The following is a 72,089-nucleotide window of genomic DNA, read 5'->3' on the forward strand; positions in this document are numbered from 1 at the left end:
GAGTCCTGGTGAGAGTCTGGATGTCCAATAGACCCCTGTAAAAGTAGAATTCATTTAAATATTAAATATAGATCTCTAGACACATCTATACATATGTGCATATTTTTTAAAATAATCAAATCTGACTAGTTAAATTTAAATTAAAATATAAATTATAAGGCACATACATACATGTGCATATATACAAAAAACCATAACTAGCCTGTCCACTAATAGTCTTTGTAACATTGAAAGAATCTCTTCTACGCACATGCTCAGAGCTTAAGCTAGGAGTGACATGAGCTAACTGTTATACATATACATATATATATATGTATGTATTTAAGGATTAGTCCAGGATCAATTTAAATGATACAAATTAACTTCTATTATTTATTAAATGATCTATATATAGATTTATCGTACATTACAACATATACATCTTGTAAAAATTTAAACGTACATGTACATACCTGTGTATTAGGAGTAGGCTGTATAGTCTGATCATGTCCTGTGATCATATCAACCACATCACTTGTGCCTGCATATCTCTCTCTGGCTGTACGTATGACTGAGGAGTGTAACGAGCTAACTAGATGACTAGGCATCGTGGATGAAGTGCCTGACTGTAGTAGCATATCCGTAAATCTAGTATGGCTCAAACCTCACAGCTGCTCCTCAAATGAATCCAAGCCCTCATCTGTGATATGAAACTGATCAACTCGTATCTCCTCCTTTGCAACAACAAAGTGATATGTAGGTGGGTCAGTGCCCGAAGCATGCGTAGAGTGATGAGAATGCTGTGACTGCCTCAGGGTATGCATCGATGCAGCGGTAGCCTGCCCATCTTTGATAATCTCCTCTCTAACAACAGTCAATGTTATCCCAAGTTGAGATGCAATAAAACGGTAAGAATGTAGCAAGTCAACTAAATACTGTGACATCTTTATACACGTCTTCCACCTCCTACTATAGCTGCTACCTCATCTCGAGAGGGGATGCCAATAGTAATATACTGATCATTTGAATCTAAATCTACCCCGTGACTAGAAGATGCATGATCTATGGATGATCTGGAACGTGGCCGGCTCATCATATATCTGCCCAACCTATTAGATGATATGGTGGCTATTGCTGATGCAATCTGTCCAATCCTATAAATTGCTTCTCTCTGAAAAGCAATCACAACGTGATCTACTATGGGGGCAAGGGCTGGGACTACTGCTAGAAATCTCTCCCCAACAAGGTCCATGTGTCTAGGCGGAGTTCTATCATGCCTACGATATGCATCTCTATCAGCAATCCTGCCCGTCCCCTATCCATAATATGCTAGAATATCAAGGTAGTTTGGTTTCATCTGACAATGAACCTTATCAAATACCTGTTGTGCAAAGTATAACGGTATCTAGTCGTTATTAGGATAACGACCATGGGCAACTAAAAAGCGTGGGTAAATCAATGATGCAACCTGAGGATCGATACATCTCATGACCTGATATCCTCTCACCTTACTCTTCTCTTGATACTGTGGAAAACATCTCTCCTTGATGGTCTCCTTCGAGACCACCCTCACCACATCGGCAAAAGAATTAGGACCCCTCACCTTACTCCTCAACTGTCTATAAATATCATTTATAACCTCAGGTGAGAATGAGGTGTAAAAAACTAAGTGACCCCTCAATATCTGCAAACTATCAAAAATGGATTTGCATGTACTCTTGTACACACCATCAGTATGGGGGTTATCTAATATGACCCTCAACCTACGTAGCTCATGATCACTGTACTGGAAAATGGTACCAATAACTGGCAACAAGGGATCCTGGTGTGGAGGATCTATATCATCAATGTGTGGCTCCTAATCAGGAGCCTGGGTAGGTGGATCCTGATTAGGAGCCCGTGCAAGTGGATCCTGGGATGCCATCTATCTAGGTAGGTCATAAAGTTAAAATAAATACACAAGCACACACACATGAAGTGCATTCAATTTAAAACATTAAAAATTAAAATCAGTTAAATTCTAGAGAGATAGAGAGAAAGAGAGATCGTTAATCTTGAGCTCATTAAAAATTTAAATGTACACATGTGAAGTTCTCGCATAATATATATATATATATATATATACATGTACATTTTAAATTATTAAAACATTAATGAGAGAGAGAGGGAGATCATTTTCATGACAGAGAGAGAGACAACATTAATTTCAGAGAGAGAGAGAACATTAATTTAAGAGAGAGATCATTAAAGATATATATACATCATGTACTAAATTAAAACATATATAAATTTATCTATATAGATCGCATACATACATTTTAAATTATTTAAATATTAATTTGAGAGAGAGAGAGGGAGATCATTTAAATCATGACATCTAGAGAGAGATCTAACATTAATTTCAGAGAGAGAGAGAGAGAGAGAGATCATTAAAGATATATACATACAACCTCACTAAATTAAAACATATATAAATTTGTCATTTAAATCAAATACATAAAAAATTCAAGAACATGATATATAATTTTTATAAGTCAATAAAAATAAATTAGACCTATATTTTATTGTAACGTATAAATATTTTTGTGTATATCAAAATTATTATTTTTGTTCACTAAAACATGGGCAGTGATACAAAATGGAAGGTAACTTCTCTAAATTTTTTGACATTGTTTGTTATTAAACTCCATATCTCAAAAAAATAGAGGTCATTGTATTTTTGTAATGGGAATATGATTATAAAATTATTAAATCTGTAATATATTAAAAAACATACTAGATGTAAATTATACTTTTTAGAAAGCTAGCAGTAACCTGGTTGCATACTTGTACTTGATTATCTATGATTTTGTTTGGCCCTTAAAAATATGAAGCAAACTAACATATTTTATTAGTATGTGGATGTAACCATAGATGACTATGTTGAGGGCTCCACAAAGGGTGGTTATATATAAGCCCCCAGGCTTAGATCAAACTTCTCCTTCTTTGATACAACATCATACACTTTTTAATCATGTGAAGATTTAAAAATAAAATAAAATAAATGTTGGACCACTAGTAGGACACACTATTATGCTTCAATTCAAATATAGAGGGTGGTTCAAGCTTTGGGGATTTTAGGCATACATTAAATCCCTCCAACTTAGAATAAACCTCCCGTATTTTTTTCAACCATAAAAAAATAGGGATGGCTCCCTACTGAGACAAACTATTGTGCACTTTAAACTATATATCAATTATCATGACTCAAGAGTGCACCTACCAATCCCCACAAAACATCAATCATCACAATCAAGGTTTTTATTTGGTAATTATGACTAACTCCTTGTATAATATAGATAGATACCATATGTAGCATTAATCATCATTGTCACTCAGCTTGCATAGACACATCTTAGTAGTTTTAATAATATAGATACATGCATGACCCCTTATGACTATATATGACCTCTTCTAGGACACTATGTGATGGACTAAGGGGTATGCCATTCACACTAGGATTTTATAAGGGGTCATATGTGGTTCTAAGGGGTCATACATGTGTTAGAACACATGAATGACCCCTTAGGAGCACATATTCTTGACCCCTTAGGACACTAATGTATGTGATCTTAAGGGACCGATATGTCGTACATACTAGGATTTAATAAGGGGTCATATGTGGTTCTAAGGGGTCACACATGTGTGTTAGAACACACGTGTGACCTCTTAGGACCACATATGACCCCTTAGGACACTATGTGATCCTAAGGGGAATGTTGTATGTACACTAGGATGTTATAAGGGGTCATATGTGGTCCTAAGGGGTCATGCATGTGTTAGAACACATGCGTGACCTCTTAGGACCACATATGATCCCTTAGGACACTATGTGATCCTAAGGGGAATGTCGTATGTACACTAGGATGTTATAAAGGGTCATATGTGGTCATAAGGGGCCACAAACACATGCGTGACCCCTTAGGACCACATATTCAACCCCTTAGGACACTGTACATGTGATCTTAAGGGATCGTATGCCGTAGACACTAGGATGTTATAAGGGGTCATATGTGGTCCTAAGGGCTCACACATGTACAATGTTAGAACACACATGTATGACCCCTTATGACCACATATGACCCCTTCTAGGATGCTATGTGATCCTAAGGGGTACATGTTGTGTATAATAGGATGTTATAAGGGGTCATATGTGCTCCTAACGGGTCACACATGTGTTAACACATGCATGACCCCTTATGTGATGGACTAAGGGGTAGGTCATTCACACTAGGATTTTATAAGGGGTCATATGCAGTTCTAAGGGGTCACACATGTGTTAGAACACATGCGTGACCCCTTAGGACTACATATGACCCCCTAGGACACTATGTGATCCTAAGGGGTATGTCGTACACACTAGGATGTTATAAAGGGTCATATGTGGTCCTAAGGGGTCACGCATTTGTTAACACATGTGTGAACCCTTAGGACCACATATGACCCCTTAGGACACTATGTAATGGACTAAGAGCTATGTCGTACACACTAGGCTTTTATAAGGGGTCGCATGTGGTCCTAAGGGGTCATGCATGTGTTAGAACACATGCGTGACCCCTTAGGACCACATATGACCCCTTAGGGTCCACTATGTGATCCCCTATGGTCCTAAGGGGACGTATAGTGTCATCAGGGGCATATGTGGTCTTAAGGGGTCCTAAGGGGTCATGTTGTGTGTGTAATAGGATGTGAAAAGGGGTCACATTGTAGAGGATTAATTTTGTCTAATTTCTTTAAATTTGTTATCTAAGTTTTATAATGTTTTTTTAAATAAAAATTTATTAAGTTTTCTAATGTTTTAATTTATTATATGTAGATTTGTAGCATTTTTCTAATTTTTTTTTTGCTAATGTTTTTCTAAGTTCTAATTTACTACCTTAGTTTTCTAAGTTTTTCATAAATTTTTTTTAAAAAGTTGAAAAAAAAATACATATACAATTATTTAATTTTAAAAACAAATTGACATTAAATCAAAACATTAAATTTTCAAACGTTTTTCTAAAATGTTGAAAAACAAAATAAATATACAATTATTTAATTAAAAAAATAAATTAACAAACAAATTATTTATTAATTTTTAAATAAATTTAATAAAAAAAACTTTATTAAACAAAAAAAAGGTTATTTTGTACACCTGAAATAATGTAGGTCAAAAGCTGAAAGGTGAGATGTGCTGGCTGCTGCAGACAAGGCACGATGACATGGTGCTGATGTCGGGTTCGCTCTAACCCCCTCTGGACACAAAAAAATACAAATTTGAAAATGGCAGTTTAATTGTCGTTTTCGGTTTTATACAAGTTAAAAAAAAAACAATTTAAAAGGGGATTCGATCGAACGAGGGGTTTGATCGAACCCACAAACCCACTTGGGGTTCGATCGAACCCGTGTTTGATGGTGGGTTCGATTGAACCCTGAGGGGGGGCTCGATTGAACCTTGAAGGGGGGATCACTCGAACACCCCTAGTTCGTTCGACCCCCCCCAAAAAAAAAAATTAAAAAAATAAAAATTTCTCCACCTCCACCAATTTTCTTTGTTGGCAAAAGTGGGAACCATTAATGTGGGATAGCCCGCGTAAGAAATTATTTAATGGAAATTAATTCCGAGTTGCCTCTAGTAGCAACAAGATTTTAAATTTCAAGGTTTTTGATGATGGAGAGGATTTGCTTAATCAGATCCCTGAGACAAACTTTATTGGTCTGAGTGACACTGTTCGAATGAGTCACAAAAAGGGAGAATCTATGGAGAGCTCATATGATATTATCAATTTTGTTGGAAGTCATTGTAAGGTAATTGGGTAAAGGGTAGAAAAGGGCCTAAATATATCTTTGAAATGAGTAATTCATTGGGGGCAACAATATTCTATAATTTTGTAAGGCATATGTTCCCATTTAATTGATCAAGAGCTTGCTATGTTGTCGTGCAATTCAGTGGGCTAACAAAAATTTACTATTAATATAGAGTGATTGCTCACCAACTGTGAGACAAATGACTAGTGATTTGCTCAAGATTTTTGTAGATAAATCTAAGATGGTTTTTTTATAAGAAAAACTACGATAGCAAAATGATGCATATAACACCTTTTTAAAGCATTCAGATGGGAATTATATCCAACGACACACAAATGAGTGATGCTCATCAATGTTTTGATTATAAATGACTTATTTTTAGTTATTTGTATCATTTTTAAAAAATAGGTTGTGAGCACTGAATGTTGGAAATATATTTGTCAATTTTTGAAAAGAACTGCCAATAGGAACCTACGTACACTCAAATGCCTTGTTTTTGGATACTAGAAATCATATAAGCACTTTCAAATGCTTGGTTCTATTTTTTCTGTTTTGGAATACGAAATCACATTTCAAAAAGAGAAATTAAACAAACAACAAATGTAGTGCGTATTACAAGTGCCTTTGACTTTGCATGGAATAATTTTTGTAGGATTTCATCATCTTCTTGTACGCTCAAAGAAATTTGATGATCTGGGTGTGATTTCAACCTGTGACCAATAAGATGTAACTAACAATTGCCAACTATTAAACTGCATCATTCTATTGGCAATATTACAAGGATATTGAGAAGGTTGTTGATGATTATGGACATAACTGATTAAAGATGTTTTACTATCTTGATATTATTATTTTGTCATTGATGTCAAGAAATTGATTTTCTAATTTAGTATGATGTTGTCATATCTTAAGAAATATGATATGAAGATTATAAAGAAGTCGGTAAAGACACAGGAAATAATATGATGAATAAGGGGATAAGTTATTCAATGGGCAACTCTACCGAGTCAGACAATGATGAGATCTTGATGTTTTAGATTGTTTTAACATCATACATATGTTGTAAAATGTAAAGGTTAATACTACACTATGTTATCAGGCAAAGAACCTAGTTGGTAAACCCTAAGGTTATCGGAGTCGGTTAATGAAGATAGAATGTCTACCGAGTGAAGTTTATTATTCACTGAGTTGTAACCGAGCTATAACAAAATGCATTAAATGTTTACATGTGATATTTAATGAAAGAATGTTGATGAGCTGGAGTGGATCAATGATTGGCAAGCCGTGGAAGAAGTTTGTTAACAAATCTAAGGCAATGGAAAGTTGGCAAGAAGATCTATAGCTCAGATTGAACCGCTTTACCCTAACAAAAGTTCCAAGGTGAATGTACAAGTTCGGAGGTAGGGTAAAACATTTTCAGATCGAAAGATACAATGAACTTGGACAAGATTGAAGATCTGATGGCTACGATTGATCATGGGAAATGTGATCAAGGAGATTAAGCGGTTAGATGATTGTTTATAAATAAGGAACTATTGATAAACAATTGTATGCGGGCAAGTGTATGCACAGGGATGCTACATAGTGATTACCGAGCACAAAACCTTGAAGACCTGTTAGAATAACAGAGTATTGATGCCCAGCAGATAGACAAGATTAGTTCTATGTCTAGATTGTATTGAACAAATAGGAATCTGCTTTAGCATTTTAGATGTGAAGTTGCAAACATATTGTATTACTGTTATTTTGTGAAAGTGACAGGAAATCTCTTAACCGAGTGGACTTAATAGTCTTATATGTAAATCCTCTAACAAGGTGACATTCTGATTGAGTGTTTGAAATCCTTTGACAAGGTCACTTCTAACAAAGTGAAGATCCTAATAGATCTGAGGGAAATCCCTTAACCGGGTCACATCTAGCAATGTGTTTTGTAATCTTTAACAGGATTTGCTTTTAACCGAGCATACTCTAGAAGAGTATATTTCTTAGTGGGTCCGAAACCCCATAGTGGTTTTTCCCTATTTGGGTTTCCACGTTAAATCTGGTGTTATGAGGTTTATATTGTTCATATGCTTTTGAGTTTGCATGTTTGACAGTTTTTGATTATATGATTGATATATGTTACTGAGGTTGAATCTAATGTTTTTATTGATGATTAAGTTTGTATGATTCACCCCCCCTCTCATCTTGTTGGCTATTGGATCTGTACTTATATTAAGTATCAGACCTATTAATTGGTATCAAAGCATTGGACTCCAAAAGGAAAGTTTAAAGGCACTTGAGTTAAAGATCCAAAGATGTATAAGAGGGATGCACCTAAGCTAAATAAGTCAAGTTTCTCTACATGGTAGAAAAGGATGAAGCTACATCTATCAGGAGTTGGAGAATATGCTATATACTATCTGGAGAATGATTTTGTTGCACCGAGCACCTATCCATTGACTATGGAAGAGATAAAAGCGAAGCAAGAACATATTCAAGCAATGATTGAAATAACATCTGCATTGACCGATTTAGAGTTTAATGATCTTGAAGGATGTACTGATGCAAAGGCAATGTGGACTAAGCTCATATCTGTATATGGAGGAGATGAACATGTTCAAAGAGCAAAAGTTGATAGTCTAAGAGGAACTTGAATCTATGAGGATGAATGAAGGTGAGAACATAACCCAGTACAATACAAGACTAAAGGAGATTGTAAATCAAATCAAAGGAGCAGGAGGAACTATTGAAGAAAAGGATGTGACAAGTAAGTTGTTAAGAACCCTTCTACCTGCCTATGCAATCCGAGTCTCTGCAATCAATGAATTGAGGTCTGTACCTAATATGCCAGTTTCCTTGGATGCTACTATTGGTAAGCTACATGCATTTGAGTTATGTAATTTTGATAACAGTGGGTCATCGGTAAATAAAGTTGAATCTGCATGTAGTTCTTTTCATCTGAATGAATCTAATGATTACAATGAGAGAAAGTATAAGTACTCTGAAGGAGATCATAGTGGAGCAAGTGAAAGATTTCGGAAGAACATGGAGGAAGTACACAAACTGTATGAAGAAATCAGAAAGCAAGAAGAGTTTGAAGCACTATTGGCCAAAAGGTTACCGAGAGGAAAAGGTAAGTATAAAGGAAAACTACCTTTGAAATGTTTCAATTGTGATAAGATTGGACATATGGCTTCTAACTGTCCTGACAAAGATTTCACTGAAAAGATGATTACCGAGATGATAGACAAAAAGATAATCATTACAGAGGACACCGAGACTTCAGAAGAAGAGATAGAAAGGCATGCTTAATTGCTGATGAGGAATCTAATAATGATAAATCAGATGAGACTGATATAAAGGAAGTTGTTTATGTGGCTATCAAGGATGGATCAGATGAAGAAAGGTACGAAGAAAAAGCCCTAATATCTCACATAAACACTAATGATTCTTGGATTATAGATAGTGGATGCTCACATCATATGATAGGAGATAAACACAAGTTTGTTATGTTAGAAGATTATGATGGAGGCTATGTTAGATTTGGTAATGATGCACCATGTCCGGTAAGAGGTAAAGGATCCATAACACTTCTTGATAATGCAAGATGCAATGATGTTTATTGGGTTGAAGGTTTGAAATATAATTTGTTGAGTGTAGCACAACTAAACAACACAGGTTACCGAATAGAATTTCAGAAAGGAATTGTCAAAGTTCATGACAAGAATGGAAAGTTAGCTGCTACCAGGACACAAACAAAAGGTAATACATTTCACCTTGACTCTACTCACAACAAGTGTTTGCATGCAAAGATTGATAACACCTGGCTATGGCATAAAAGGTTTTGTCATGTTAATTTTGATAATCTGATCAAGATAAGTAAGAAGCACAGAGTAAGAGGTCTACCGAGTCTTGAAAAACCTGAGAATGCTATGTGCCGAGGATGCCAGATGGGTAAGATGACAAGATCCATCTTTACAAGTAAGTCCTACACTTCTAAGGGAATTTTAGATCTTGTGCACATTGATCTTTGTGGTCCTATGAAAGTTCAAAGTTATTATGGTGATAAGTATTTCATATTATTTGTGGATGACTATTCAAGGATGATGTCAGTAATATTTTTAAAAGAAAAATCAGAAGCTTTTCAAATGTTTAAGTGGTACAAGGCTAGAGTTGAAAATGAAACAAGAAGACAACTGAAATATCTTAGATCAGATAGAGGAGGAGAGTTCACATCTGATGAGTTCAACATATTTTGCAAGGATCATGGTATTAAAAGACAAGTCTCTGCACCGAGAACTCCACAGCAGAATGGAATAGTTGAAAGAAGAAACATATCTATTGTGGATTGTGCTAGAACACTGATGATTGAGAAGAAGGTTCCACAAACATTTTGGAGAGAAGCAATAAGCACAGCTGTTTACACCTTGAACCGAGTTCAATTGAAGAAAGGTACTTTGAAGACACCTTATGAAATCTGGTATGGCAAGAAACCTAATGTAAGTTATTTTAAGATCTTTGGAAGCAAATGCTATGTTCATAAAGATGATAGAAATGGCAAGTTTGATCAGAAAAGGGAAGAAGGAACATTTCTAGGATATTCTTCTAGAAGCAAAGCATTTAAATGTCTGATCAAATCATCTAACAAAATAGTAGAAAGTGCAAATGTGAAAATTGATGAATTTGCAGAAAGAACTGATGACAGGAATTCCAAAGAACCAGAAGACTATGATGAATTTGTCTATGTGCAACCGAGAAGTCCTACCGAGATAATTGTTGAAAGAAATGAGGAAGATATCCAGTTACCGAGTGATGAAGAGGATCATATAGAGCCTACCAAGCCTGTATTAGCCAAATATGTCAGAAGACACCATGCACCAAGTTAGATTATAGGAGATAAGGATGATCCAGTGATGACAAGGAACAAACTAAGACAAAACACATGTTTGATATTTGAATTTGAACTGAGAATAGTGAAAGAGACATTTAACAATGAAGATTGGATAAATGCTATGACTGAAGAGATTGATCAAATCAAGAAGAATGACACTAGTCCCAAGACCGAAGGACAAAAATGTAATCGGTACAAAGTGGATCTTCAGAAACAAGCTAAATGAGAAATGTGAGGTCATTCAGAACAAAGCAAGATTGGTTTGCAAAGGTTATGCCCAAGAAGAAGGAATTGATTATGGTGAGACTTTTGCACCTGTTGCTAGACTTGAAGGAGTTAGAACATTGTTGGCATATGCTGCTTTCAAGAATTTCAAGGTATATCAAATGGATGTCAAATCTGCATTTCTGAATGGAATATTAGAAGAAGAAGTTTTCATTGAACAACCTGAAGGATTTGTTGAAGACAATAATAAAGATTAGGTATGTAAATTGAACAAAGTTTTATATGGTCTGAAACAAGCACCTAGAGCATGGTATGAAAGATTGCACTCTTATTTGATTAAGATTGGTTTTATAAGGACAAGTGAGAACAACAACATGTACATGAAGAATGATGAAAATGGAATACTAATCTCAGCCATATTTGTTGATGATATTATATTTTGTGGCAATGACTCATTATGCAAGAACTTTGGAAATGAAATGAGCAAAGAATTTGAGATGTCATTAATCGGTGAGATAAAGTATTTTATAGGCTTACAGATACTGCAAATGACAAATGAGATTTTCATTACTCAATCCAAGTACATAAAGGAAATCTTGAAGAAATTTGGAATGGAGGATTCAAAGCTAGTAAGTACTCCTATGACTACAAACTGCAAACTATCAAAAAATGATGAATCTGCATCTGTTGATGAGACACTCTACCGATCTATGATTGGAAAGTTGCAATATGTTGTTCACAGCAGGCCAGATGTAGCACATGCAGTAGGTATTGTTGCAAGATTCTCTGCAGATCCTAAGGAAATACACATGACAGCAATCAAAAGAATTTTCAGATACTTGAAAGGCACTGAAGATTATGGCTTAGTATATTAGAAAGGAAATGATTTTGACTTAAAAGTCTATATTGATGCTAATTGGGCAGGCAACATTGATGACAGAAAAAGCACAAGTGGAGGAGCTTTCTTCTTAGGAGAAAGACTAGTGAGTTGGCTTAGCAAGAAACAAGGATGTGTTTCTCAGTCAACAGCAAAAGCTGAATACGTTGTTGCAGCATTGAATTGCACCAACATTGCATGGATCAAACAACTATTGGAAGGTATAAATGAGAAAGTTACCGAGCTAGTAACTATATTCTATGACAATACTAGTGCCATTAACATTTCAAAGAACCTTGTTATGCACTCTAAGACAAAGCACATATCTATCAAATATCATTATCTTAGAGAAGAAGCTCAAGAGAAGAAAGTGGTGTTGGAATATGTTAACACAAAGGAACAAATAGCTGATATCTTCACCAAGCCACTACCAAAGGACACTTTTGAATATCTCAGAAGTAAGTTAGGGGTCCTACCCCTATCTTTTACTCACTGACTGAGTTTGGTGAAAGCATCACTTCGATGACTCTATTGAATATCTTTTGGGAGTTGATGCTGGAGTGATACTCTTTAGAATGTTTTCTGAAAGTGTACTGGAATAATACTGGAATAATACTGAAATATACAAAAAATGATACAGGGAACAAGAATTGTAAACAAATGCTTTGACCAAGACTCAGTTGATACACAACAGCAGGAAATAACTTCTTACAGAAACAAATTATGTTTTAGTTCTTTTCTTTTTTGGCATTGTTGTCAAAGGGGGAGAAGACTACCAAGGGGAGAAGACCTACCCAGGGGGAGAAGACAAAAGGGGAGAAGACTGAGAGAAGACTACAGATTGAAATAAAGACTGAAAACAGAAGAGAAGTTTGATGTATGGGGGAGAGCATTTCAGCATTTCAGAATCACAACAATCCGAATCTTTAAAGGTCAAATCAATTGGTTTTGCCATCAATGCCAAAGGGGGAGATTGTTGGCAATATTACAAGGATATTGAGAAGGTTGTTGATGATTATGGACATAACTGATTAAAGATGTTTTACTATCTTGATATTATTATTTTGTCATTGATGTCGAGAAATTGATTTTTTAATTCAGTATGATGTTTCCATATCTTAAGAAATATGATATGAAGATTATAAAGAAGTCGGTAAAGACACATGAAAGAATATGATGAATAAGGGGATAAGTTATTCAATGGGCAACTCTACCGAGTCAGACAATGATGAGATCTTGATGTTTTAGATTGTCTTAACATCATACATATGTTGTAAAATGTAAAGGTTAATACTACATTATGTTATCAGGCAAAGAACCTAGTCGGTAAACCCTAAGGTTATCGCAGTCGGTTAATGAAGACAGAATGTCTACCGAGTGAAGTTTAGTATTCACCGAGTTGTAACCGAGCTATAATAGAATGCATTAAACGTTTACATGTGATATTTAATGAAAGAATGCTGATGAGCTGGAGCGGATCAATGATTGGCAAGCCGTGGAAGAAGTTTGTTAACAAATCTAAGGCAATGGAAAGTCGGCAAGAAGATCTACAGCTCAGATTGAACCACATTACCCTAACACAAGTTCCAAGGTGAATGTGCAAGTTCTGAGGCAGGGTAAAACATTTTCAGATCGAAAGATACAATGAACTTGGACAAGATTGAAGATCTGATGGCTATGATTGATCATGGGAAATGTGATCAAGGAGATTAAGCGGTTAGATGATTGTTTATAAATAAGGAACTATTGATAAATAATGTATGTGGGCAAGTGTATGCACAGGGATGCTACATAGTGATTACTGAGCACAAAACCTTGAAGACCTGTTAGAATAACAGAGTATTGATGCCCAACAGATAGACAAGATTAGTTCAATGTCTAGATTGTATTGAACAAATAGGAATCTGCTTTAGCATTTTAGATGTGAAGTTGCAGACAGATTGTATTACTGTTATTTTGTGAAAGTGACAGGAAATCTCTTAACCAAGTGGACTTAACAGTCTTATATGTAAATCCTCTAACAAGATGACATTCTGATTGAGTGTTTGAAATCCTTTGACAAGGTCACTTCTAACAAAGTGAAGATCCTAACAGATCTGAGGGAAATCCCTTAACCGGGTCACATCTAGCAATGTGTTTTGTATCTTTAACAAGATTTGCTTTTAACCGAGCATACTCTAGAAGAGTATATTTCTTAGTGGGTCCGAAATCCCACAGTGGTTTTTCCCTATTTGGGTTTCCACATTAAATCTGGTGTTATGAGGTTTATATTGTTCATATGCTTTTGAGTTTGCATGTTTGATAGTTTTTTATTATATGATTGATATATGTTACCGAGGTTGAATCTGATGTTTTTATTGATGATTAAGTTTGTATGATTCACCCCCCCCCCCCCCCCCCCCCCCCCTCTCATCTTGTTGGCTATTGGATCTGTACTTATATTAAGTATTAGAACTATCACATTCGACTATAATGATTATTGGCATGGTAACAATAACATTTTTAATGATAACATTGAGATAAGAAGGAATATTTTTCACTAAATCCAGACTTTGCACAAAATCCCCTTCAAACTTGTGGTAAAACGGTTGGTGTCGCACACTTATTTGCACAATAAATTTATGTTTCATAGGTTTTAGATTTTAGTGAATGTTGAGTATTTTTGTTCTTTCACTTTAAACAGTCAACCCTCCATTGGTCTCACGTAAAAATTTTATACCTACAATCAACTTTGTTTAATATAAGAAACCATTAATTGACCAACAATATTTACAGTTAAGCTAAATAAAATAGAAACTTGCATATTTTCTTGTGTGAATATCCTTTATATAACACATATGGTAAAAAAAAAACGTTGGTCTCCCCCCAAAAAAACTAGTTTGAGCTATGGGGATTAGTTTCAGATTTCCTCAAATCATTTTGGAGTCATTGAAGTCTTTAATATAGGCTTGTTGAAAGCCCACTTGGATTCAACAACCCTCCCTTCTTTTAGTTAATGCTCAGAAATGATTGGTCTACGAGTAAATTAAAGAGAGAAAAACACTTTTTGTATATTAAATTCTCCTGGTTTCCTAGGGTATTGTGTTTCATTTTAATTGGGTCAATTAGTTAATAAAAATAACTTTTAAATATTAATTGCATATGTATTTCATGTTATTTGTGCGTGAGATCATTATAAAACTCTAAATGTTTGTTATTCTTTGAAATTTGAGATTATGTACACCATCAAATAAACATTTTGAATATTATTATGTTATTTACCATGTTCTAACCCATATGGTCTATGATTAGTCCACCACTGTCCATAATGGTATAGAATGACAATCTATTGTAAAAAGTGAGATCATTTGCCTTTCAACTAATCAATATGATATAAAAGAACAAACAAAGTGAGTATATATACATGTATGGTGTAATTTCATGTTCGACACATACATCTAATCACTTACTCATCCAAAGTTGTTTCTATATTTGTGGGGTTAACTGTATTTAATTTCAACATTTGACTAAATGACTCACTTTATTTTCATCTCTTGAGCCAACTAAGTATATGATATCATTTGCATCCATTTTACATCAGCAAGAATTTTCAAGTCCTCTCTTATTCTAGAGAATTAAAGGAGCAACCAATAATAACATATTTAGACTTTGGTATAATAAAATGAAGTAAAAACCTACATATCTCTCTCTCTTGCCCTATTCAGACCTTTGTATCTATATCTCTATGTCTCTTTATATATATATGTATCTCTCTCTCTCTCTCCATATTTCTTCTTCCATCTCTCTCTCCTTATTGCAAAATAACATGATCCTATAGATAATGGAGTTCGATAATCTTCCTGATTATCTATCAATTGATCTGATGTACTACACAAAATATATTTTAAAAAAACTAAAAAATTCTTAATTAACCTTTCATACCTATTCGGCCTACCCATTGCACACCAAGGTGCAATTGATAGTACCTTCATAGAGGTAAACTGTTTCAGGACAAAAAATAGTCACAATCATCCTGCCCGTGGGGCCACCATCAAAATACACATTTTGACAAGCATATGCACCTGACATCAGCACTCTATACAATATTCTGCAATCTTGTGGGAGGATCTTTTTTTACTTATACCACATTTTCTTTTACTCAGTGCAGTGTTAGTAGACAGGAGGGCGGAAGCAAGTAGGTAGCTTGTTTAGATTTAACAACTATCATGTATAATTCAGCCCTGGCATTTAATCCATCTGATGGAACTTCAAAAAGGTTTTCAGTTCCTGTTGTACAGGAACTGGCATCTCAGAACCTTCACAGCCTTCCTCAAAGATATATCAGATCAGAGAAAGAGCGCCCAAATGCCTTTCCTCTTCATCAGTTGGATATACCCATAATTGATATGGGAATGTTTTTGAGAGATTCGGATCTCTGCAGGCAAAAGGAGCTGGAAAAACTGGGTATTGCATGCCAGCAATGGGGATTTTTTCAGGTGTGTACATCAAAATTAATTGTAAATTATGTATTAGACTAACAATTGCTAGAAAGTAGTAGGTTACATAACGAGGGCTTTAACAATCTGAAACAGGATTTATAAGTCTCGATGTAATCTGTTAGTTTATGGTATGTACGAACATCAAGAACATTTCAGTGTCCTGCCTTGTAGGTCCCTTCAATATTGCAGTTTTGGGGGTGGATGTTTTAGCATCACTTCTTGTGGGCGTTTCAATTAAATGACCCATCTTACATTTGCTTCAAGTAACCCCAAGAAAACAATTGAAACAGGGCAAATTTGCTTAGTAGGCCAGCATAAAGGCCTTCTGCCTCTGTACAGAAGTAAGGTTTTAGGAAGACCTCTCCTTTCTTAGACTACGGGAGTTGCTGGAGTTTCCTTTGCAGGTTACAGTTGTGCTTGTTACTATGTGATGTGACATACTAGTAATTATTAGATTTCCTTTGTTGGCATTGCCCTTATGATGGGACGATTTTCAAAATTATCTCTGCTCTCCTAACTTGCTTATTTTGCTAAGATGTTATGTGTTGCTTTATGACAGGCTCTGAATCATGGAATTCCTTTGTCTCTGATGGAGAGAATGAGGGGAATTGTAAGGGATTTCATTCAACTACCTTTGGAAGAAAAGCTCAAGTACGAAGTGCACGAGCTTGAAGGCTATGGTCAGACATTTGTAACCTCAGATGACCAAATACTGGACTGGGGAGATACCATGTACTTGACAACCCTACCTCCAGAGAACAGAAAAATGGATCTTTGGCCAACAAAGCCAGTGGATTTCAGGTACCTGCACATTTATTAATTCAGGCAATTATAAGATCCTGACATCTGTGTAAACTACATATGCCCCAAATCTATTTTTACATGATACACATACTGTACTCTACAATTGGTTGGGAAAATTCAGTTAACTGGATAGCACTCAATCATTCTGATGAGAATGATTGATCATGAAGTGTGATCCGAAATGTTGATGCAAAAACTACCACACAATCTAATTTAGAAACAGCTTTTGCAAAGTAAAAACTCAACTAATTGTGTCATCTAGGTCCGAAAGTGGTGGCGGGTAAATTTCAACTTGATTTATAGTTGATCAATCACGTGTAAGTTGTAACATAAATTTATAGGCTTACCGCCTCTGTTTTTCAGAGCTCTGTATCTAACATTATTAGCAGAAGGTGTCTTAGATAACATTTCTACAGAAGCTACCAGTTGGCCTAAAAAACCTCCCTAAGTTATTTCAGTGATTAAGAGTCTTGTTTCAACTGGCGATGTTTAGATTGTAATGCATAGAGACTGTTAAAAAGGGTATGGGGAGTTGCAAATAATGAAATAGATATACACTCCTTGTCTTCCATTACTGTGTATTTTTGGCTTCTTAGTTCATAAGACTACAGTATTGCATCAGTCTCATGCTCAACTTCTTTTCCCTCTTTCCATACGAAGACTAAATTGAACTGATGTGGTTTGTCAATTTATTGATCTCATGCTGATAAAATGCCATTGGATTATTCCCATGTAAAATCTATTTTCACTCTTTTGCTCTACACGAAGTCTCTGATGGCTAAATATATACTTCTTCGAATCCTTTTCTTGTGCATTTCAAAATAATTGCTTGATAGGTAGCCTTTTCCTATCCATCTAATTTCTATCATTTCTATTTCGATCTGATTGCGCTGCCTGTTTGTTGTAGAGAAACCGTGGATCAATACACTGTTGAAATTCAAAAGCTTGGCAATAAAGTCCTTTGCCTTTTATCAGAGAATGTTGGGTTAAAACCAGACTGTTTCATTAACATGTGTGGGAAAATGGCACAGATGATGCGATTGAATTACTACCCACCCTGCCCAAGGCCAGATCTGGCTTTAGGCATAAGCCCTCACTCAGATGGAAATGGTTTGACAGTGTTGCTACAGGATGATGAAACAATGGGGCTACAGATCTGTAAGAATGGCCAGTGGGTTCCTGTTCAACCCATCCCTGGTGCCTTGGTTATCAACATTGGAGACATGCTCGAGGTAATGATGATATATTTTAACAGTATTTAGGCCAAAACAATCTATAGGACATTTCAAAGTATTTTAACTTGTTTTCAAACATTGTTTCTGTGGGTGTACAGTTTTGAACTTTTTCGTACAAGCTATGAATGATTATCTGGATTTAAGATTTCAAGTGTTAATCAAAACTGTTTCCAGTCCATTCTTAATTATTTATTCCCTGGGTTTAATAAATGGGGGTTATAATGTTTGATACCACCAGGTCGATATCAAATCTAAATCTTATTTTTGTGTATTGGTTTAGGTAATAAGCAATGGAATATATAAGAGCATTGAGCACAGAGCAGTCACAAACATTGATAGAGATCGAGTCTCCATTGCCATGTTTTATGGCCCAGGTAGGGAAACAGAAGTGGGTCCTGCTCCTGAGCTCATAGATGAGCTGCATCCCTGTAAATACAGAAGATTCATTCGTGCAGATTATATACGGCATTTCTTTTCTGGAAAACTTGATGGGAAGAAGAAAATTGAATTTGCCAAAATCGAGTCATAACTTTCTTGATTGACTTTTTTGAATGTTGGGCTAGGGTGACTGTTTAAGACCTAGGGTGGGCAGGCAAAAGACCTGCATACTATTTGATGATCTTCTATCAGGGTTAGTTGGGGCTTTTGATTTGAGGAAGTGATCAGTAATGTAACAAATTGCAAGAAAAAATAATGTTGAATATACCTGACTTCTAGTTTTTAACATGGGTATGAATCTCTTAACCAGTTTATTTCATCAATAGACCAAGAATCTCTTAACCAGTCTCTGTATGCTTAATAAGTACCGCTAAAAAGATTTCACAGTTTTTAACGAAGATATTGTGTTGCAACTCTATATATATATATGCTTACATATTTTGACGGAGCATTAGCGGTTTTTTTTTTTTTTTTTCAAATCATATATAATCATAAATTCTTTCTAAGATGATAATAGGGTTGTAGTAAGAGCCTTTTTGTTTACTGAATAAAGCATTTTGTTTATTGAATAAAAGGGCATGACTTCTTTGGTACAACAATTCTAATAAATGATAAGATTTCCTCCTTAGATAGGGGAGCTACAGAGGTAGTCTTTTGAAATTGGAGTTATCCATTTTTAAAAGTAAAATTTAATGTATGTATGATTTGTCATTGTATGGGTTGACACCACAATCAACAAAGTATTATTGAACAACATCTACTCATAATAAACATAAGTTTTAGTAGAAGAACAATGATATCTATAAATTTAATCAATTTGGCATATATCAAATTCTATTAACATTTCATATAGTCTATAGAATCAATTCATAGTTGGATTTGGATAATTTTAATATAAAAAATGCTATGTACCACATACATTTGAAAAAACAATATTTTTGTAAGTATCAAGATGATTTCATGACTTCAATAATAAAAATATGAATTGTCAAAAGTAATAACATAACACAAAAATGTAGATTCCATAAGATAATTAAAACTCACGTCAAAGAAAATGACTAATGACTATAAGTGTTTCTCTTTATTTTTTATGTTTCTCATATAGTTTGGATTTATCTTAGAGGATCACTCAAATAAGTGGAGCTAATATTCTCAACAAGTCAAGATTAACTCAAACTTGAATAACGAATATCAATCTAGATCTCCTCAAATCACCAATATCTAATGTGGCTTTTTCTAATGTTAGATATTTCTGCTTATATATGATTAAAAATTATGCTATTTTATTCCAAATTTGTGAACAAGTGCCTCTTCTAACTAGAGCATTGATAATTCAGTTACATCCACATAAATATAGGTAGCCAAAAAGTATCCAAAATATATATTTTAAGCCATAAAATGTTCCCACTTCTTGAAACACGATTGACCCTTGATGCATATATATTGTGGATTGCCAATTACCAAGCCAAAACTTGTATGTATTATGGTTTTTTACTTATGCATTATTGTGGAAAACTTTTGAGGATTTTCTCCACAATCCCCTGCCCTTCCATTATTCACCATTTGTTCTCAATTGGTTTATCAAAGAGACTCTTAATCAAAAATCTAAAATGGACTCATTGTCTTTCATTGGAGTGTCTCAAAATCTTATCGAAACATATGGAGATTCACAAATCTGACTTTATCAGTCCCTTTTTGTAACTTGTTTGGAGGATTTCACAAGCTTCCTTTGCACAATTAGTTATTGCTATTCTTAAAAATATTGCCTATGTCAAGGCTGCCTCTATCAAACTGAGGGATTTTGCATATTTTCTCCTTGTCTTCTAAAACTAGGTCTTTTGATTGTTCATAAGGGTTGGAAACTAAGCTAAGTCAGTCACATATGTGAAGCCACTGACCACAAGCTCCCACAAATCATTTTCAACCACTATGATCTTTATTTTATTTGCCCAAACATCATAACCATGTCCATTAAATGATGGTGGTTGTTACCAACTCTTATTGTCTTCTCTAACCATGACTCCAACACCCTAAAACTTCAATACTCAAAAAAACAAATGCCCAACTAGCTTAAACCTTAAAGCCTGCATGGATTTAAAATCCAAATAGCTTGTTGCTTTGTTTCTCAAACAGCTAGGAATACACACAAAAACACAAACTGCAGATAGAACTGGAAACAATTTCTACTTTCCATTAATCATAAAAACAACATTTACAAAATATTTTTAAATTCATATTATAATATTAATTACAAATACATTTTCAACAACAATTTGAAGTTGCAACCAACCACTATCAATCTAGAGTTGCTTTGAACGATTTATTCTTCTACTCAACTGAGTTTCACACACTTATTTCTACCTTCGTCTAGAGTTGCCTATTTTACATTAAACTCCCTTTACAAAATTTGTTACTCAATTTCAAAATTCAAAGCTACCCACCACCATAAATTTCTTGTTATTGTATGTGAAGGGGAAAAAGGGATGAAGATCCCCAAAAAAATCTCCAACGTGAGTCTCTAACAGTTAGGCGACTGCAAGAGGACTCAGGGCAATTAATTTTCCAACACTCATTTGCTTCAGACTTATCAAATTGCCTGGCAACCTTCCAATCTCTGTCAAGAGATAATTGTTGGATAGATCGACAGTTTCATGTTTGGGAGAAAGACTGTGAGCCTAAGGAATAATTATCTGTAAGTTATGGATGTTCTTATTATTAAATCTATTAAACAACTTGAGCGATTTGGATGAGCACCCCGATCAATACTTCCCTACATCTAAGAACAATCTAATGGCATAATTTCTAAATCCACGCTTATAAGCAATTGAACCAAAATCAAGTGGACACCATTGAACATCCAAAATTTTCATATCCATCCATGCAATTCTTTTTGGTAACGCTCTCATTCCACAATCATATATTCCAGAACTTTCCAAATGTAGTAAATCTGTAATAGAGTTGTCAATAAAACATAGCTTGGTGCATCCTAACAGGGCCAAGTCTGTTAATCTGCTCAAACTATATAGATTTGTCAATAAAAAATAGCTTGGTGCATCTCTCTCAATTAGGACACTCATCTCTTTTCTACAATTTCTTCCAGATATTGTGCTATTGGCAACTTTAACACCTTGCTTGGGGCCTACAGCCTCTTCAATCTAGCATTCCTTTGAAATAAGCTGTAATCTCCTACTTCAGATCTGGATTTTTCAGCAGATTTTAAATCTTCCAACGGCTGTGCACAATGCACAATGCACTCTTGGGCCACTACCAAAGGCCTCTCTTCAATCAACAATCTTTTCTGCAACTTCTGCCCTGATCAACCTGCTCTAACACCAGTTGATGGAAACAAGGGAAGTAGAAAATAAAACATAACAAAACAACTTGAATTTTTTTGTTCTTTAGAATCATATTACAAAGAAAATATATTACATTGATTGATTGGGCTGGTGCTCTCTTACATTTTGTCTTGATAACTTTCTCTAGACACTTCCAACGGCTCTGCGAAGCTGGACTCTCTGAAGAGTGAAGACAAAATACAGAGTCAAACACTATATAGCCAATTGATCATCTAGGAGCAGAGGGAGAATTACCAAAAAAAAAAATGTTTTCAACTACCCACAAAGCCTGTGCAGATTCGACAGTGGACAGATAGGAGCAATTAAACAAAATCCATCCAAATTCTTACCAATGTTCTTAATCCTGAGATTGATTGCAGATGGTATACTAGATGGGCAGGAGCAAGTTAATTGAATCCAAGAAAGATTACTGGCTTTAATGCTACAGATACGTTTGTGCATACAGAGGATGTAGTTGGGATTATTTCCAGCACTATTGCTATCACAGTTTCTATTACAATTTATAGTTTACAATAACTTTGTCTCCACCACCAAGCATAGAAAATATCAGTTTTAAAAATAAGAATTTCCTCTCAATATAAAGAAGTATTTTTCTAAAAGATGAAGATAAAAATTTACTTTATTGTTTTCATGTTTTATTCTTGTCATTATCTAATATCTTACTTCCTCAAAATTAATTGGCAGATTTGTCAGGCCTAGAATATTTTGTAAAACAATCTTATCTAAGTTCTTGAAATTGAGCTTCCCAACCATGCCTGAAACCACTGTCCAAGATTTATTGTAGGCTAATGGCTGTTGAGGTATTGACTGTGCTTATTCTTGTTTTGATTGTTATGAATATCTGTAATTTTTATTGGAATGTGAAGTCTAAATTGGACTCTTAGCTAGCAATGGTTGAGTCATCATGGCTATCTTAGCTAGCAGTGGTTGCGTCATCATGGTTGCATGGTTGAGACTTACTATAAATAGAAAGTTTTGTTTATAAACTTTCTATAAATAGTAATTTCGACATGTGTTTTACATGCAGTTGTGCGAGTCATACTTACTATATTTAGTAAGTTGTATTCACGTAGGACTCTGCAACTCGGTTCTTTTAGGGTGCTCGAAGTCATGTTTTGATTGATAGTTTTTGAGATTGTTGTAACTCTCTAATTCTTGAGAATCAATACGAAAGACAAAATTTGCCCATAGTTTTTTACTGGTATAGTTTTACCAGGTTTTCCCATGTAAATCTGTGTGTCATGTGCTATTGTTCTTCTTTGCAAGTTTTCTGCACTTGTTATTTTTCTCACAATTCCAAAATGGAAAATCTTTGCTCTAGTTTAAACATTGACTGAGGAAGGATGTACATACCTCAGGAATCAAGATTATCAAACAAGTCACAAAAATTTTGAAAATTGACTATCTAGTCATCATGATGCATCATGACGTCGATAAATTAATAAATCATAACTAAAAATGTACATTTTTGTTCACTCATAACTGGATGCATTGAGGGTGATGTATCAGATTGTTGATATTTAAATTGAAGTTGATGACTAAATCAAGTCCATCAACAATAATTTATTTCAATTATAGTATATCCAACAACCATTGATGCCATGATGGGTCATGATGACTGGATAGCCAATACCAAAAAGCAATTTTAAAGGTTGACACCATAAACTTCCTATAGTCTTAAACTTCTCAGAAAGAGAGTTCAATGAACCTGATTGCTTAAACTTCTCTGTATGAGAGCAAAAGGATTTAAAGAGAACATGGATTGCTGCGAGCCAAACAATATCAAATCGCCAGACATACTATTGAATTTCTCTAAAAAAGATTGGTAATTTTGAACAACCAGAAGTTTTAACCCGCATATATCTTGATTTTGCAAAAATACTGGAAACTAATGGTCATCTTTTCGAATCCCCTATGCATCATACTTTTGTATGAATTGATGAAAACCAGAATCCTTTAACAAGGAAAGACACATTCACAAGTAAATTTTGCAATTTATTTCAACAATTGAAGTTTGATAGATATTGAATTATTGGGTGGCATTATACACGGGCACACAAAAAATCAAGGTTTAACTATAATGGAAAAAGTTGTACAGATTTCTCTTTTCCTCTTCTAAAAATTTGATATAATATTTTTTAATTATTTTGAATTCAGATTTTTTTGTAATTTTTGTATGATCATTTTATATAAATATTAAACTTTTTAATAATCGAATAATTAATGGTCCGTTCATTGGCCTAGGCGGGATGATCCGTCGTATAGTAATCCTCATGAGAAGTTAATTGAAAAATGGATTCTACCGGAGGAAGGGTGGATTAAGGCAAGCTTTGATGGGGCGTCCAAGGGTGATTCCGGTGAATTTGGTGCAGGGGTGGTGTTTTGGGACTGGAAGGGCAACATTGTTGCGTAGGGTGCCAAATGATTGGAAAGGGGCACAGATAATGCAGCTGAGGTGCAAACAACATCTCAAACAACATCTTTAGTAGTCGAGTGGGGATTGAAACTCGATTTCAAGAATTTACACCTGGAAGGTGATTCATTGATTATCATTAATGCAATCATTAAGGGGGAAATGCAAGCCTGGATGCTAAACAAGTTTGTTTAGAAAATAAATCATGACATGAAATGTTTTACCGATTTCAAGATATCCCATGTGCATAGAGAAGCAGATGTACTGTCTAAAAGGGCTAGTTTATTCAAGGAAGTACACGAATATCAATTGGAAGATATTCGTAATCTCTTGATTGATGACATGGATGTAGTTACGACGCATATAGCAACCCCAAAAAATTTGGAGGTTCGAAGTAGTAGATGAAGGACATGGCAACTCACACAATCCTAAGGAGTGGTTAATGCCAGATCGTGCAAACAGGCTGAAAAGATATATTCCGAAAAAAGCATTTATGGAAATGTAGTGTTGAAACAGGTTTTTGGCGGTGATGAAGGCTGGTTAACATTGGGTGGATTGAATGCATATTAAATTGGTATAAGGTTTATATGGTGGACATTTCTTTTATTACGCCACAACGGTTTTCTAGCACTTATTTATAAAGGAGTTGCGTTTTCAAATTTGAAGGTGGTGGCACTGTAGAGTTGTGATCATGGAAGCGATTTTCACTTTTAAACAGAGAAAAAACTTGTGCCTTTTGTTGGAAAGGCATTGAATAGATGTATATAGGGGTTATTTCTTTACAAGGATGATAGGTTGTTGGAGGCGGTAAAATTAATGTTGAGCGAGGATATTGTGCATATCAGCCATTGATACCAAACTAATATGGAAATCTACTCATTAATTGCTGCATGGGGGTTAGAATTCGAAGATACAGTTGACAAGGTTTGACGAGTACTGAAGGAGCTAATTGCAAAGGAGTACCTAGGTGGCTTGGAGTCTGTCTTTGAATGGGTTGTCCCACAGGTTGGCATTGATATATCTGAAGGCATGGTGGAGCCTGGGAATCCCATACCTTTCGTACGTTGGCGAGAGGATGAAGTAAAAGAAAGGTGCAGAGCAATGACATGGCGTGGATGGGAAGCATTCAAGACCTTTGCAAGGCTTGTGTGGGTGGAGGAAGCTCTCACTGCGGCACACAAGTTGGCAAGAGTGGAGATGGGCCCTAAATTGCGACCGCGGGCGTGTACAAAGGAGGCAACAAAGATATTGGCCAGGTTCAATATTGGCTAGGTTCAATGAGGAGAATCTGCATGATAGTTAGTGGTCCGTCCAATTTATATTTTTTGGTTAGCACTATAGGGGTCTAGGAGATGATAGGGGTTTTGATGTTCTTGCTCTGAGAGATGTTTGAGTGAAAATATGCTTGTCAAACTGGTTCGTTTTGCTTCTCGATTTTTGGAGTGTTTAATGGTGGTTGTGACAGGTTGCGTGTTGTATATTTTGATTAAAAAAAAAAGAATAATTAATAATAATTTTTTACTTTATTTTTATTAAAAAATAAAAGATTGAATTTCAAGAATTAACTTTTTGTTAGTTGATTCTTCCAATTATATGTTAGGCCTATATACTAATTCTATTTTGTAGACACATATTTGAACCAAAACAAAGAACATTTAGTTTGCATATGTTTCGACATTTATAGAATCAAAATCTAAACCTCCAACACTTTAAATAATCATTATCTATACTTCCAATAACATATTTTAAGTTAAGCATCACAACCAATTTATTTAATTTTTTAATATCAATCTTTCATAAGTTCTAACATTTTATAATTTTAAAAAAATAAATCATCATAAACATCATTTTTCTTTATTAAAACAAATAACTAAATACAATAATTTATTAAATATATTTTATAAATATAAGTAAAAACATTTTAAAATATTAAATATAAATACTATATTATTGAATATATAATTTACTCACTTATTAGCAAATATTAAATGTAAGTAATCATTTTACAAAGTCAACGGTTTTAGAGGTTTAAAAGTCAAAGGGAAACACGTTTCATGCGTGTCTGATAAAAGATTTTTTTAATCTATTGATTCGGTCAAATATATTCACAAATTATATATTCTTTCAATTCTTGTTTAAAAGTAAACATGAATGAATAGGTATTATATAGGTAGAGAAAGGAAATTAAATGCGTTTTAAAAATGAATAGGTAGGTATTAGATAGGGAAAGGGCATGGTGTGTTTGTAGAATTGTGATGTTTTTAAATATAAATGGGTAGGTAGGTATTAGATAGGGAATTTTAATTGTATTGTGATGTTTTTAAATATAAATAGTAGGTATTACAAAGGAAAAAGATAGTGTGATATTGTGATGATTTATGTTTAATATCAAATAATTTAAATTTTATTCATTTAATTAAGAGAATTTGGAGTAATTCACACTATACAAACTAGTATATCTGTTCTGGTCTTGTTTAGGATTAATGCAAGCCTCCTATAGCATGCATGCCTCCTCTCTATATATTTGTTAAATAGGGATTGATTTGAAAAGTTGAGCAAATATTGAGCTATAGGATAGGATAAAAGTGTTGACTTTCTTGATAGTAATCAAACCTCTTGATTATTGTACACAAATAGGAAAAAACAAAAGAATAAAATAAATTTATTCTAATGCAACTCATGTATTTTCGACTTAGCTAAGAATGATAATGCTATGATAGAGAGTTCAAAACATGTTCATGTTATATGCTAAACTATGGTTGTCCTAATGACCTAGGAGATGTCCTTATACACATGCTCCTAAATGCACAATCAATGTTTTTGGTGCACAAGCTTATTGGATAGTTTTAATATTTTAGAAAACTCAACCAAGGTCCATGGCAAGTGAATCATTTGAAATAGGTAAAGTAGGCCATGCCATGTTGTGTTAGATAATATAAACCAATGTGGGAAAATGCTAAGATTGGTCGGGTTGCATTTTCCTAAAATTGTCTAGTAATCAAAAGTGACAGGTGGCTTATCACTTCTAAAAATTGATTGTTCTAGTGTGCAAAATAAGTCAAATTGAGTTTTGACACCATTTTTTTTAGATCTATGCAAGTTGGCATATAATGATGGATGAAGGTACAATATATATACTTTTCTCCCTTACACTTTTCCCTAGATTTTGTTATCAATGGAAATGAGAGTGTAAATTTACCTAAACAATGTGAACATGAAAAACTAAATGATCATAAAATGTTTTGGTGATTCAAATTAAATTTTACAATTTGAAAGAACACATTTGAAAGCTAAACCTAAGGACTAACATGCATAACTCTTTGAAGATGTATTATACATAAGCCCTTAAAGATCTAATAAAAAATCATAATATTGAATCATATACATTAGTAGAGTCTAATCTATATTATCCTACAAAAGAAATAGAGAAATATATTTTAGGAAATATTTCAACCAAAGACAACTGATACCTTATTTCATTAGACAATAGGTCCAATCTAATGAAGCATTCAAATATTGGTTAAAAAAAATTAAAAACTTACCTCTAAAATCCCACAAATTAAACTCCAATTTCATTTGGATAGCTAGATCCAAATCTAATTTAATATCTCACAACAAATAAAAAAACCCCTTATGATATTTTCAAAAGTGTTCTCTTAAAGTATTTGAATTTTTGCAAAGCTACTAGAATAAACAACTAGTTGAGATTAACAAGAAACCAAATGTAACCCCAAAGATTCTTTTCAATATTTCCTAAAACTCTTATTTAGTTATAGAGACATTCAAATCATGGGGATGATTCCACTAGACAACACCAACTCCATATTTTAGGAATGATTAATGACACGAAGACTCAAAAATAGGTACATAATAATAGATAAAATGATTAATGATACAAAGACTCAAAACTAGGTACATAAAAATTGATAATAAAGAATGCAGTTAAATAGAGAAGTCTTATCAAATTTTTGCCTAAGGGCTGGAAATATTATAAATCTAAAATTTGAGAAAATATATTGTCTCTTAATAGACACTTGTATTTATAACAAAGATGTTAAAAAAGACTTGAAAGGAAGTAGAGGTGTGGAATACACATGTACTAGACTGGTGTAAAAGGGAATTAATCTCTAAAATTAGTTAATCTTATGCTTAAAAATAATATATAATAAATTATACCTTAAAATAAGTTAAAAACCAATTACATTAGCAATAACAAGGATTACAATATAATATTAGGAACATGCCTTACAATCCACTATCACCAACATATAAAACTAGCTTGCAATTTTTACAATACAATGGAAATTGCAACTTAACCATATGATATTTCATCTTCATACACTAATAGATAGATAATATATCAAATAAAAAAAGGTAATTTTAAAAAGCCATGAATCAAAACAATGACCCAAAGGTGGCACAATATTGGAACAAATCTAATGCCCAATTTAGTCATGGTATTCTAGGTTACTTTTAGGATACACTCTTAACTTTATCATAAAATTTATAATATGTAACTCCTCATTTTGGAGACTTCTATTTCACATATTGAAATATATTAAAAAATGTATTATGACTTCTCCTAATTCTCTTCAAAGTTATCTTGTAACTCCCCTACAATTAGGATCTTATGCATCATAGAATCCATCATATATACCTCCCATTTTACAATGTCATTAGGTGTTCTTACATATCATAATGACATTAGACCTATTACAACGATTGCCTGGTCTATGTCCTTCTCTCCTACACCTTCTAAAGCATAAAAAACATCATGAATGATCTCAATAAAAAGAGGGAGTCCCCTTTTTATTTACAAGGCTAAATATAATATATAAATATGAGCATTAGGATGGAAGATGGGAAACCTTTTTCAATATTTTTCCACTCCCTAGTTAGTCTTATACTTGACATATATTAGACTAGTAATATATAAATATGAGCATTAGGATGGAAGATGGGAAACCTTTTTCAATACTTTTCCACTCCCTAATTAGTCTTATACTTGACACAATATATTAGACTAGATGGAATCCTTATAGACATAAGTAGCTATCATGTAAGTTCAATGTTTTTAGTAATTAAAGTAACCATGCCATATTGTTTACTCATCCAACTAATAGAATCATTGAATAATTTAAAACATATCTAAATGTGGATATTCTACTACTAACTCATAATATAATATTAATTAATATATCATTGAATATCCATTGACTGTCGATTCCTTATAAAGTCACCATGATAAAAAAATATTTTAGAGTAATGAAAGGTATTTTAAAATTATATGAAACCCCTACTAACTTCAACCTAATAATCATGTCTTAGATCATTCTAAAACCATCTAAGAACTCCTATTATTTAGAAAATATTTTCTCTTTTATGAACCAAATTGTATATTCAAATCCCAACAACATTAGCATAGGATATTGAAGACATGTACTCCATCTCACTAGGTGTAGATGGAAACTACTCTAAAGATAACTTAGCTACCACTCTAGAATAGGAGCACAATGATCTACAAATTGACTTTCTAAAGGGTAAGTGAAATAAGGTAGGTCCACATTTATTTCAAGTTATTGAACCCAAATTTATACCCATTTAAAACTAGTACCTAATTTAGAATAGGCACCCATTTCATTTTTAAAAAATGGGTATCCATGAACTAATTACATTGTATTTCCATTCATTTAGAACTGGTATGTTTTTTTGGGGGTGGTTATAGATTTCATTAAATTTTTAGTTTGAAACCCATGGTTTTCCTCTTCTTTTATACTTGAAAATCCAACCCTTAGCCTTGAACCCAAGGACAATGCCATTAAAAAAAGTAACTTAAACAATATGGTTGATGACTTCTTTTAAGAATATTTTGATGAAATTAAAACTCATTATAGATGACAACATACAGTTCTAAAATATGATTTTTTTAATGATTAGAATTTTTCTATTCTTGAAATTTTAGGTGTTCATATATTTTTAATAAATTCTTAAATTTTAAGTTTATTTAGAGAAAATATGTGTCATAAATCTACACACAATTATCTACACAATAAAAAAAATTTTAAAGTGATTTTTTTAGCTCAAATTACACTTTTTGAAAATGTTCGATTTTCAAAAATAATAATTAGGGCCAATTAAAAAATAATTAAATCATTTAAAAATCATTAAAAAATATCTTCATCAATATTGAGTATAATACACATATTTTCCCAAAAGGAATAATAAAATACTTCTATTTAGGTCAAATTATGTTTTTCAAACACGTGTATGGTATGGTCATAGAAAAAAGACTTTTAAAAAGTGGTCTTTTTATAAGCCTATAAAAAAACAATTTGGATTACCTAGATATTAGAATAAAACACATATTTAAAAATATGTAATTGAGTATTAATAACATGGACAATGTCAATATAGAGTGGGCCAATTACATCACATGGGGGAACATTGAATTTAGATTGGGTTGAAGAAGCCAATTGTTGTTGTAAGGATGAAACACTTTTAGCTGGATTGTTTATAGTGGCTTCAATGTATGAATTGGAATTGGACATGTTGGATTGTCAGGGAGGTGTAACATGAGGATAAATAGGTGGAATTCAAGAATAGGGAGGTGGAATATTATGGTAGGTGGGTATAATAGATGGTTGTGACACAAATGGAAGGCTAGAGGAAGGAGGTATGTAGGAGAATTGATTGATAGAGTTTCCCTATTACTAACATGTGTAGGATTAATATTTTGTGTAGAGGTAGCTATGATGGAAGATCTATATGTAGGAAAATTATAAAAAGGTATAGGAATAGGAATGGAATGCTCAACTTGAGTTCTAGGATTGGAAAAACCAAGAGCTTTGAAAGAAATTTTCATAGGCATAATATTAGGTTCAATAACACATGAGTAATGCAATGCAACACTTCTCGTCACCTTGGATCATTCTCCTCAAGCCTTCGATCAAGGGGATTACCTCATTATTCGATTGTTATTGACCCATCCATTGTTGAAGCTTATCCAACTTAGGGTTAAGCTTCCCCGATTTGTCAATAGTTACTTGAGTTAATAAGTCATTATCATCATGAGAAGTGCGAGGAGAATAGTTCTCCATAATGTAATGTATGTGTACCATTGTAAATTGCATCTTTATACAATTTGTTTCTCAGCTAGGCCCTAATTTAGCATGCATGGCCTCCCACATTTGGTCATGTTCGTCCCAACTCAATTCCACATCTTATACTGACTTCTCCTTTCTATTTTGGACCTCAAGTCCCAATTTGGGGCCACATTAGAGGGAGCAAGGCAGCTAGGGCAACCCACTCTTGGGAGTGGGCTAGTCAGGGCACCTTGTTCCCTAGTGTTTGGGCCCAAATTCAAACCATTTATTGTTAGCTTGGTTAAGTGGAAAATCTTTTCTCATGTCATCCTACTCTGAGTTTTGCACCACAAAATTCTTGGGAGAGGTATATAAGAAAGGTATCCTCCCTCATTTTACAGAAGCAATAAGGAGAATAAGGACATGAATGAACAATAGAATAGATCAAAGAAATGATTCAATTCAAGCATCCAAGGCATTTCATCCCACCAGATTCTTCATTGTGGCAACCTTCAATAACCTTCAAGCAAGAATGTCTTTTGTGATTTCCTTTTAGGTCTTTTGTGGAGTCATGCTATTGCACCAATATTTGTGATCATTTTAAAAGAACCATTTACACCATCAAGGTATAAAACACTTTCATTCTCAAATATATCCTCTGCTACATATCAACACACTTTCCTTTCAAGTACATTTCAATTCAATTTCAAGGTTGATTCCTATAGACACCTAAAATTGTCTTGTCTAATTAAATAAATATTCTTATTTATTTAACTATTTAAGCCTAATTCTTCTATTAATTCTTATTTATTTAATTAATTCATTAACCCTCTTCTAAGATTTTCCTCATTTAAATAAATACTTTTATTTATTTAAATTATCCTTTTCTTAAATTAAATAAATATTTTATTTATTTAATTAATTCATTAGCCTTTTCTACCCATGACACATGTCATTCATCTCTTAATTATTCTCTTACCTACCCCCTTTATCATTTAATTATTTCCTCTACCTACCCTTTAATCCTAGCTGACCATTTATCTTAATCTTATCCCTTCATTTCTTATAGTGTCTTCTATATAAGATGATACTCTCCTTCATTATCAACCCTAATGAATGAGCATTCTAATCAATATTATACAATCAAGCCTTCTATCAAGCACATTTTCGTTCTTTGTTGAGATCTTGTGCACACATAAAATCTGAGAGCAAATATATCCAACAAGATCAATGGAGATAGGAAGAGGTGGAGATTGAAACCCTACTAGACATGTGAATGGTATATTTGATTTGTTTTTCTTGACTTGCATGGTCTTAGGTATCTTCATTAGTGTATGGTGGATTTCTTTTATTGTTAGGCTAGGGTTTTGTGGTTGATCCTTGTTAGTCTTTCAATATTGTTGTTTTCCAATATCCACTTTTCACCATATACATTTTGGCACACCCGATGGGACTCTTGTCCCTCTATTTTAACATTTTATTTGCAGATTTTGTTTTTTTTCAAAGTTGCAGGTTTGACATTGTGACAATTTTGTGTTTTTCTGTGTCTGCGATGGATCTGATTGCGTTTGCATTCTGTTTCTGTGTCTAAGATTGCTATTTTTCATGTTTATGATTTTCTACTAATTTTGTAGATCTGTAACCCTGAAATCGCATCGGCGCAGTTTATCATCGTATTTTTGTCATAAAATCGCATCCATGTTATATAAAGTTGCATTTTTTTTTGTAAGGTTTTTGCTCAGTTTTGCATTTGCAGGTTGCTGAAATCGTGTCTGTGATTTGTCTTGTCACGTCTATGCTTAGAAGTTGCACCTTTATAGGTTTATGTGGCATTTTTGTTTTCCTATTTTTTTTGCAAGTTGTAGATCTAGGAAATTGCGTCTGTGTTTTATCATTCTGCGTTTGTGATCTGTTTTTTTTGTCCCTGTCTGTGTTTTTAGTTTTTCATTTTTGCTTTTAATTAGGGTTTTAGATTTGGTTTTTGGGGCTAATCACTTTTGATCTGACTAACGAAGTGGTGCAGTTGTCTAAAAAGAAGAAAAATGTCTTGTCGAAGGCCCCTATTTCACAGTCTTTTGGATCTAAAAGTTACCTAACTTGTGTGCTTGCGGGAGGGGTATTATTTCAAAACTACTAACAAGTTTGGTGCAGAACCTTTGGCAAAGATTTGATTTTAAAAATTTCTTGCTTTGTCTTCTTTAGTCTAGCAAAACATTTCAATTGGTGCTCTAAAATTAACAACTGTCTTTTGTGTCTTGAGCACTAGGCTCTTTTTGTGTTTCCTTTAAGAGGGTCTACCTCCCGAGTAGCCACTATAAATAAATGTGTTTGTGATGAAAGTTGCAAGCAACAAGTGCTAATTAGTTCATATCGACGGTATGTCTCCCCATAAACCCTATAGAGCGCAACCTCTATAGGCGGGGAGTCTTCCTTAATGGAGCATACGCCACTGCATGTATGACCACTCGAACAGATGCCCTTACTAGACACCTTCTAGTTGTTGGCACAGGAGGTCGGACCTCTGAAGCGGCTCACATTATTACGATTCTTAGTAGAGATACAAAGTTTTCCATGGGGAGTTTTCATGGGGACTGGTGCTTGGCTGCCCCAGATAAGTGAGTGCTGAGGGTGAAGCCAGTGGGGTCAAGCACCTAAGTATCCACTCTAAATTGTGTAGCTCGGGGTAACCACCCAAGTGAGATTCAACAACTATGGTCCCAACTAGCCCTAGGATTTGTTCTTGAATGATCAAAACACTCAAACATTTTTGAACAAAAAAAACAAACATTGTGTCTGTCGTGTTTTCAAGTGTATGCAAAAACATTTCACATCACACTTCACATTTTGGAACATTTTTGATACCTTGGACAACACACTTTCAAACATTGAGTTTTCACTATTATTGTGTCCCCTTGCCACAAAAAGAGTCAAAATATTGAGATTTGGTCACACTAAACATCGTAAAAAAATTGGACATAATTGAGCAAAGAACTAGAAATTGCATATGTGATTGTTAAAACTGCATCTGTGTCCAAAAACATAAGCATCAACAAAAACTTATTACATTTATCAGAAATTGCATCTGTGTTAGTTGAAATCACACCTATGTTGAGAAACCACGTTTGTGCAGAACAAAATTGTGTTTTTTTATTTTTAGGATAAGATTGTCATTATCATCAAGAAACCATGTTTGTGATCACTATAATTGCGTTTGTGAGGATAAGTTACATCTGGGTTAGATAAAACTGTGTCTGTGTTCACAGTTGAAAGATTACAAGAAAATTCTTGAGAACAATAAGGGCTTGAGTTTTCAGATCTAAAGAGCTTCTAAGGCTGCTTCCTATAGAGCTTCTAAGGCTTCTTCCCATAGAGCTTCATCTTTCAGTCAACCTGTCTTGGTCATACATAATCAATCATTTTCTTTCACTTGCATTTCCCTCACACATATCTTCCAAATTTGAGTCAAAAGGTTACTTTGCTTGTCCTCATTAAACTTTGCAAACATACTACAACATAACACAAGGTGAGTCCCGCATCAAAATCCATCATCTTAGGGTCTCATTTGGTCTTCTTGAGTCAAGGTCAACTTACATCATCTCTTTGGAAGCCACACCTTTCTCTCAAACATATATACATGGAGTCAAGGTCAACTTACCTCATCAAGAGATCCATCATCTCTTTAGAAGCCACACCTTAATCTAAAAACATACATACTTTGGTCTTACACTCTTGGACATTGCAAGTTTACCCTAGATTCGTCTACATTTCATACACCTTTTGGTCTTCCATAGTCTTTGTATTTTCATCCTACCTTTCATTTTGGTCAAGACAATGGTTGAAACCCGTTCATAAAGGTCTTGAAGGGAAGCCGAAGAAGCTTTAAGGTCTTTAAACATGAGTACCTATGAGTTTGATGGAGACGAATTCTACAATCCATTTGAAAACCATAGCAATATACCAGACAATGGCAACACTGACAATAACAATGGAAATGATAATGACAATGATAATGCATCCATGGATTCTGCAGAAGTTGAGGAAACTATCATGGATCCCCATTTCAATAGATTGGTTCAAGAAATCATGAAAAGGGATAAGAAAATATTTCCTACAAGTCATGGCACAAAGTGGGACTAGACTACCTCATGATTTTGATATGTCGCAAATTTTGGAGGATGATACAAACCAAATAAATCAAATTAATGCAAGAAAAAGGAGGCCCAATAGTGGTGGTAAGAAAGAGCCTCTTGTGTTTGAGCCACCTTCATCCCTATATCAAAAACATGAGATTCCAAACACATACACTAATTCTCATGCTAGTTATGATAGAACCTCTCATGAACAACCCCACAGTCATCCTTTCCCATGGAGAAGAAATACCACCACACACTCATGATGATACCCAAGATCATACCAATGCATACAATTACACTCAAGTGAACATTCAAAATCATGACATGAGGATACCCCATGTCAAATTTGGGGGAAATATTCAAGATCACTCTTATGACACCTCCTATCCCCATGGTCATGACATGTATCGACCTAGACCTAGTGCTCCTCACTATAATACCATACCAAGTGTTCCATATCCAAGCTATAACTATATCCCTCCTTCATATGAAGTTATTGGTGGATAGCCTTTTGGTCCCCTCATATGAGATCAATCATACTGAGAGGATATGCGTCATTGATCCCAATTCCCCTTGGTACGGTGCCATTGTTACATACCTTCGCAATAATACCCTTCCTCTTGACCTATCCAATAAACAACACCTTACTTTCATCCGCCGATCTGCCCGTTATGTCATTTTAGCCGACACCATTTACCGTCGAGGTCTAGATGGCAACCTTCTTAGATGTTTAGAAAGGGACAAAGCTTAGATTGCATTACGAGAGGTTCATGAAGGTATATGCGGTGCCCATTCTAGTGGCCTGACCTTAGCTAAGGAACTCATCAAGACAAGATACTATTGGCCCAATATGGAAAAAGATTCATATCAATTTGTCAAGAAATGTAAGCAATGCCAGATTCAAGGAGACCTTATTCATGCGCTTGCTCAAGAACTTCAACCGATCGTGACTCCTTGGCCTTTTTGTTAGTGGGGACTCGACCTGATAGGAAAGATTCACCCTCCTTCTTCTAATGGCCATAAATTCATTATCACTGCCACAAAATATTTCACAAAATGAATTGAAGCCGTTCCCCTTACTCAAGTCACTGGAGAACAAATTGCTACATTCATCCTTAATTATATCATCTATCGCTACGGTGTCCCTCTCTCTCTATCATCACAGATAATGCACTTCCCTTCAAGAACCAGAATGTTCATGAAATTTGTGATCACTTCCACATTAACCATCGCTTCTCCACTCCATACTATCCCCAAGGTAACTCAATCCCGCACTTTGGGCTTATCACACAAGTTTTCACACACCTACAAGAGCTACACCTTATTCACTTGTCTATGGTGACGAAGCTACCTTTCCTATTGAGGTCGAGTTACCATCTTTATGAGTCTCTTTGCCCATCATAATCAGTGATAGAGACTACAGGGTCTCTCGCTTACAAGAACTAGAACTATTGGATGAACGATGACAAATTGATTTTAATCATCTTAAGACCTATCAATAGAGAATGAGTTGAAGATACAATCATAAGGTAAAGCCTTGCACATTTGAGCTAGGTGACTTAGTTCTTAGAGAAAATCCTAAGAATCAACAAGACCGAGAAAAGAAAGGCAAGTTTGAACCAAATTGTCTTGGTCCTTACGTCATCACGACAGTCTATGGATTAGGTGCTTACCAGCTCATAACACCAGATGGAGAACCTTTGGAAGATCCTATCAACAACATGCACCTTCGTAGGTTATACACAACCCTTCAGAATATCCTAATTAAAAAATATCAAAATATCAAAAAAACAAAAAAAAAATCGTTACTTGGTGAAAACTTGGTGAACAGGCACCTTGTGACACAAAAAAATTGAAAAAAAATCCAAAAATGTAAAAAGAAAAAAATTCGTCCAATGGTGAAAACCACTTTGGTAGTGCCCTGGGCAAGTACCATGGTGAAAACTAGGTTATTGGCACCATGTGTAGAGGCATTGCTCCTCTCTCCAAGATTCAATCTTATTCTTTCACTTTGCACACACTCATAACCTATCCATCAATAATAAACTTACTCGTTCCCATCATGGCTTGTTATTGATCTACCTAAGATTAGTCAACCATTCATAATAAACCCCCCTTTTTCCCTTTCATTCCATAATAAATGAGGTCCAATCTGCAACTGGGGCAAAATCCTAAATCTAGTGGTGGAAGTGGTACCCTAAGCATCACATGTTTTGTTGAGCATCATCTTTTCATTCCTCCTTTTCATGCACAATCCACAATAAGAGATCATTTCCATCGCCGATCCGCAATAAAGTTATGATCTTCTTCGCAATAAAGTATCAATTTCATAGATTCAATCAGTTTTAGATGAGACAAAAGCAACAATGGGCTTTCAACAAATTGAAAATCTTTCAGCAGACTTTGGCAACAACATGATTTTCAACATTATCTATCCTTTATCAAGATGACAACATTGTGACCAAATCAAACATGTTAACATATGTGGCAAGAAACACAAATAAATTGAAGATTTCATTGTGTCTTGGTCTCAAGTCTTGGTTTTCTTTTGATTTTTATCTTTTGGTGACATGTCTTTAGCTTTTCAGGGATGTCTTTGACTAGAGATTATATCTCTAGGAAGTCTTTGACTAGAAAGGCGAGGATGGGATATGTTCACCTATTGTTTTGATGTTTGTGGATTGTCTCTTAGTAATGCTATGGCTTGTCCAATGATATGAGGACGTTGTGAGTCTAGTATGAATTGGGGCATTCCTTGTTTGTGATTGTCTGATCTCCATGCAAATGGATACAATGACTTTTTGGGTTGAACCTATACCTCAATTGTCATAACCTATTTTCCATTATAAAGCTCAATGATGATAAAGCATAAGAAGCTCTTTAACTTCCATATCTTCTACCTTCCATCCCCCTTTCTTGATTGACCTCCATTGTACTTCCTTGTGTTTGTGTAGCCCGGTATCACATGACTGAGTATAATGACACGCCAAGAACATCTGCATTTCATGTAGTTTGCACCTGCATCATCACATGTTAGCATATCTCATATCATATATACATATAGATATCACAATAGAGCCACATCCTACACACACCACTGATTAGTATATACACATTATGCATCTCATCCTGTAAATAATCATATTATATCACTATCATACATCCATCTACATATAGTACATCCACATTTGCATTCTCATTATAAAAACATAAAAGAACAAATAATAATGCATCTCATCATGTATATATTTTGCATCCATATCATAAGCATCATATAATAATTATATGAACAAGCATACATAAATTACATGATCATCAACATATAGAAGTATCACATAGGGACACATGCATATAGTTGTCGCAATGAATGAGTCATCTCATATATATCAAAAAATAATCAGTGTCATGATACAATGATGTCTTGATATCTCATATGGCTACAAAATGACCCATAGGTGTCTACATCATAACACAAAAACTGATACAACAAGCATCTAAGAGAGATATGATGAAGACCCTCCCTGAGAGCCAGCTGGTCTCAAAGGAGTCTGAGCTCTCAAAGGTCCTGCTCCAGGATCATCCCCTTTGTCTCTCCCTCCTGGTGGTGTGGGTGGACCCATAACCCCTCTGCTGGATTCCTGTCATCTATCCCCTCCCCTTGTAGTCATCCAGGATGCTCTCCTGAAGCTCCTAGCCCTCAGCTCTGGAGGAATGACTGTATAGTATAGGTCTCTCCAGTAGGATATCTCCTCCCCTGCCCGCAAGACATATGCATAGTCGACCTCTGCATCTTCTACTGCTCTCCTACCTACCCTCAATGCCTCCTCAACTTCAGTGTATTATTGGATGGCCTGATCCATCTCCCTCTGCATCTCTTCTAGTTGTCACCTCAATCAAGTCACGTCTCTCTAGAGCTCCTCGATCTCATCAGCCTGTCCTACTACAATCTCTTGTAGTGCAATCAACTCATCCTCATCCTCATACCCACCTTGAGCACCCTCATGTCCAGCCTGTCCTTGTACCTATCCTGGTGCATCACTCCTAGGTACCTGTCCTTGTCCCTGCCCACCAACCTGTAATATCTATCCTCCTTTGCCCCTCGGTGGTCTCCCTGCCTATGGCTCTTGTCTCTCCTCAACCCTCTCTCTAGCATATCTCTCTCTAGCATCTCTCTCTCTAGCATCCCTCTGTCCACCTTTGCCACTCACCACCCTCCTTGCTAGTCCTCTCCTCTGCCTCCTCTATCTCACTCTACCCCTATCATCATCATCCTCATCCTCATCATCTTGTGCTGCCACAGGCTCATCTGGATCTGTCAATCTGGGTACTGGATGTGCTGTGAAATATTTGTATTACTTTGCATTTATACCTCCATCAACAACATCCCTTAGTATATCCCAAGGCATCAGAACCATCTGCTCAAATGGTGTAACTGCAACATCATAAGAGAAAATCAACCCTTAGTGAGCCTTCTCTCACACTGTCCATCCAAACTCTCCTGAACCTCAAGGCATCCTCTGCTACTATCTGAACTGTCTTCATACCCTATTAATCAGATGCCTGTCCAAGATATAAGGCATCCACCCAATCAAGTACCTACTCCTGAATACATAGGGAAGCTATGTGGAATCCTCCTCCCAATCCTTGTAATCCAGATAGGGTCTCCATATGATACTATCTATATCATCTATCACCCACCTCCAATAGTCCACCTTCCCAATCCATGGCTGGGAAGTAATCGTACTATACAAATGAGCAAAACATTGTCCATGTCCTCTACCTCTGAAGTGCACTGGCCTCATCACTGCGATGTGCTCATAAGACCACACCTACAATAGAATCACCCCACATCCTAACCCACAACCACCGAGATACACAAACTGGTGAAGCTCATGATATAGATGTGCAAGTACACACGATCCCCATGCATATCTAGTATGCTATGTCACCAATGTCTCCAGAGTCTGCCCCCAGCCAATAGACATACCCCGTGTCGCCCTGTTTGGACATAGGTATCCACTAAGTTGTTGGCAGTGGGCCAACATCCCTCACAGGGATTCACGACATGGTTTAACAACCTCCTATGGATTCTATAAGTGTAGTGGTTGTATCAAGAATTGATAGGTTGATCTTTTGGTGCAACAAAAACCCTAGCTTGTAACAAGTGGTATCAAAGCTTGGTCACAGGTTCAAATCATGCAGGCCGTGGGGAGTGATGCTGGGAGGGGGATTTTTGGCAGTGGGCCAACATCCCTTGTGAGGATTCATGATATGGTTTAACAACCTCATGTGGATTCTATGTCTAGTGGTTGTATCGAGCATTGATAGGTCGATCTTTTGGTACAACGACAACCCTAGTTTGTAACATAATCACCCCTCCGACTACTACTGGTAGTTTGTGTCCAGTAGCTAGTATGACATCCCAGTTGACATGAACTGATGTCATCTCCATTTTAGGGTCTCCAAAGACTCATCTCAGTGCATCCTTGTCTCCCTCTCTGTGATATGGAACCAGCTTGCCATGGATAGGTATCCTCAGAATCATGTACACATCCTCTAATGTGACTGACATCTTGCCAGTCAACAAATGAAATGAACACGTCTCTGAGTGCCATCTCTCTACTAGAGCAGTTAGTAATCCCCTGTTCACCTAAATTTCAGGAAAATGTACATGATGTATCTCAAACCTATATCCTCGACAGTTGCTCGCTTCTCAAAGGTCAACTCTGGTCGCAATCTCTATGTCATAGGGAATCTCTCCTGTGAGTCTATCATGGGCAAGTACTCTTGCATCCAATCAAATAAATCATGTTAATCCTAGTGGTACTCATGTTTATCATATAGTGCTACTCCTATCCTAGTGCTTATGTCTATTACATGGAACTACATGCTAGTGTATATGTTCACCACATTGCACTTGATCCTATCTAGAGGCCTCGCTTGAGTGTATCCTCTCAGCAACTGATCCAATTGGCAACATATGTTCATCACAAAATTGTCAATTCTCGCCCATCTCTTAGTTTTGTCTTTCCTAGGGCACCTTCCTTAGTGAATCCTCTTAGCAGCTTGTCCAATTGATAGTTTATGTTCATCATAGAATTGTGGACTTGTGCCCTCTAAGACACAAACACATTTTTACAACATAGATGTGGTTTTGCTTAACCTAAACACATTTTCTTGCCCTAGACGCACATGCACAACATAGACGCGCCATTGCCCTACCCAAATGCATCTTTGTGACACAAACACATTTTTTGAGCTTAGACACATCTTTACTTAACATAGACGTGATCATATTCATGAACACGACTATACATAACCTAACAACAATCTATCCTAGACATGCCTGACACAAACCTAGATGCGTTTTTAATGCAAATTATCAGTTTTGTGTTTTTTTTCATCTACCCTAAAATACATTAATGATAGCAATAAATGCAAAAAATGTACAAAGTGGCTTCGAGGTACTTACCGGGTCACCCATTTCGTCTGATCTCTAATATCACCGGACTCGATTGAACCTTTGGACTCTATCCATCGTTGCTGATTTCTTTGACTGCTCTAAGCTCTCTCTTTGCATTCTGATCTCTAAGGTGTGTGGATGCAAATGAGGATGTTTTCCTTGTGGCCTTATCTTATAGGCTACCTCGCCCTAGTCTTGTCTGTCAGTTTTTCTTCTTCGGGTCAGTCTTTTTCTTGTGTGACCTTGTCATCCTATCTTGTCAATCCGCTCTAGCCTTTCTTTCTTATCAAGAGATTGTCTGCAACCCCTTTTAGTCTTTTCATCCAATCTCTCGAGGGGACATATCATTCCTATCATGGGGCAACTTTGTATCAGTTTATCTTATCTTGTTTGAGCCAACGGGACAAGCTGCATTGTCTCAAAGAGGGGCAAAATGTAGACACCTAAAATTGTCCTGTCTAATTAAATAATTTTATTTATTTATTTAATTATTTAAGCCCAATTCTTCAATTTAATTAAATAAATTCTCATTTATTTAATTAATTCATTAATCCTCTTCTAAGATTTTCCTCATTTAAATAAATACTTTTATTTATTTAAATTATCCTTTTCCTAAATTGAATAAATATTTTATTTATTTAATTATCCCACTTCCTCTATTAATTAAATAAATCTTTATTTATTTAATTAATTCATTAGCCTTTCTACCCATGACACATGTCATTCATCTCATAATTCTTCTCTTACCTACCCCTTTATCATTTAATTATTTCATCTACCTACCCTTTAATCCTAGCCAACCATTTATCTTAGTCTTATCCCTTCATTTTTTATAGTGTCTTCTATATAAGAGGATATTGTCCTTCATTATCAACCCTAATGAATGATCATTCTAATCAATCTTATACAATCAAGCCTTCTATCAACCACATTTTTGTTCTTTGTTGAGCTCTTGTGCACACATAAAATCTGAGAGAAAATATATCCAACATGATCAATGGAGATAGGAAGAGATGGAGATTGAAACCCTACTAGACATGTGAATGGTATATTTGATTTGTTTCTCTTGATTTGCATGGTCTTAGGTGTCTTCATTAGTGTATGGTGGATTGCTTTTATTGTTAGGATAGGGTTTAATGGCTGATCCTTGTTAGTCTTTCAATATTGTTGTTTTTCATTATCCACTTTTCACCATATACAATTCCAAAACTAGGGTTTGACTTACGCAAACCCCTTTCCACCCAATAATTTTCCTCTTTTCTATGTGTAGTTCAATGGGTGATAGACCAACAAAAATAGGCACATAGAAAGCAGGTGGAGATCCATAGTCTATAATTCGTCTGATTGAAAGTATCACGAGCACACCAAGTAGGGTGCCTCAGTCCTAGGTGTAGGTCAATTTGGGTGCCTTTCTCCCTCCAATATCACCTAAGATTTGTTCTAGAAGTTGGTTACAATATGCTCTACTGAATATTCTTCTAGAATAAATCTACCAATTCACTGTCTTCTTGTACACATTTAAAGGTCATCTTTTCACTTTATCTTGCATCCTCCTTCGTAAATTGTAGTCATTTATCAATTACCCCAATGAGGGACTACTAAATTTACCTCGTGATTAAGAACATCTTGGGAGAAGTGGATCATTCTCCCTCTCAAAGTGGGTCAATTATCCCAATGAGGGACCACTAAATTTACCTTGTGATTAAGCTTCCTAGTTTTCCTATACAAGCTATTGAACCCTATTTATTCACATTACAATATGTCTTGTGTAGGAATAGAGGATTCACCGAAGTTGCCATGGAATAGGTTATTTAACCCAGTCTCACACCCCTTAGTACATAAACTTTGCAAAGCCATAATTCTATAACTTCTTCTTACCGAGATATTGGATGTAGGTGAAAGGGTAGTGAAACTCATACACAAAGAGCACAAAGCTAGTAGAATGGATTTGTACTCACAATACCTCTCATACAATTGATAATGAAGAAAAAGATATGATAAAGCAATGCAATTTCCTAATAGATGTATTGATTAAACAATTAAATGCACTAAACAAATTATAGATGTGATTAATAAATTCTTCTAAATATAAAATCAACATACAATAACAATTAGATCTGAGCATACAAATATGAAATTATGCAATTCACAAGCCAACTTTATCAAGACTTTGAGGATTTTTGTGAATTGGATCTTGAAATTTATGTACTTTAAGTGCATCAATTGTTGTACTTCAAAAATGAGTGCAAATATAAATTGATTAAATACATACAAATTAGATCTGAAAATAAAAATTACAAATAATGCAAGCACTATGTTGGTTTCACCAAAAATGCAATGAAGAAAATAGGATTTATAAGGTTAGACATGCAAACAAGACCTAATTCTCAAACATTACATTGGAGAGGAGTGGGATCGATATATTCAACCTCAATTTGTGTGAAAAGGGTTGAATGTTGATTATATTTCACTCCTTTTTGTATTGGGTTGAATTGGATACTATAAAGATGTAAATTGAATGCTAGATCTAAGGCTAAATATGGAAAATTGACATAAATTAACATAAATAAGTAGTTGCAAATTTGATATGAAGCTGAAAACATAGGTATGTGATAGGAAGATGAACCTATGACTAGAACTTGAGCTTGAGAAAGTGGGACAATGTTGCTCCAGATGACCTTGTCCTCAAAATGTTTGATGCAGACAAAATTAAGTATTCTAGAACCATAATGCTTCTTAGAATCTACCCCAAATGTTTTGCTAGAAATTTGTCAGACACGAGTGTGTGGAGCGACCAAGGTCCTCCACTTTTTGCGCCTACAAAAGTTAGATCTGATCACCTTTGTCTATGCTACCTAATTATTGATTTACAATTGAGCCTAAACTTGTCACCTACACATAAAAAGAAGAGAAAAAGTGTTGTAGATAAAGGTTTGCCTAATTCTATGGACCTGGGTTTAGAATTATCACTATAATTGAAATTGAAATTGAAATGCAATGGAAGTATAAAGCATGCCTTTTGAGGGTAGAGGCTAGATCTAAATTAAAATGATTGTACCTTGATGAGTCTTGCTTTGAAGTCTTCATGAAAGGACTAATGTTGGCATGTAGGATGTAGGGTGTCTTCATAAAATATTATCATGGAAGCCTATGAGATTTTGCCAAGATCAAGAGCTCAATGAAATGTACAACTAGAGAGACAAAATATAGGACAAGAATAAACTGTATTCTCATCAATAGATAAAAATGATCAATAGTTCAATAGTTGTTACATACAATGAATATGAGCCTGCATATATAGGCAAGGCAATATGGATATGTGAGCACACAAACATGACATGTGGCTCAATAAGAAACAAGGGTAGGTAGGAAATAGGTGTGGTAGGTAGGAGAAACAATAAAATATTCCACATGAGGTGGATCACCCATCGAAGGTGGAATTATCACTCCACAATAAATGGATATGATAGAGTAGTAACAAGATCACACCATAAAAGGCGGAAATTCTCCTACACACACTATCCCAATGTGGTACAAACACCCAAGTGTCTCATACCCAAACTAATATGAAATGCATTATCCTAAGTAAACTTAAGTAAGGTGTAATAATATCCATGTTGAATAATTATTTACACCAACAATGCCATCTCGAATGCTTGAAACTTGAACACTTGACCTCTTGTTCAATGTATTAAAGATGCTTGTTTTTTTGCTTCTTTGAATTGAATTGAATTTGAACTTGAATCATTTGGAGAGCTAATTGAGAGATATAATATGGATGTTCAAATTAGGAGGTGAGGCTTGCTTTTATACCCCACTACATCAAACATTTTTGAAATTTTGAGATAGACCAACATGAGATGGCAATTCCCACCCATATTTTATGACCATTGTCTGAACCAAAATTGGGCCCTTTTGATGGGACAAGGGAACTTGAGGTGCCTTTGACTAGCCAATTAGGGAAGAACAAAGTTCCATAGAGAATATACTAGGTGAAGTTTGAGAATTGAAGCTTGTGTGAGCAGAATCAAACTTGGTCAAAACATGAAAGGCTAGAAATCCAAAATAAGGCATGAGTGAAGATGAAAATTGTATAAGGATACAATTTATGATACTGCACATTACATATTTATATATACAAAAATCTATCTAAAGGGACATGACCCATTTAAACTACTCCTAGTTTACATGATGACCCTTTAGTTTGGGGCTCTATGAGATCTTTTGGGTGAAGTGTAGTCTAATTTGTGTTGCTTGTGCATGTTTTGCTACTTTCTTGCCAAAATTAGTCATGGTATAAACCATTGGGTCTATACAAGTACTCAAATGGACTTGCATGATAAAGGTGTGTGTTAAACGTGCATGTGAACAAAAGTGATATGATTACTGTTGTCCTTCTCCCACCAATGTAAAGAAAGGCCTTCTGCTGCAGTTTTTGAAAGAGAGTCTGCCTCTTTGATTTTTGATTTAATTAATAAATAGCAAATAGTTTTTGAAATCGCTGTAGTTTATACTTTGATTTTTAATTTAATTAATAAATAGAAAATAATTGTCTTATCAGACCATTCTATTGGTTGGATAGACATCATATATTGCCATAGATTTGATTTTTCATTTACTCCTCCAACCTGACCACTGTCCTCCCTTCTGTGCTCACAAGGATTGTAGATGATTTGGAATGCATTATTTAATGTTTGTTCTTTCATCAATTGATGCATAGGTTTCTATATAATGTTTAAGTCTGTATTATGAAGTTGAGTTTGAATCTGTAACTGTGAAAAGAGCTGAAGCTCAGATAATAGTAAATGTAATCTTCACTTTTTATTAAGATTTATGTTTTCTGTTATTTCTCGTCCCCCTTCAATCCTACACAAAGCCAAATAATTGGATTTACTAACTCTGCAGTTAATTTTTTTGATTTTCTTGTGTGTATTAAGAATTGCAGTTGGATTACCATAAATATGGTTACGAGTCACGATCATCATATTTCAAAACCCTATATAATAGACGTCCTGCTTATTAGTCTATCAAAACAATTTGGAGTTTTTTTAATAATTGTTTGTTTTCTGATCAAGAGATTGACTGAACGCAGCCGGCAAAAGACTTGTACTCGTTTCTCATCAGGTATGGCACCTCCGAGAGTGTTAAAAGAGGTTAATGAAGAAGAAGCCTCTTTACAAAGATTGATTCTTATAACAGACCTACAACAAGCAGATCCATAATTGAAAACTGAATTATTGCAAATTTTAAGCAGCAAGAAATTTGATCGGGGGATGCAGAAACTGGTCCTTGACAGCTTATTAGATAATTTGTAAGATAAATATTAAAAATAATCCCTTAATGGAATGCTAATCGATGGCTGGCTTGATGGTGACCTAGAAAACTTGCCATTACCTTCTACCATTCAGTAACATCAACTAATGCTTATGGTTAAGATGTTTTAAGTGTATAAGTGGCAATTTCATTCAATAATATTGATACTTCACTTTTCTCAACACCTATATATGTTTATCCACTGCATGAGCATTCCGTGGGCAAGTTTGTATCTCTAAAAAACTATTTTATTTGTTTTTTTTTTTTTTTGCAATAGCAATGTTCTCATAAATAAATATAATGTATTTGAGGTTTAAATAAGTATTTGACAGTCTCTTTAAGATGCCATCTAACAAGGAAATTGGACATATGTATTTGGAGGTTACAAGGCATAATGGAGGAATTCTTGACCAATGCACTCACTTTGGAAGGTAAAAGCAATTTGTGGATGCTTGTTAGTAGAGGTTGAAAGAGAATCTTGGAATAATTTCAAACTTAAGCATCTATTTTGGAAGTTAGTGACTTTTGTCTTGCATGTCTATACATGTTGACACATGTCACTTGCGTGCTTCCTAGATTGGGGCACCCAAGCTTGCATGTCTTTGCATGTACTATTTTTTTGGGTCTAGAGGAGTTACAGAGCATCTTTATGACACCTACCTAATTGGATAAGGAAGTGGTGGCCATGTGATTCATTTATTGTGTTTAATGATGTTTACAAGATGGGGCAGTATATATTTTTACCTTGATTTTTGGAAATTTATTTTGAACAATGGTAATGTTTTATGGTAGTATTTTGAGCCTCCATGAGTCTATATGTTGAGAGGTTGAGTTAGAGTAGCAGACTATAGGCTCAATTGAAGAATTATTTTCAAAGTTGGCTGATGTTTTCCTTGTAATTTGATCTTGCATATGTATTGATTTTATATCAATTTGTTGATTTGTAATCAGATTTGAGATTATTGTATGTTGCCTTTAAGAATGGAAGCTTTCTAAAATTTCATAACAACATTATTATTTCTTTTCAAGATTATCAATATAAAGCAATTATCATGTCTTGCATTTTTCTTGCTTTAAATCTTTGTTGTTTTAAGTTGATTTGTGATAGGGAAGCGCCCTATACCATTTTAAAGTAGGGTCATTTAAGTGTTTTGCATGTCTGTGGTTTGGGAGGGAGAGTCTAGCCATATCAGTGGTAAAAGGTGCTAGTGTTCTTGAGTGTGCAGACAAAGTACCAAAAGAATGAGAAAGTTTGTACTAGGACCTGAGGGTGCACTGTGTGTGAGTTTGTTGCATTTGTATATGCAAATTGCAAGAGGAGCTACTTAAAGGATTTGTTGAGAAGAGGTTCCTAAGTTTGTAAACATATTGATGAATGTAAGGTAGTTTACAACAAAAATCGAAAGTTTTGATAAGAGGATTTATGTTGAGGCTTTACCTGGCCTTGAGCATGGAAAAGAAAAAGAGGAAAAATAACTTTTCAATTGGATAGATTCTTAAAAATAGAAAATGTTAGAAAGGCTTCAGGAAAGATTGGAAAGAGAGATGGGATCAAAATATTACAGAATCCAAAATAAATCAAAACAAACAAGCATGAGAAACCTGAGAAACTAGTTCACTTAAAAGCTAGTGAACCATGAGAAACCTGAGGAACCAGCACTGGAATGCTCACGGTTTTCTCCCTTCTCACCAGGACCTGAGATCTAACTTCCAGAGCAAGCAGAGGATTTGAAACCCATCGTGGACTCAAAATTAGGCTAGCTGTCATGCTCTCAAGAGCTCTCCAAGCTATCAAAGGAATCCTAACTATGGAGGAACCCCCCCTCTTCAAAGATTGGCCCAACAAACAAAATATCAGAAATCTTGGCTTAATGGCCCAGTGAAGCATCAAAACCTAGACTCTTGGGCAAAGAAAGTAGCGTCTGGCTCAAATTCTCTCCTTCAAGTAGCAGCCCCATCGTCAAAGTTTGCAAGACTGCCCTCTATCTGCATCTGGGTTGCCCTACAGGGGTCCGCGTGCCACGGGTCTCAGAAAATGTTTTCCCCCGTGGCCCACTCCTAATTTTGAGCGTAAGGACCAGAAATGTAACAAGAAGTCTATGGGTAGTAAATTATTTGTGCTTCCTTCCGACTCTTTGAATCCCACGATTGCTCAATTCAAGGAAAATGCTTTCTTTGCAAAATGGCGTGTTAGTGGTGGGTCAAGCAAAGATATTCTTCACTGGTGGAAATCTTCCTTCCCAGACCTCATTTTAGTAAGACAAATGCAGAATGATTTCTTTTTCTTAGAATATGTGAACGTGTCTTTGAAGAAAGCAATCACAAAAGGTAGTCCTCTGTTCTTCCAAGTCTCCACCTTTCACTTCCTTGACTGGAAACCAGGTTTTGATCTGGTGCACCACAGATTTGAGAAAACTCCAGTTTGGTTGTCTGGCAGATTCCATGGGAGCCCTCAACCTTCCTCAACAGCTCTCAGTGCCAATCACTGCTAGCCTAGGCATTTAGAAAATGGCCTTGGATCGAGAAATCATTTCAGACCCAGTGGACTCAGCTGCTTTGGCCACAGCCCAGGAAGTTAAGATGGATCTCCGGCAGCCCCAAATCAGAGCCTCAGTTTCTTCTCCTATCTCATTTGTAGATCCAGACTTTCAGCTCCTTCACTCTCCTAGTTCAAGTCTGTGTCCAAGAGATAATCAGTAGGCCTGAACCAATCGACTCCAGTTCAGGTTTCGCAGGGCTCCCTGCCATCTCCTTTGAGTTGACCACCTCTAATTTTATCGTTGATTGCCAAGCTTCAATCCCAAAAGGTCGGTAGGAGTTTGTTTGGTAAAAAAAAAAACTCCTTCCCTGAGAAAAGGGGCTTTCAATATATTCTCCCAACCTTCAGCTAAGGCTCCCAAAAAAAAGAGTAGTTTTAAGCATAAGAATCTTAGGGGTTTCCTCCAGCCAACAAAACCCAGTAAAAGAAAACATATTCATCTATCAAAAATATTACAGGAAAAGGAAGTTATTGAAGAAGATCTTAAAGCTGATTTGGAGGAGGACATTGAATCACACTTATCAGAGGGAGAGATTTCTCCTTCTTCAAACCTTCCCCCTTCCAATCAACATTTTAACCTCTTGGCAGAAGTCCCCTTCCCTTTTCTTTTCTCTCCGCCTTTAGGGCCCAATAGTCTGGATTTGACTAGTGAACATAATGCTCAAAATCTTTTGCAGAATCTTGTAATAGGAGAGGAAGACCCGGATTCAATCTTAGACACTCCCCTTGCAGTTCTTTACTCTTAGATTAAGGAAAAAAGGAAGGTAGGGCTTCATCAGGTTCATGAGGGTCTGGAGAAGCTAGACTTTGGTTCTTCCCCTCCCAAGAAGGGTCACAAATCATTCATAGAAGCTAGATCCTAGGATGGAGCGATGGAGAATCAATCTAAACTATCGGATCTATGAAAAGTAGGGAAGGAGAACCCCCTTCCTGAACAACAATGAAACTCCTATCATGGAATGGTAGGGGCCTCAATGCCCCTAACAAACAGAGGGTGATCAAAATAAGGATTCTTTTAGCCAATGCAGACTTAATCCTTTTGCAAGAAACTAAACTGGAGGACAAGCAAGAAGTTTCCTTTGGAAGTGGAATTATCTCTCTGTTCCAAGATTCCCTTCAATTGATAGTAACCTCAGAAGGAGCTTTTGGAGGATTAATGATAATCTAGAAGCCTTATCAAGTCAAAGTTTAAGGTATTGCATCTAGCAGGTATTGGCTTCTTGCCAAAATCACTCATCTTCAAGCACACACTTCTTTCTTTATTATTAATATATATGGCCCAGTGTCCCCACAGAAAAAGTGACTCACATGGTCCTCTTTAGATGGAGTCTTGTCTACTTTAGTTGAGGAACAAGTCTTTAGTGGGGGAGATTTCAACTCTATCAGGAGCGCATCAGCCAAAAGGGGAGGAATCACTCGCTTAGGTGGTTCTCAGCAGGATTTCAATGATTGGATTGATCGTAATGGCCTTTTGGAAATAGATTCAGGAGACACTCTCAAATGGACAAATGGAAGAAAAGGTTTCAGTAATATAGTAGAAAAAATAGACAGATTCTTCTGGCAAGGGGACTTGAGGCTCTTTCCCTTCTCTCCCTCCTGTAACGTCCTTCCCTGCTCAGGTTTAGACCATTACCCTATTTTTCTCTCCTTTCAAGGCACTCAAGGAATGTCCAGGACTCTATTTAGATTCGAAAATATGTGGATACAAGACCAAAATTTTCTTACACTGATAGAAAATTGGTGGAAGGAAGGATCATTCAAGGGATCAAAACTCTTCTACTTCATTGCAAATCTAAAATTAGTTAAGAAAAAATTACTCCAATGGAATTCTCAGCACTTCAAAAACATATTCTCAAAAAAAAGATCACTAGAAGAGAGATTAGCAGCTCTTACTGATAGGATCATCTCGGTGGGAATGGATCAAGATTCCTTTCAACAAGAAAGGACTCTCCTCTTGGAGTATGAAGAAATTCTCTCTAAAGAAGAAATCTTCTGGAAGCAAAAGTCTAGAGAGAATTGGCTCAGAATGGGGGATAAAAACACCAAGTTCTTTCATAACGTAACAAAACTCAGAAGAAGCAAGAATTGGATATCAAAATTGCAAATTAAGCATAATCAAATCTTACAGGATCTGGAGGAAATAAAGAAAGAGATCATCTCCTATTATTTTAATCTTTTAAACAACAATGAAGGAGCTCAATTGCTAGATCAAAAAAAGCTTCTAGCAGGGATTCCTAAGATCATATTAGATGAGCAAAATCAGATGTTAAATGAGAGAATTAAGTTGGAAGAAGTATTCCAAGCTCTTAACCAACTCCCCTCTGGTAAGGCTCCTAGCTCGGATGGCTTTCTTACAAACTTCTTAAAAAAATGTTGGCATATCTTAGGACATGACCTCTCAGAAGCTCTAGAGTGCTCAAGAAGATCAGGGGATATTCTTAAAGAAGTAAACAACACTTTCATAGCACTCATTCCAAAGAATGAGATGACATAAAATCTTGGAGATTATAGGCCCATTTCCTTATGCAATACAGTTTATAAAATTCTCTCAAAAGTTATGACTAACAGACTAAAGCCTCTCATGGACAACATCATCTCAGAAGAATAGACTAGATTTGTCCTTGGTCGCTCAATCCTTCATGGGGTGATTATAGCACAAGAAACAATCCACACTCTTCAAAGTACAAATAGGCCAGGTATGATAATAAAACTAGACATAACAAAAGCTTATGATAATGTAGATTGGCGCTTTCTCTGCAAGATCATGCAAGCATTTGGCTTTAATAATCAATGGATAAACTAGGTTTTTGAATGCTTATCAACTCCTAAATTTTCAATTTTGACAAATGGAAAGCCAACGAGGTTTTTCTCCTCTTCAAGGGGTATTAGACAAGGATATCATTTATCTCCTTTCCTCTAATTCATAATGGGGGAGGCATTGGGAAGGGCAATCAAAGCTAGTCATACTAATAATATTTTAGAGGGAATCAAAGTAACAAAAGATTTTGTAGTCACATACCAACAGTTTGTAGATGATAACCTTCTATTGGGTGCAGCAAAAGTTAAGGAAGCTTCCCATCTTAAATAGATACTAGAAATTTATGGAAGGGCTTCAGGCCAAGTCAGAAACAAGGATAAAACTAAAGTTTATTTTTTCTCTACTCCAATCTTATTACAGACCAAAATTCTCAGAATTCTAAATTGTAGAGAAGGATCTCTCCCTTGTATTCCCCTGGGCATTCCAATAGACCGAGGTCTAAGGAATTCTAAATTCTGGGATCCTTTAAAATTAATAGTGGAACAAAATGCAAATTCCTAGAAGGGCAAGTGGCTCTCTTGGGCAGGAAGGATAGTGATGATCCAAGCAGTGATTTCAGCCCTTCCTATTTATCTTTTATCCATATTATCCTTAACATCTAGTGCTAATTCTTTCATAATTAAGAAGATGAAAATTTTCTTCTGGCAAAATACTGAGGAGAAGCATAAAATTGCCTTAATAGCTTGGGATAAAATTATCAAGCCCAGGTCAATGGGTGGCCTAGGCACCAAAGACCTTAAATTTGAAAACATAGCCCTAGGGGCTAAATTAGTCTGGAAGTTCATAAAAAACCCCAATGCAACATGGGTTAGAATGTTGGCAACAAAGTATCTATCGGATTAGGACCATCTCAACATCCTCAGAATATGCAATTTTCCTAAGGGGTCTAGAACATGGAATTTCATCATCTCCTACAGAAGTTTGGTCTCAAAATATATCTCTTGGGATATTCATTATGGTTCATCTACCCTGTTCTGGGAAGGCTCTTGGGGTGTGTATCCACCTCTAGCAAACTCAACTAATATTCCTGTTGCAAAATTCTAGTTTAAACAGCCTTGGGGTTCCCGAGTTAGAGACTATTTGGATATGGATGACTTGTCAAATCCCCATAGTTGGAGATGGAAATCAATGGAGGGCTTTCCAATCCCAAGGGAAGACTTATATCAACTCCTAGAACAACTAGAAGCAAGAAATATCTGCCCCAGAAGAGGGGTAGACTTCTTGATCTAGGTCCCATCCAAAATAGGGCAGTATAATTCAAAAGATGGATATAGATTTCTAACGAGTCTTGTAGATCAAGACAAACAAGACATCCCTCTGAAGCTTTTTTGGAGTCCCAAAATCATCCCAAAAGCAGGCATATTCGCATGGCTAGCCTTCCAAAAAAAAATTTTAACTGCAGATAAGTTTACAAGAATGGGTTATGAAGGACCCTCAAGATGCATTTTGTGTAAAGCCTAGTCACAGTCAGTGGATCACCTCCTTTTGAATTTCCCCTTCACTTCTAAATGTTGGAGATGGCTCTGTGCTAATCTAGGTTTGTTTATTTCCCTGCCGAATGACATCAAGTCTCTATTACAAAGTTGGCCCTTTCCTCTTAAGGAAAGCTCGCTAAGTCAAATTATGGAAGTGTCCCCATCATGCTTAGTCTGGGAAATGTGGAAAGAAAGGAATCGTAGGTTATTTGAAGGAAAAGATAGAAGGAAAGAATCAATTCTAAACTCAATTAAATCGGCAATACTGGACTTAGTCAACTACAAAATAGCTTTTTCTTTGGACCAGCCCAAAGTCTTCTTTTCAAGGGATGAAAGTATTAGGAAAAAGTGGCAAGGGATTATAATTCCTCCATCCTCTGGTCAAAAAATTAATGCTAGAAAAGATGCAACCTGGTCCTCCCCAAAGCCTGATTGGATAAAATTAAACTTTGATGGAGCCTCCAAAGGTAACCCAGACCCCTCTGGAATAGGTTACGTAATCAGAGATCAATCAAGAGCAATCATAGGGAAAATGGCAAAGCCAATCCCACCAGACACCAACAATATAGCAGAATTCACAGCTCTGCAACTTGGTTTGATGGACTACCTCAACCATGGCTTAAGAAATGTCTCAATGGAAGGTGACTTGGAGATAGCAATTAATGCAATTGAAAGAAAAAAACTCCAAACTGGAGACTTCAAGAAATTTTAGAGAAAATATTAGAAAATTTGACTAGAATTGAGCATTATGAAGCTAATGCAGGGGCAAATGCCTTATCAAAAATAGAAGCTCAAGGAACTTTCAATCACTGGTGGGAGCAGAGTGATCAATTTAGTGGTAAAGTAGATCAGATCATTCAATACGTTTCGTACATTTAGAGTCTTTCAAAATTCTTTTTATCATTTTGAATGAGGCGGGCAAATTTTAGTTTTTGTATTAATTTTTATTTGCACTCGTTTGGCGGGTTTGGGTTAACGACTATATTAATTTTGAACTCAAATATCCTCTTTGCCCTGGGTTTTGTGGTGGGTATGGTTTAGCTTCTCCCAACCCTTCGCTTAAACTAACTAAGCACTCTCCTAACTACGCTTCTCAAAGCTCCAGCTGGCTTGTGTCGTCATTTTGTACCCGAGGTATGCATTGTCCGCAAGTTTCTCTTTTTATCTGCACCTAGGAGATTTGGCTTTCCCGGACAATTATTCTCCGTCACCTTTGCTGTAGTTATTAATGCAAACCTGCTCCTCATTATTATATGTTGAGAAGTGCACTCGATTATCCTGCCAAAGCATATTCTGCAAGTTGCTTTCATTTCTATCCTACAAAAATCTTTTCATAATTCATTTTGGTTTTTTTTTTCTCTTGTCAGTTTTTCTTTGATAAACCATGCGACTGAGGCACCATTTGGATTCATTATGAGTGTCTACCCAAGGCCCTCCTCATGTTTTGGTGCAGACACTCCCATTTCCTTCTCGGCCTCCACATGCCAGGTCTCTTTTAGAAATATCACAGATTTGAGACTGAAGTGTCTCCTCATTCACGCAGACCCTCCAGTTCTCCTAGCAGTAAAGATGATTATGGGTAGCGCCCATCTGAATACGGAAGAGTACCCATGAGACAACACCAGTATCTCATCTAGATTTATGGCCTCTTTGTTGGACCCAAAACTACCTAAGAAAGTTGTATGGAGCCTCACTAAGGAGCTCTTTTCTAGGGAAATTCTTCAAGAATTTCAAGAAATTCTGAATAAGGCCCTCCATGACTCTGGGGCTCCGCGGCCAAACGACCAGATTCTCTTCAATGCTCATGGAGATCTCATCAAATATTATCCTTTCTTGCTAGATTTGAAAGGGAAAGACTTGGATAGACACAAAGTCTTCATTGGAGTTGGTTTGAGCTACCTCAAATGGTGGTTCCTAGGAGAAAACCCGGAGGTTTAGGGAAAAGAGGAAGACCTCTTCCAATTTGCAAGACTCAATGGAATCCTGCCCTTGAAAGCTACAGACAAAGAGCCCCAAGCTGACCAAAATTGTAGGGGTGGTTCAAGGAGAGGTCATCAGGTCTATGGTCGTGGTCGTGGTAATTCAGTAGGTAGAGGCCGAGGAAGAGCGGGAATTGATCTGCCCCAACCTGATCCTCCTAGTGCAAGCTAGGCTTTCTTTTCGATGTTGTGAATTTTTTTTTTCTTGAAACTTAATCCAAAATCATATATAGTTTATTTTGGCTTCTTATTATGTTTAAACTCTCTATTGTCTAGGCAGTTGGGAATCTGCCATATAAAATTTTTAGTTGTATTATCTCAAGATTGCATAATTTCGTTGGGTTTTTAAAAAAAGAGGATAAATCATAATGATAATGGTTTCTTGCCTATTTTGGAAACCATTTTTTTTGCTGGAATTACTGAGAATGGTTTTTATGCTATGCCTCTCAGCTATGAAGATACTATAAATAATTCAAATTAATATAAATCTTGGATCTGCCTTTACCGATTAAAAAAAAAAAAAAACAAGCAAAGAGGAGGATAAGTTGGAAAAGGTTTGGAATAGTGTAAAGGGACTATCTAATAAAGTGGCAAGAGGTGATAGGACTGCAACATATGGCATGCCTATTTTTCACAGACCTAGATTACATGATATGCCTTATAGGACTAATTGGAAAGATGGTAAGACCATTGAAGAGAAGAAGAATGTGAACAAAGAAACTTTGAATCCATTAAAGAAACCAAGAGAAAATATGGTAGAAAATAACCCTTGGTGTGTAGGATGTAATTTATGTCATGAACCCGACTTCTATGTGATAGCACAGTTAGTGGAGGATGAAGTGGTCTATGAGCAAGAAATGGGGGATCATATGGTAAATATGTTGTCATTTGGATCACACGGGTTGGGTATGGAATATTCTTCCTTAGGAGAGGATGGACCAAAATATGATATAGATAGATAGAGGTACAATATGCATATGGATAAAAAAACAATCTCTGATCAAGAAGATAAGACTAGAATTAATAACCAAGTACATATGGAAAAACATCAACAAGATCAGACATATTTGAGGAGGCCAACGAAAGAATAAATTAAAGCATTGACAGTTGCAGAAGTATCTCAAGCAAGAAGTAACTATAATCTCATAAACATAAATGTTAACCTTGACTAAGGTACACCAATTGGAATGTTTATGATAAATAAAGCTATTGCAGGTTCAAATCCTTAGACTGCTAAACAAAATGAAGGTAAACAATTGCACTCAAATGTCTCCCAAAAATATGTCCCAAAGAAAACAACAATAGAAAAAAATAAAATGCCCCAAAATTACCAGTAGAAGAAGCAAGGTACTAAAAGATAGAAGCCAATTTGGCCTAAGGAAAGTCAGATTGATCAAAATATAAACCTACCATCATTTGGCATAACACAAGCTTTGTCACAAATCAAGATGTCAGTCCCACTCTGTAAAATGATGAAAATTGAAGAATATAGAAAACAATGTTGTCATCTTAATTTCAATTATGTCCCACAAATCTGAAACTTCTTTGGATGAGATAGATGGTGGACAAGAAAGCAGGGGTAAAGAGAGAAATGAAAGTGAGGTAATGAAAACCCCAAAAGTATATTTAGGAGATACCTTAACAAGGAACCCTTCACAAACTGATCCTTTTTACACTACCTTGTTGATAAATAACAAATTGGTGAAAATTTGTATGATAGATTTGGGAGCTGCAATAAATATTATGTCATTTGCAGTAATGAAAGAGTTAGGGCTATGGGTGGGTACCACCTATGGGAAATTTTATGCCATGGATAATTAGTCTGTCCTAGTTATTGGAGTAATGTGGGATGTGGAACTCAGGCTAGTATCATACCTTGAGGCTTCATATAATACTAATGTTATAGTGGTTGATACTCCCCCGTGCTTTGGGATGCTCCTTTCTAGACAATAGACATCTACAGTAGGAGGAAATGTCCAATTGGATCCATCTTATGCAGCAATACCAGTAAATGGAAAGCGTGTTAAATTATATAGGGAGCCTAGATTTGAACATGTAATTGAAAGTGTTGACCCTAATCAGATGAATTTCATCTATTATGTTGATTTAAGAAGCTTTAGGATTGAATCTTCACAACTGTAGCTTGAGAATACTCATCCACTTGACAAGGAATTGCAGTTGAACAAGGAAGGTGTCTAGTAGATGAATTCTGATGGAGCATGTAGCAAGAAAGGAAATGGGGCAGATGTGGTCTTCATTGCTCCAAGTGGTAAAACATTCAAGTATTCATTTTTATTATCATTTGAATGCACAAATAATATAGCTGAGTATGAATTTTTAAAGATGGGATTATATCTAGCTATAAAGCATGGCATAAAATTGTTGAGTGCTTTTGGGGATTCAAAACTAATAGTGTCTCAAGTTAGATCTAAATACTCATCCAAGAATAAGAGGCTAAAACATTACAAATATGTAGTATCGGATTTAGTGGAAACGTTAGAAGCTTTCTCAATTGATTGGATTGATAGACCAAAAAACATAATGACAGATTTCTTGGCAAATATTGCTCTAAAGAAAAATGATCTAACTCTCATTGGCATAACTGAGGTAGAAATTAAGGCGAGACCTTCAGTACCAAACAATGTCTATCACTATCAAGTTTTCAATGATAATGATGATTTATTAGAAAATTTATGTTGTATGGACCAGTATGAGTCCCAAGAAATAGAATATAATGCTCTAGTCCAAGTGGTAGATGGAAAGTAAACTATTTTTGGGAATGAGATACTACAGTTAAAGACAAACAAAATACCCAAGGGTTTGGTAGCCTTAAAGAGGGTATTTGATGGGAATAACAGGTTGAACATAAAAGTTACCTCAGTTAACAATGTAGACTTAGAGGAAGTGAATTTGGGGACAGATAATACTCCTAAGAAGGTATATATTGGTAGGAAAATCAGCCCAAAAGTTAGACAAATTATCATAGACCTATTAAGAAAATATAAGCATGCATTTGATTGGTCATATGATGATTTGAAAGCCTATAGAGAAGACCTTTTTTTTAGCATGAGATACCATTGAAACCTAATGCTAAACCATTTAGACAAAAGAAAAGGCCTATTAATCCTACATTGACTCCAAAAATGCAGGGAGAACTACAAAAACTTAAGGATGGTGGCTTAATAAAACCAATTAGGCATTCATCCTAGGTGTCAAATCTATTCCTTGTGAGAAAAAAGAATGGGGATATAAAGTTATGCGTAGATTTTAGGAATTCGAACATGTCATCCTTGAAGGACAATTGCCCTCTACCTAACATAGAGGCCTTCTTGCAGAAAGTATCTGGATATGAATTACTACCTATGATGGATAGATTCTCTGGTCACAACCAAGTTAAGGTCAAATAATCTGAGCAGTATGAAACAACATTCACCACTTCTTGGGGAATGTATATTTATGTTAGGATGCCATTTGGTTTAACTAATGCCGGTACAACATTCCAAAGAACAATGGATGTGGCTTTTGCTAACTTGATAAATATTATCATGGTAGTCTATCAAGATGACTTAACTACATACTCAAAGAAGACTTAAGTCCATTGCATGCACTTGGAGAAAATATTCATCAAAGCACTAGAATATGGTATTTCTTTGAATCCTAAAAAATATCATTTTGCAGACACAAAAGGTAAGCTCCTGGGGCACATAGTATCCAAGGAAGGAGTTAGAATTGATCCTAAGAGAGTTGAAGCTATAGATAAAATTCCCATTCCCAAAATAGTAAAGACTATTCAATCCTTCTTTGGACAGATCAATTTTGTTAGAAGATTCATTTCTAATTTTGTACAAATTGTTAAGCCAATATCTAGAATGCTGAAAAAGGGAGCAAATCTTGATTGGACATCTGAGGTGATAGAGGTATTTGCAGCCATAAAGATAGCCAAATTAAAGAAGCTCGTGTGCTAAAATCACTAGACTTTAGCAAACCTTTTCAATTTTTTTCATTTGCATCATTTCACACCATTACAACTATCATGTTGCAGAAGAATGCTGAAGGACATGGACAATCAATTTTATTTTTTAGTAAATCATTGCAAGCAACTGAGTTAAAATATGATATTCCTGAGAAGCAAGTCTATGCCCTGGTCAAGACAGTGAATAATTTTAGATCGTATTTGGTAGTAGAATAAGTAGTTGCTTTTGTGCCAAATGCAATAGTTAAGGATGTGTTTTCTGAAATAGAGGTTACAGGTAGAAGGTCCAGGTGGATAAAAAAAATTCAAGAGTTCAATATTGATATTTAGATCACTATGTTGGTGAGGGGACAAGGTTTGGCAAAAGTGATGGTTGAATCAAATTATAAAGCAAAACAAGTAAATAATGTGAAAGGTTGGGATGGTGTTGTTTATAGCATAGAGCATAGTTCATGGTACACTAATATAGTATACTTTCTCAGAATGCAGAAGTACCTTGATGATCTGAGTGAAAATCAGAAAAGGACTTTGAAGTTACAAGCCTCTAAGAACGTTCTTATGAAAGGAGATTTATTCTGGAAGAATAAGGATGGGGTTTTATTGTTGTGTTTAGATGAACGACAGACTAGTGGAATATTAAGAGAGATGCATGAAGGAGTGTGTTGAGGGTATTTTTGAGCCAAAACTACAACACACAATATATTAAGGGTTGACTATTATTGACCCTCATTGTTTAAGTATTCTTATCAATATGTTAGAAAGTGTGAGTCTTTCCAAAAGTTTTCTGGCAAACTAAAATACTAGAGAGCATTGCCTTTGAGACCTAAGTAGGTAGAAGAACCATTCCATCAATGGGGAATTGATTTTATTGGAGAAATATCAGATAAATCTAGTGGAGGACATTAATGGATTCTAGTAGCAACTGATTATTTCACTAAGTGGTTGGAAGTTGTTCCCACTAAACAAGCTACTAGTAAGGTGGTCATAAATTTTTTGATGGATAATATCATCACATGCTTTGGAATACCTATCAAGCTTGTCATGGACAATGGGATGTGTTTCAGATATGAGGAATTCAAAGAATTCTATGAATCATATGGTATTGTTATTTCATATCCATCACCTTATCATCCTTAGGGAAACAAACAAGATGAATCAAGTAATAAAAGCATATTAAAGATAATTAGGAGGATGTTGGCAAATAATAAGAAAGCATGGGACTCTAAGATAAGATTGGTTATCTGGGCATACATGGTAACAGTAAAGAAAGCAATTGGAAAATCTCCCTTTGAATTAGTGTATGGGGCACAAGCCAGAATGTTCATACATAACTTACTGCCGGTCTACAAATTCATCTTGCAGGAGGATATAGATATACTCAAACCCATGGAAGAAAGGATAGAGCAATTGGTAAAATTGGATGAGATCATAATAGAGGCTCAAAAGTAAAATCAAGATGCAGTGGTTGGCTAAGTACTTACATGATAAAAAATCAAAAGAAAGAAAAATTCAGATTGATGATATGGTTCCCATGTGGAATGCATGAGGGCTTCACTAGCTAGGCAATATTATACTGTGTGCATTCATATAGGGGGGTTTAATGTCTCAAAAATCAACATCAATACATTTCTTATTTGGTAAAAATAGGGGGGTTTTTAATTTGGGTTATGAAAAAATACAATATTTGGTGAAAATAGGGAGGGTTTTAATTTGGGTTGTATATTGCGAGGGGGTGACAAAAAGAGAGTTTAGGGCAATATTTTTTTTAAATAGGGGGATGCTTTAGTATGCTCTGAACACATGTGATATAACCCAAGTTCACTAACTGAAGCCCTTGTGGTGGAATGCTAAGAGTTAGGACAAAGGGAAGCATGGGAAGTTCAAAGCCCTATGGATATGACCATTTTTTATCACACGAAAATGTGGAGAGGACTCCTATTACTTGTAGAATTTGGCTAGAGAAAATCAAGAATCGCTAGTGCATGGACAATTCTTGAAACACTTCTTGTACTAAAAGGAGATATTTTCCATGCACAATAGTTTAGGTCTTCTTTTCCCTTTCCCTCCTTTTATTTTTACCTTTTGGTCTACACTCTAGAGATTCCCTGGATTCTTGCGATGACTTTCACAGTCATTCACCCCCAACTAGAGCCACTGTTAGTGCCTACAAAATAAATGAATATTATAAAAAATCATGATATTCCAAATTATTTTTCCACAGCTATCTATACAATTAAACCAGATAAGCTAAGCTTGTAAAAGATGATCTCCCTGTCTGACATAATTCAATATGTTTTCTAGCCTAAAAAAACTAAAAAGCCTACATAGAAAGTCAGAAGCCATGTATTCACCCTATGTGAAATTACACCTTTATCTAAAATTCTATGATAATCTCACATTCTGCATAGTTCCTCTTGGACACCTATATATCTAGTCTATCATTTCAGTTGAGCAACCATATAGAAAAAATTCTTAGTTATCCCTATTTCGGAAGATCATTTTTTTGTTATATCAAGCACCTTGCAAAACAATGACAAAGAAAACTAAGACTACAAGCTTATTGCTAATTCACAAGACCAAAATCATGTTACATCAAGCACTCAATGAAGCAATGAAAAAGGAAGTGAAGTATATCAAGTTTCACCATTTCACAAGGCCCAAATCTTATTAATCTTGGCTCTTAGCGAAACAATGGTGAAATAAGCAAGATATATATGGGTTTCGCTATTTTGTGGGACCCGTGTTCCATCATATGGAGAGGTTTATGAAACAATGATAAAAAAGATATGTTGCATATTGTAACATCGCTATTTCGCACAACTAATCTTCCATTGAATCAGATATTCTGTGAAATAGCGACAAGGTAGAGCATAACTCATAGAGCCATCACCTCTTCGCAGGTCCCACAACCTATCATATTTGGAAAGTTGTGAAATGTTGATAAGAAGGCCAAGTCTATTAAATGTGTCACTATTTCACCAAGAAGGAACACTAATGACTAAAGAGGGGTGCAATTTAGCGATAATATCACCATATCACAAGGAGGACATGAATAACGAAAAACCATGTTGCAACATAGCAATAATGGTGTACATTGGTTTCGTTATATCGTGGGAAGTTGAGATAAAAGGGAAAGGAGAGATGCGATATAGCTTTAAATATCAGCGCTATTTCACAACGATAAAAAAAAAAATTTGTAAAAGCTTGTGATACAACAAAAACACTGAGCCGAGGCAAGTTGATGATGACAACAACATTATTTTGAAAAGGATGGTAAAGTTGTTAATGGCACAAAGAATTTAAATGTTGAAAAGACCCCAAAGGTCACCATTAATAACCAATTTTTAGCTCAGTATTTTCATTCCAAGCTGGAGAATTGTGCAGATTGAGCTATGTGACAAGAAAGAACGGGCTAGATTTGTGCACGACAACTACAAGTAAGTACTTAGTTTCTCCCTTAGCTGTCATATTTGTAGAAGTATTTGAATTTTTAGTAAAGAATATAAAAATTCCTAAGAGAAAGAAATAAATTGAGGAAGGGGAAAGCTCAAAGAGGGAAGAGGGTTTAGAGAAAAAATCTAGGATAACAAACCCAGCTAAAAGGCCTCTGCAAAAATCATAGTTAGATGCATTCCCTGGCTCAGCAGACACAAGAGCCAAAATCATGTTTAAATACAAAATGGAGGGTTGTAGGGATGTTATGATTCCTATTTTAGGAAGGGATTTGCTTTGGTATTTTTACAAGAATAAAGAGGGAAAGATCCCTGTATCAACTCCTCGGACCTATGACATTGCAAAGTTAGTTGTGCCAAATATTTACCTATATATTGAGTTAATCCAACTGTTGACAGACAATTACCATCCTTTCACCAGAACTATTAGAATGCCAAATGAGAACCCTATGCTTGTGGTTATGAAATCTGCTAGTGTTGATTGCTTTATGCATAATAAACAAGCTCTCACCAAAGTTGACCTCAAGCAATTTGAGATGGGTTATAACAAGCTACACAAGACATTCAGGAAGGGTGAGCTTCCATTATATAGGAGAAGGGACATTAACAATAATTCCTTGGTAATAAAAAGTAGTGAGCCCTTCCTTGTTGATGATTTCTTTGCGTACTTCTAGAGAACCTACTTTGATTTATGTCAGATACTAGGAGAAGAGCCAAAATTAGAATGCCTATATCATTGATGTACATGGAAATGAGGATACATAATTTTGAGGTGAACCTCAAATTTGATTTTGCCTCTAAGATTGAGAAGAAGATACATGAGAAATTGGTGGCTTGGAAAGAGAGGAAAAGTTACAATGAATTTCACCATTACTCTTTGTTGTGTTATTTGATCCTATTCTAAAATAAGAAAGCTTTTATCCAAAGGTTGAAATTGGGAGTAATAGATGAAAATGGAAACAGGTTACTAGTGTAGTTTTGGTGCTACTTGTGGGACAAGAAATATAGAAATGTTGATTACAAAATCTTTCATGAATCATTTGTTATTACTATCTTTGGTGTTTTTTAATCATCTGGTTGAAATATTATCACTTAATATAAGGAGGGTATCGAGGCCATTAGCATGTGACATTGAAAAGGGTCACACTCATAATTTTGTTAATTGATTTTACATGGGTGAAAACACCATTGTTAGGGTATATAGATGACCCCAAACTCCTCATTTATCGCCCATGTTTGTATTAGATAGATTTTATTTTTTGGAATTCATGTGGTAGATGTTTTGGCTAGAAAAGGAAGTGATAGAGAGGAGGAAAGGGACATTCCTGTCTCATCATGTTACATTTATGTTGGAAAAAGAGAAAAACTATGAAAAGACCAATTATTTATTAAAGTCTGGCAAGGAGAGGATGTGTGATCCTGAGAATCACATTGGTTCTATTGTTAAATCAGTTTCATATGAAGTATTGATAGAAGAGGATCTAACTAGGAATTGTACATCGTATGGTGAAATTATGCAAAGGAGGAAAAAATGATATATTATAATGAGGATATAGGAAGAAAAGAAGAAGAAATATCATAGTTTTCTTGGATTTTATAATGAAGAGGTCAATGAATTGAAAATAATTGAATTGTGTTTGGACAAATTTGAAAAAATATATGGTAAATCAACAAGCAGTGGATCTCCACCAAAAGAGGCCACAATTCCTTAGAAAAAAACCCAAGGGGTTGTTATATATGATGATTCTGATGATGAATCTAGACCTATTTTGCCCCCCTACCAAAAAATATAAGGTGAATGATCCAGACCCCCTTGTTCCTTATGAAGAGTCAGAAGCGGAGGGTGACATAGATGAAGTTGCTAGTGCATTGAGATCTTTAAGAGGAGATGAGGTAGTAGAGCAATCACATATTGATTCACCAAAATATGAGGAAGGGACACATGGATATGAAGCCCAAATGACAGAGGGAGATGAGCTTATAATACAGTTTATGAGAGGGTACCCATGTCTATGAGATTCCTAGATGATGACGAGTTCATCCATACCCCAGAGTTTAAATATTTTCGGTTGAAAATAAAAATAAAGGAATTTGAGGAGAGGAAACAAATTAACCTCATGGGCATGGATGAATCCAAACATGAGGAAATCCTTGCTCAAACTTTTAGGGAAATAAAGTTTGATGATGTGCATGTCACCCTTGAAGAAGCTAGAGAAATTGTCTTGAAAATGTTGGCCATTTGGTGGAATTGATTATGTGTTGCATTGATGTCAACACTAGCTGTTTGGATGCTTTACCGACACCCTTTTGGTCTCGGTAGGTTGAGTGGTTTTTGGTTAACTTGGATCCGACATGATCTAGTTGACTCGGGTATAATCTGGTGATGGAATTGACTTGTTCAGAATGCTTATACTCATATTTGGTTAGTTGGTTTTGGTTTGGTGATTGAATGCTATCCTTCTTGCTACAAAGATTGGTTTCTAGTTCCGATGAGGGTTTCACCGACAGAGCTTTTGGTGGAGCTCTTTGATGCATTGCATAATTGGTGTTGGTGCAGCTTCTGATGGAGTTTTAGGATGTTGTTGGTGATCATGTTTGAGACTTGGCGATTGGAGATCATTGTTGAAGCGTGTGGATCTATACTTCATCACAGTTGATCTAGGTTATGAACTGGCATTGATGTAGCATGTGGATAGGATCTATTGTTGTATTTCTGGGATATCTTATGTGTTGGATATTATTTGTTTTGGTCTAAGGCCGACATAGTTTGTAATCATGTAATTGGTTTATTGTTTGGTGGCCGAATGATTGTTTATGGTTGAGGGTTTGTATAAATAAGATGTAAGATCTCATTGTAGATCATCATGGTTATTGTAAGAGGTCATGGTCAAGGATTGTAATGTGCAAATAATGTAATATCATTCAGGCAGAGGAGTTGGTCGATCATTGAAGACCGATTTGGGTTTATGGAAGAGGATTTAGTCCTCTGTTATTGAGCTTAATCGAAACTGTACTCAGGCATCAGAGATGCTATCTTTTGCAGTTCAACACTTCTCTGGATTGTAGTTTGGATTTGTATGCAGTCAATGAGGCTCTTTTTGTGATGAGAAGTGTGCTCTAGGTTGTTGGCCTTCCTGCGAGTGCAGGCCCCTTCATTGTAATTCACATAATTACTACAAAAGTATTATTTGACTGTGGGTAGGCTTCCCACCATGGTTTTTCCCCTTACTGGGTTTTCCATGTACAAATCTTGGTGTTGTGTGGATGGCTTTTATTCTGTGATTATTGTTTATGCTTAATTGGATTAACTTCTATTCCAGTATTATTATTTTGGGTTTCAGTATTGCTGTTTTAAATTGCTAATGCTTTCGGTAATCTATGATAACTGATTCACCCCCCCCCCCCCCCCTCTTCTCAGTTGTCTTCTGGTTATCTGAACTGTCTAACAAAAAAGAAATATGTTAATCATTCCAGGGATGAAATTAAAACAATATTCCTGCTAGACCAAGTGAGACAACAAGAAGACCCTATGCTAGTTGCAGAATTTGATTCTGATGAAGGGGTAAGTGGTATTGGATACAATCTGAAGACCGAAATGTAAGCTGCATAGGTGAGTTCCAAGAACACCAATGAGCCTAAGCTTGTAGATCTAGTAAAAGAAGAAAAATGAGCAACAATTCTTAAATCTATAAAAGATACCTCCCCATTGGAGGTGGCCACCTTGACCATGCAGTATGTCATGTTTACAAGAGATGGTGTGAAGCACATGCAACAAAGATTAATTGAGCTCGAACAGGGTCTAAAGGAAATGTCAAATGATAAAATTAATAAGTTGTATGTTGAGAAGGCTATGTGGAAAGAAAAGGCAAATTGATAAAAAGAGTAAGGCCATTTCCCTCCATAAGTATGTTCCCCCTAAGCTGGTAGATCATACTAAGGACATCCAAGGATGGGAAGAAGAGAAGGAAAAAAAAAATAGTATTTGAAAGTAATTAATGAAGAAACTTTGCAGAAGATACTTGGATGGATGTATAAAACCTTTGAGCAGATGAGTCTCTCTTGAAGATGATCAAAACATTTGCAGAGAATAGGCCCAAATTGGAAGATCTATCAAAAAGGTGGCAACCTACATATATCACTTTGGTTACTCTATGTATAGTAACACAAAGGGATCCTGATGCTCCCCCCACAATAAAAGAGACCGAGAGAGAGCAATGCATACAATTGTTGATGAGCTCAAATATGTTGCTACTGAAGAAGAGAAAATAAAAGCCAAAATTGATTCTTTCCATATATTTCAGCACTGGACAATACTTCCTATCACTGACAAGGAAACACACATAAGAGGCTTTGAAAATTGGAAGATCAATTTATGTCAGATGGTCCCAAGGATTATGAAACACATGAAGGAAGAAAAAGATGTGGTCATGCAAATTTCCAACGTTTTTCAAGATAAAATCATAGCATTGGATGCAGGATACTCAAAATTTGTCACTGAGGTAAGGTCAATGATAGATAAAAAATGGAAGGACCACCTCACCAACATGCTTGCTATTTGGGGTTTCAAATGGCTTAGTGATTATGAAGTGTATCAATGGGAGACCGCGTACTTAAAAGTCACAAAATATTAGGAGCAGGGAAGGCCAACCTATGAATGTGAATGATGCCCAATTAAAAGTAGAACCTTGCCAAACCTAAGGGTCACAGGTTGCTACTCCCATTATTATGATAATAGGCTTACTTACATTCACCAGCTATGTTTAACATCATGTTTTATTTCTTTCATGTTGTCACACTTGCTTAGTTAAGATTTTAATTGTTTTTATTCAAAACTTTCTTTTAATTATGCAAATTAGTTATGAAAAGGTACATTGTAATGGTCTAAAGCTTGTTGCTTCTCCCCATTTTGTATATAAGGGAGAAACCAGCCGGTTAAACATGGATAGAATATAGAAAAATTTACAAGAAGAATAGGAGAATACTGCAAAAAAAATTGTACCTCCTTATAGTAGTAAAATATAATACAAAATCCAAAGTTTTTGTGCTCAATTGTTTGTTGGTTATAGAAGATAGAATATTGTGTGGTTGTCTCTAATTTCATTTTCTTTCATACTTGTTTAAATCAAAATATCAAGGATAATTTTGATTTATCAAAACAACTTTTACTATTTTGTGTGATTTGGTTGATTGGGTTTTGTCAGGCAAAATTGAATTCTATTTGATTGAATTGCAGCAGTTGGAAGGGAATAGTTGGATTGATATTGGATTGATAAGAAGAATTGGGCAATATCACATTTTTGCATGTTTATATAAAGTATAAACACTTTTAAATGCCAAATAACCTGAATAATAATTAGGAACATGATTGTGTAGCTCTTTAACCCTGAAAGAGGCACTGATCATTATTACACCAAATACTTTTCATTTGGAGTTTAGTTTTCTTTGTGTTTGAAGAAATAAGGCAGGAGTAAGAATAGTATGGTATTAAGAATCCACTTCAGATATGTGTTGTACTAAGTGAATCTGAAATAAAAGATTAAAACAAGGTTATAAATCTGTTATATTTAAGGTATACCCGCCAAGGTCTTGCAGAGCCTAAATAGTAGAAGGTATCTCCTTTAGGGGAACCTTGTTCAGTGGCCAAATCAGTTTCTAAACCTGATCATAAAGCCTAACATACTCTTAGGGTTTGGTGACCTATTGATTTGGGAACCAACATACTCATCAAATTGTAACTTCCTCTATTTTAATTTTGGAAGTCGTGTACCTCCACATACTTTGGTATGCTCTCCTTTTGAAAAAGGAAATACAAATTCTTCATCCTCAACACTTGGACTTGCACCAATCTCACCCATAAGTACTATTATTAAATAAAACCACACCCTACCAGATTAGATCCAACATTCCAATAACACAATGGAAAAGACTCTGAAGTGTGGGACCTTGTACAAGGGTGTCTAATCTTCAGACAAGGTATGCTTTCTTTCTTATCAAGGTGTAGAGTTTTGACCCAACCCAACACTTAGAAATCCTACTATAAGCTATTGTACCAACTTGTAGAGGAAAATGGAAGAGATAAATGCTGAGAGTAAAAAGGGCGTTATACACCAAAATGAGAATGTATTTCTTCTTGCTCACAATAACACAAGAAGACAATGTGGTTGCGAGAAGAACTGACATAGATATTTGTTTCACAATATTTAAAGTGGAGGGAAGAGATTTAACAAGCACTAAAAGGGAAGGAAAATTATATAGAGAGTTATTGCAAACAAATTTTACATGACATGCATATAAAAACCATGAAACATTCATCCAACTATAGAGGCAAAGAAGTGTGCCTAGTATGGTAGAAGTGAGAATGGGTTAAAGTAAAACTTTATTCATTCAAAGGAATGGGGCCAAGTTATACAGTGACAAAGGTATAAATTATAGAGCTTTGTAAAGAACTAAAATGAATATCACTTTGAAAAGTATACAAAATTTCATTTACAAATTAGATATAATTGAGATATTGTTGTAGACACCCAAAATTGTCATGTCTAATTAAATAAATATTTTTATTTATTTAATTATCTAAGTTTAATTCTTCTATTAATTAAATAAATCTTTATTTATTTAATTAATTCATTTATCCTCTTCTAGCCTTATTTCTCATTTAAATAAATACATTTATTTATTTAAATTATCCTTTTCCTAAATTAAATAAATATTTTATTTATTTAATTGATCCCACTTCTTCTATTAATTAAATAAATCTTTATTTATTTAATTAATTCATTAACCTTTTCTACATATGACACATGTCATTCATCTCTTAATTCATACACTACCTACCCCTTTCATTATTTTATTATTTCTTTTACCTACCCTCTAATCATAGCCGACCCCCTTTTACACCTCTCAATCTTATCCCTCCATTTCATATAGTGTCTTCTATATAAGGAGATGCTTCCTTCATTATCAAACCCTAACTACTTGATCAATTGACTACTTGGCATATGCGATCCTACTTGCAACCACATTCCGTTCTTTGTTGAGCTCTTGTGCACATAAAATCTGAGAGCAAATATATCAAGCAAGATCAATGGAGATAGGAAGAATGAAGATCCAAACCCTATTGGACATGTGATGGTATAATCTTTGTGATTTCGTTTGATTTGCATAGTCTTAGGTAATCTTCATATGTTATGGTGGATCTTTGTTGTTGTTAGGCTAGGGTTTTGTGGTTGAATTCATTTAGCCTTTCAATATCATTATTATTGTTATCCATTTTCACAATAAAAATTTTGGCACACCCTATGGGACATAGATTTTTGTTAGATCTGTGTTTTTTGCAGATTTTTCTAACCCTGTATTGTTGTTTTGTAAAACAATTTGGAGAATAATCTTGTGCAGCTAGGGTTTTGGACACAAAATCAAGATCTTGGAGAGATTTGATCATATCTCACAAACGGCTTGGAAATTTTGCACCAAATTTTTTTTTCAAGTTGAAGAAAGTATCAAGAGCTCTCAATACAAAATTCAAAATTTTTGGAGCACATTTTCATTTTCTATGAATTTTTTATGATTTTTCATAAAAATTTAATTTTAAGAGAAAATCAGAGAATTTTTTAGATTTTCTTACATTTTTGGAAATCACTCAAAATTATACATAGGATCTGTTCTTTGTGATTTTAATTTTGATACAAAATATTTCCCTAAAAATTGGATCTTTAAAAATTTGGGTTTTTCCTTATTTTGATCAGATCTCACAAACCACTTTGAATTTTGGTATCAAATTTTTTTTCCAAGTCAGGAAAAGTATCAAAAAGATTAAGTAAAAATTTCAAATTTTTTGGATCACTTTTTCAATTTATATGAATTTGTTATTATTTTTCATAAAAAATTAATTTTGAGAGAAAATTAGAGAATTTTTTGGATTTTATTACATTTTTGGAAATATCTTATAATTATACATAGAATATGTTCTTTGTGATTTTAAATTTATGCAAAATTATTCCTCAAAAATCAGATCTTTGAAAATTAGGGTTTTGCATTATTTTGCTCATATCTCACAAACTGCTTGGATTTGTTGCAAAAAAATTTTTATGTAGGTTTGGAAGATCATTAGAACTCTCTAGTACAAATTTTAGATTTTTTGGATTGATTTTGCATTTTATATGAATTTTTTATGATTTTTCATAAAAAAATTAATTTTTGGAGCAAATTAGCAAATTTTTTGGATTTTCTTACATTTATGGAAATCTCTTGAAATTTTACAAGTGGCATTTTTTTATGATGAATCAGATCTTTGAATTGGTCAACAAAACGCATTGTTGAAGGCCCCTATTTCATAAAGTCTTTTGGATCTAAAATTTA

The 72,089-nt window shown here is 35.2% G+C and overlaps 1 protein-coding gene across 1 annotated transcript; it reads left to right on the forward strand.

Moving 5' to 3' along the window:
• Positions 1 to 15,870: 15,870 nt before the first annotated feature.
• Positions 15,871 to 19,023, forward strand: LOC131065396 (protein SRG1). Its single transcript, XM_057999893.2, has 4 exons — positions 15,871 to 16,255; positions 16,818 to 17,059; positions 17,970 to 18,294; positions 18,578 to 19,023. Exons 1-4 carry the CDS (start codon positions 15,986 to 15,988, stop codon positions 18,824 to 18,826), a joined length of 1,086 nt encoding a protein of 361 aa, XP_057855876.1. The 5' UTR covers positions 15,871 to 15,985; the 3' UTR covers positions 18,827 to 19,023.
• Positions 19,024 to 72,089: the final 53,066 nt, after the last annotated feature.

The sequence above is a fragment of the Cryptomeria japonica genome, chromosome 5 (assembly GCF_030272615.1).
Source record: "Cryptomeria japonica chromosome 5, Sugi_1.0, whole genome shotgun sequence".
NCBI lineage: Eukaryota > Viridiplantae > Streptophyta > Pinopsida > Cupressales > Cupressaceae > Cryptomeria > Cryptomeria japonica.

Bases quoted from the DNA above. Each gene is read 5' to 3' on its own strand.
- LOC131065396 (XM_057999893.2), top strand. From the start codon at position 15,986: ATGTATAATTCAGCCCTGGCATTTAATCCATCTGATGGAACTTCAAAA. The intron at 16,256-16,817 runs GTGTGTACATCA...GCTTTATGACAG, and splicing joins AGCAATGGGGATTTTTTCAG to GCTCTGAATCATGGAATTCC. The intron at 18,295-18,577 runs GTAATGATGATA...GTATTGGTTTAG, and splicing joins ACATTGGAGACATGCTCGAG to GTAATAAGCAATGGAATATA.